At 46.5% G+C, this 51,290-nt stretch overlaps 2 protein-coding genes across 4 annotated transcripts; one reads left to right on the plus strand and one right to left on the minus strand.

Moving 5' to 3' along the window:
* Nucleotides 1-8,535: 8,535 nt before the first annotated feature.
* CDC25A (cell division cycle 25A) lies at nt 8,536-29,915 on the minus strand. 3 transcript variants are annotated; one of them, XM_012645529.1, is made up of 15 exons: nt 29,300-29,915; nt 28,265-28,341; nt 26,539-26,581; nt 25,976-26,012; nt 25,391-25,492; nt 23,442-23,561; nt 20,491-20,625; nt 19,915-19,986; nt 17,477-17,650; nt 14,262-14,360; nt 12,274-12,336; nt 12,080-12,178; nt 11,071-11,201; nt 9,556-9,667; nt 8,536-9,296 (listed from the first exon to the last, which is right to left on the minus strand). In XM_012645529.1, exons 1-15 carry the CDS (start codon nt 29,467-29,469, stop codon nt 9,156-9,158), a joined length of 1,575 nt encoding a protein of 524 aa, XP_012500983.1. In that variant the 5' UTR covers nt 29,470-29,915; the 3' UTR covers nt 8,536-9,155. The 3 variants fall into 3 exon arrangements, with proteins under 3 accessions (XP_012500983.1, XP_012501123.1, XP_012501053.1); XM_012645669.1 differs by lacking the exon at nt 23,442-23,561 and having other exon boundaries at nt 8,710-9,296; nt 25,391-25,489; nt 29,300-29,469; XM_012645599.1 differs by lacking the exon at nt 23,442-23,561 and having other exon boundaries at nt 8,710-9,296; nt 29,300-29,469.
* Nucleotides 29,916-45,162: 15,247 nt separating this feature from the next.
* Nucleotides 45,163-47,086, plus strand: CAMP (cathelicidin antimicrobial peptide). Its single transcript, XM_012651620.1, has 4 exons — nt 45,163-45,378; nt 46,010-46,117; nt 46,261-46,332; nt 46,937-47,086. The coding sequence occupies exons 1-4, from the start codon at nt 45,181-45,183 to the stop codon at nt 47,051-47,053; spliced, it is 495 nt and encodes a 164-aa protein (XP_012507074.1). The 5' UTR covers nt 45,163-45,180; the 3' UTR covers nt 47,054-47,086.
* Nucleotides 47,087-51,290: the final 4,204 nt, after the last annotated feature.

The raw sequence follows: 51,290 nt of genomic DNA on the forward strand, positions 1-51,290 counted from the left end.
TGCCCGGCTAATTTTTTTTTCTATGTATTTTTAGTTGTCCAATTAATTTCTTTCTATTTTTAGTAGAAACGGGGTCTCGCTCTTGCTCAGGCTGGTCTCGAACGCCTGAGCTCAAGCGATCCTCCCGCCTCAGTCTCCCAGAGAGCTAGGATTACAGGCGTGAGCCACCGTGCCTGGCCACATCTCATTTTTTAATTGTGAAACAAGACCTAAAAATATTTATAAAACGTTTATGCTGCCCAGATTGACAGACATTCTATTAAAATAAATGGCCTGGGCTGGGCGCGGTGGCTCACGCCTGTAATCCTAGCTCTCTGGGAGACTGAGGCGGGAGGATCGCTTGAGCTCAGGCGTTCGAGACCAGCCTGAGCAAGAGCGAGAACCCCAACTCCACAAAAAATAGAAAAATTGGCTGGGCGTGGTGGCACACGCCTGTAATCCCAGGTACTCGGGAGGCTGAGGCAGGAGAATCACTGGAGCCCAAGAGTTTGAGGTTGTTGTGAGCTAGGCTGACGCCACGGCACTCTAGCCCGGGCGAAAGAGCGAGACTCTGTCTCAAATAAATAAAAGAAATTAACCAGTTGTGGTGGCGCATGCCTGTAGTCCTAGCTGTGTGGGAGGCTGAGGCGGGAGGATTGCTTGAGCCCAGGAGTTTGAAGTTACGGTGAGCTATGATCATACCACTGGACTCTACCCTGGGTGACAGAGTGAGATCCTGTCTTAAAAATAAATAAATAAATAAATAAAATAAACGGCCTGTACTCTTCAAAAATGTCAAGGTCGTGAAAGACAAAGGCTGAAGAAAGGTTCCGGATTGAAAGAATTAATGTGATTTACGGAGTCATGATAACTAAATGCAACGTGATTCTTGATTGGATCCTTGAACAGGAAAAAATAAATTGTTTTAAAAATAAAAAAATTAAAAATAGAAAAATATATACAGGAGGATATGCATAGATTCCATGCAAACACTAAGCCATTTTATATAAGGAACTTAAGCATCAGTGGATTTTGGTATCCACAGAAGTCCTGGAACCAATTCCCCATAGATACCAAGGAACAACAGTATTATTCTCATGCAACTAAATTATTCTAATATATCTGTTGTCATCCATTTGATGCTGCTGAGACTGAATAATTTATAAAGAAAAGAAATTTATTTCTTCAGGCTAGGAAGTTTAAGAGCGTGGCACCGGCATCTGGAGAGGGTCCCCCCATGACAGAAGGGCGGAAGGCGGAAGCAAGCACATGAGACAGAGAGGAAATTCACTGAACTTGCTTTTAGGACAAACCCAGTCTCGAGATAACTAACCCATTCCCATGATAATGGCATTTATCCATTCATTAGGGCAGAGGCCTCCTAATCACCTCCTAAAAGCCCCACATCAATTAAATTTCTCTTTCTTTTTTTTTTCTTGTTTTTTCTGCCCCTCCCCACCCCGGGCCCGTCCACATCAATTAAATTTCAACATGAGCTTTGGAGGGGACAAACACTCAAACCACAGCAATATCTAAAGATAGGTGACACCTATCCGTATTTATATACCCACATATATTTATATTATATATATATTTATATGTGCACAGAAAAGGTCTAGAAGGTTCGCATCAAGTTTAACAGGGGCTATCTCTTCAGCGGGATGTGGGATTAGGAAGAAAGGTGACAGTACAGTGAGACTTGTGTGCATTCCCACGTTGCATTAGCTTTCTATTGTTGCTGCTGAGCAGCTACTAAGTGTGACTTCTGTGTAAGTCCTTTGGCCTTCTGTTCAGTGTGTACTTAAGATCCCGTGTCTTTGGTATTCTATCCTGATTACGTGCCCAGCTGTGAATTTCTTCTTATTTACTGTGCTTGGAATTCATGGGGTTTTTGATTTTGTGGATTCAAGTTTTTTATCAACCATTCTTTCTTGAAAAATTGTCTTTCCTCTATTCTATTATTTCCTCTGGGACTCAAATTGGATGTAGTTAGATCTCATTTTGTTCTGTCTGTTTCTTTCTACCTCTTTCACACTTTCCTGATAAGCATGATAAGTATAGGTCACATTGTTGCACTCTAAATAATTTTCTAATATTAATATATTTCACCAGTGCGTTAATTCTCTCTTCAGTTCGATCCAAGTTGTAGTTTAACCCATCAATTGAGTTTTCAACGATTATTTATTTTTACAAAAATCAATGAGAGTTCTGTGGAAAAAGAAGGGCATTCCCCAGAGGTGTTGGCAAAGGTGAGGAGGCCCAAAAGGACATGTATACAGGAATGGGACAGAAGTCCTAGGATGGAGGGGTGGGGGTGTTGCCTAAGCCAATCCTTTATAGATGGGACCTCTGTAGTCCAGAGAAGTTAAGTGTTCTGCTCAGGGTCATACAGCTGCTTAGAGGCAGAGCTAGAATTAGAATGTATGCTTTCTTATTTCTTTTCCCTTTTTTTTTTTTGTTTAGAGACAGAGTCGTGCTCAGTTGCCAGGCTGGGGTATAGTGATGCAATCATAGCTCACTGTAACCTCCAACTTCTGTGCTCGAGGGATCCTCCTGCCTCAGCCTCCCGAGCAGCTAGAATTACAGGTACATGCCACCACATCTGGCTAATTTTTAAATTATTTTGTAGAGACAGGGTCTCGCTATGTTGCCCAAGCTGGTCTTGAAATCCTGGTCTCAAGTGATCCTCCTGCTTTGGCCTCCCAAAGTGCTGGAATTACAGGAATGTTCTACTGCGCCCAGCTTCTTATTTCTTGATCAGATCGAGCAAGTGGTCAGGACCATCCCACTGGGGAAAGGGGTTAGGCTTTGAGAAGGTGAGGTGGACACACACTGTGTCACTCGGAATAAACCACAAATGAAGTGTAAAGAAACAGAAGAAAGATCTGATGTTTTTCCATGATGACCATAATGATCCATTTATTAAAAATATAACATACTAATAATCCAATCTGGGCCAGGAGCAGTGGCTCATGCCTGTAATCTTAGTGCTTTGGGGGGCTTAGGCGGGAGGATCACTTGAGCCCAGGAGTTTGAGGTTACAGTGAGCTATGATGAAGACACTGCAATCCAGCGTGGGCAACTGGGTGTCTCAAAAAAAAAAAAAAAAAGCCAAACCGGCTCCCTTCCTTTTTCCCCCTTTTGGTGCCCTTGCATTGCGGTACACGAAACACATGTTTGGACTAGGCCACTGGGAACTGTAGCTTGAACAAAGAGCAGCTACAGCTTTGCCAGCACTCAAGGCAGGCAAAGTGCTGTTAAATGCAGCTGGAAGCCCAGCCAGGGGAAGGGGTGGGAGGCTCCTGCAGAGGCCCCAGCTCCTCCCAGTTAGCTCCGGGGAAGAGGAGCGGGAGGCAGGGATGCCCGAGGAAACTAACCTGGGGCACCATCGCCATCTGGTGGCTGACCATGGCCATTGCAGCAGTCCTGGCAGCAAGCCCGGCCGGCAGCCTGGCAGCCGCGGGACATGGAAGGACAAAGGAGGCCTGCGAGTGGAGGGGCCAGGAGGGCTGATTCGACTTTGCCTGAAGAAGAGCTCTGTCCATGTCCGAAAGGGACTGCCTCCCCTGTTCTGGAAGTGTGCAAACAGGGGACTCTGGACTGGGTTTTGCACGACTTCCAGGAGTCGTTGCTTGGAAATCAGAATGCCCAAGGCCTTAAGGTCTCAGAATCATCAAGGTAATCCCCACTCCCAGCCCTGCCCGCCAGTCACATAGAGGCTGAGAATGCCGAAGGCACCCAGTTTGCCCCTGCTGCTGCTTCTGCCTCCCCTCCCTGTCCCTCCTCTGCCCCCACCCTAGTGTAGACAGCCTTTGTTCCCCAAGGTCTTCAGTGACCTATGACCCGCCACAGCAGCTGCGCTTTGTCTTCCCTCCCTGCGCACACGGCCTGTGGCCCCACTCTCTCTCCCCCTGCCTGACTTCCTGCTCTCCAGCTTCTCCCTCTGCTTCCTTCTCCTTTACACTGTCCCCTCCACTGCCATTTGGATACTTGGGACAAGTTGCTGTCACCAGCCTGGATATTTTTCTGGAGCATTTGTCACATTTATTCTGACCACCCAGGCATCTGGACAGTCCACTGTCCAAATCCTCCCCGTCCAGACAGGAGCTCAGCACTGCAGCCTCCTTTTTTTGAATGTCTTCTTTTGAAATAATTTCAAATTTATAGAAAAGTTGCAAGAATAGTACAAAAACCTCCCTTATAACCTTTGCCAAGAGTCATACATTTTAACTTTTTAATATTTTGTCTGATTTGCTTTCTCCTTCTCTGTTTCCCTTTCTTCTCTCTCTCTCTCTCTCTCTCTCTCTCTCTGTCTTTCACACACACACACACACACACACACACACACACAGAGTTTCTCTTATTAAACCATTTGGAAGTAGGTCGCATCATGGTCCTTAACCTGTAATGTTTGAGCATGTTATTTCCTTAAAATAAGGATATTCTTGTACATAACCACAGTATAATTATCAAATTCAGAAAACTTAACATTGAGATAATTTTACCTAATCAACAATTCATATTTCAATTTTGTCAGTTGTCCCCAAAATGTGCTTTATAGCACTTTTTTGGGGAGGGGGTTGGTCTAGGATCCCATCCAAGATCACAGATTTCATTTACTTGTCATCTCTTCAGTTTCCATTTATCTAAAACAGTCTCTGGGCCTTTCTTTGTCATGTATGACACTGATATTTATGAAGAATACAGTCCAGTGATTTTATAAATTTCCTCAACTTGAGTTTTTTGGCTATTTCCTTTCCTCCTGGATTTCTTACTCTGAGCGCCAATGATTCACCCCATTCCTCAGGTTGGGAGCTGGCACATCAACCTGGATTTGCTCCTCTCCCTCACTCCTGCCTGCCAATCCATCCATCACCAGATCCTGGTGCCTAACGCCCTTCCCTCCCATGCCCACAGCTTCTGCTGTGACTTACAATTGTCATCATTCCTCACCACTGTACATCTTCATCCTGCTCTCCGTGGCTGTCCTGCCTCACACTACTCCTATGTTTTTTTTTTTTAGACAGTCTTGCTCTGTTGCCTGGCTAGAGTGCTGTGGTGTCATCGTAGCTCACAGCAACCTCAAACTCCTGGGCTCAAGTGATCCTCCTGCCTCAGCCTCCCAAGTAGCTGGGACTACAGGCACACACCACCACACCCGGCTAATTTTTCTATTTTTCGTAGAGACAAGGTCTCGTTATGTTGCCCAGGCTGATATACGTCAATTTTTCTACAGTAAACACAAACTTTCTGTATGGCAGGCTTCTAGCTGTAACACTCAAGGTTCAGAGGGCAGAGAGCATTCTAGAAACGGAAAACTGCCTTGCTATTGGAGCATAAAATGACATAGAAGGTTTAGGTTATATCTTAGCACATAGACTAAGAGTTCAGGTTTCATTTTAAAGGCAACAAAGAACCATTAAATTCTCGAGTAAGAATGGGTCGACCTAATTAGCCATTTTAGCAAGTTGATGTGGCAAGTATAGGTCAGACAGAAAATCAGCTGGCCTTTGCAACAATCCAGGGAAGTATTACATGCTCAAAGCAAATTTAAAAAGCAAAGTAAGTGGGGCTGAGGTAAGGAAGAGAAATAAGATTGGCTATTGGTAGATAAATGTTGATGCCGTGTAATGGGTAAAAATGGGGTTCATTATTTTACTTTATTAATTTATAGATGGGGTCTCACTATGTTGCAGAGGCGGGACTTAAACTTCTGTGCTCAAGTGATCCTCTTACCTCAGCCTCCCAAGTAGCTGAGATATAGGCTCCTACCACTGTGTCCAGCTTTATTATTTTACTTTTGTTTGAAGCCCATGATTAAAAGAGAGGCCAAGCAATTATCTTATAGAAATCATACTTACATGACAAGTGAAAAAACTTAATAACAAGAACGGACACCTGGGCTTGGGCTAGTTTTCATAGGTTCACTAGAAAGATGCCATGTCATGTCAAACACTTTGGATAAAAGATGGGTTCAAGGAAACTAGTACAAGGTTCAGAAATAGATGAAGAGTTTAAATTATTTCATTCATGAAAAGCAATTGAGAAATAGCTGCATTCCTAACTTACGTGCTTTTAAATATGTAGATATTACAAGTACCATAAAAACGAGTTTCTGTGGTCTAATTCGTCAAGACTTTTGAGTCTACACACTACAAATATGGAGTCTTGTCTTTGGGAAGGTACTGTAATATAGCATGCTAAATAAGTTAGAGTATAGCCATATAATTTCATATGCAACTGAAGATCACCTCTATGTACATATTCTCTAGGTACTCTCTGAGAAATACAATGCAGCAAAGAAAAAAAAAGTCCAGTGGAAAGGAGGGTGCAGTCTCTTTGGAAGGGTTAAAAAAAAACCCAAAAAAATCTGGGAGAGGAAATGGAGTGCTGGATAAGGGAGAGCTAGTGTTTAAGGTTAACACTTTGGTTCTATGGGTGTGTTGCCTGCTCCAATAGTCTTCGTAACATGTTAACAGTGATAGGAGACTGACATTACAGGGGACTTCCTCGTTCATACATTAAAGTTGGAGTAATGCCTCTACATAGATACAAATTAGAAGGGAAAACAATGTCTAAATGAAGCTTTGACTTGAGGTGGGATCATGGGTGAAGTATTTTAGATTTTAGTGTTTATGTAAGATTTAAAATAATTTATCAAATATGCTTGAACCACTAGTTTCCCACATTTATATACACATATAGAAAGGAACACAAGTTCTTTTCTGGCACCCCTCTATTTTGAGATAGACTTGTGCTCTAGCCACTATACATTTTGGCCGGTATCCTCCATCACATTTCCAAGTTTCTCCGGTTGCGTGGGTCTCAGATTTATGAACCTGTGTCATACATTTTATTTTATAGTGTCCTTAGCATGACTCCTTCAGAACACAAAACCCCTATGACTTTTTTTTCTGAGGCAGGAGGGTCTCACTGTCACCCAGGCTAGAGTGCAGAGGTGTGATCATAGCTCCTCCAACTCCTGGGCTCAAGTGATCCTCCTGAGAAGCTGGGATGGACTACAAGCAGGCACCACCATGCCCAGATAATTTTTCTATTTTTTGTAGAGATGGGGTCTTGCTATGTTGCTCAGGCTGGGCCTCAAGCAATCCTCCCACCTTAGCCTCCCAAAATGCCACCATGCCTAGCCTCTTATTGCCTTTTTAAGGTCCCTCCTTTGGCCAAGTGCTTTATCCATTAAATGAGTTTATGGATCTTATAAGGAAATGCCAGTGGTCCAGCTATGCTTCTGACATGCCCGTTTCATCTTATGAATCCATCTGAATCACAAGTTTGTTTTTTTGGATTCAGGGTAATAATGGGAGGTTGTTCCAGCCATCCCTGAAGCCAGGTCCTTTGGCCTCTTGAGGAAATGTGGCTGCCCCAAACTTGACTGGTTTTAATCAAGTGTGGTCTTAGAGCCTTAAAGGGAAACAATTCTCTTTAAATATATCAAGAACTAGGCAGAGAGGATGGGTTCAAGATTTTTTATTTTCAGAGCCGGCAACGCTAGCTAAGCTGGTACAGTTTTAAGGCCATCCCACCTCTCTTTTTAGGCATTCAACCGACAGAATCCCTACAAAAATCAGAGACCAGTTGGGATCTGTCTCAGCCTGAGTGGGGAAGAGGCCTTCTCCCAACATACTTCTTCCAACAAGATTGTTTTATAGCCAAATGCAACTCAAACCCAGAACATAACTAGTCATCTCCAATACCACTGATTCCCTCCCCAACCCCGGAATAGGAAGCCAAGGTAAGAGGGAGACTGACTCTTGTTACAAGAAAAACCTGGCTACACCTCAATGGAGCAACGATGGTAAGGAGGCTGGTGTCGCAGAGTGGGGATGGGCAGGTGCTGCGACAGGCCTATCTATAATTCAGTCAGCCCCAGCTCCTTGGATGAGGCGTTCCTTTGAGACTCCCACTTCCATGGGGCTAGATAAGGGGGCAACTGGTGACAATTCACCACTCCCTGTCCTTCAAATTAAAACATGATAAACCCAGAAAGTCTTACCTTCAAAATCCACCATGCTCCCTTGTGAGAAACATTCTACACAGTCATCTCTATGCCAGCACCATGCCCAGGGCTTCCAACCCCCCTCCCCACCCTTGGGTGGCCCATCCAACACTGATTTGATACTCCTCGACTCATAAAATGACTATTTTTTTTTAAATTAAAATAAAAGCTAGCGTATCAGTAATAGAAGAAGGACACTCAGTGGATATGCCCCTCCCACATCCTGCAGAGCCCCCCTATTCCTACCCCCTAGCCTGGGAAATCTACACTGTAACATTCCAACTGACCTGGGGTGGCCCAAGGGAAGCTGCCTGAAGTGCTTTCCTGACTGTGACTCCTATACCAGCCAACATCACAGGGAACCGGGGTGGGGAAGAGCAGGGACACATCTCCTCCCAGATAGACCTCGATGCCCAGAGGTAGGTCTGGGAGGTTTAGCTTATACCCTGTAGCCAAGCCCAAGTCCAGCGCCCACTCCCACCAGTACCTCAATTCCTGGCTTTATATAGCAGCAGGTTTGCCTTTTCTTACCACCCCCGTTTTTTTTTTTTTTTAAATTAAAAGCCGAGGTAGTCCCTGGGATGATAAAACCCTACCTAGAATGGCAGTATTTTGACCTAATAAAGCAGTAAAGGAAAAGTCTCAAGAGTTAAAAAAAAAAAAAAAGAAAAATAAAATAAAGTGATTGATGAAATTGAATAAATTAAAGCTATGGATTATCTCACAAAGGCCTTTCCTTCCCAGGCTGTCTTTGATACTTGGCCAGCAGCATTTCTGTCTGTTAGTTCTCCGTATTCCATTCTCTCTCTCCTTTCCCTCACAAGAGAAGCCCGAGCCCAATAAGGCCCCAGCTGCTTCATACCACTGTGGGTAGAACAGCTTGACGTGGTGCTGAGAACTGCGCCGTGGCATGTGACAACCTCAGTAGATAGTCCTGATGGGGAAGGAGGATGTCTTACAAGGACAGGAGAGGCACAGCCAGCAGAATGCCCTGGGCTCCAACCTTGGGAGTGTGGGAGGTAGGTTGAAGGCATGGAAGCCCCAGGCCTCCTCTCCAAATGTCACACAGCTGGCCCCTTTGCTCAAGTTTCTTTGCAGCAAAGAGGGGAAGTGGGGTACGGAGGGAAGCTCAGGCTGCTGTTGTCTGGCACCACCGCCCTCAGAGTTTCTTCAAACGACTGTACATCTCCCTTTTGCTCTTTTCTCCTGCCCAGGTCCGGCTCTTGGTGCGGAACTTCTTGAGGTCTTCTTTAAAGTCCTCATGGTGCATGGGTCGGTAGCTGGGAGGCTCACAGTGAGACTGTGGGGACAGGAGAGGATGAGGTTGGGGCACACCTGCCTCACACTCACAACCGGGCTCCCTCCCTGCCCTGGGCACAAGGCTGGGAGCAGCAATGCAGATCTGGGCAGCAGGTTCTACAGGTTCTGCCTTCTTTGTGCAGGGGAGGCACCCACTTCCCCCCCTGACTCCTGCCAAAAAATGGTCACAACCACCAGACAGATCCACTGGTCTACCATTTTAGGGGGCAGGGGAATGCTCTCCAGAGACCCAGTCTTACCTGGCATTTCAGGAAGAACTCCTTGTATCCCCCCTTCAGGACATACAGCTCAGGGTAGTGGAGTTTGGGGTATTCATTACCAAGCCGATCTCTCTCTCTCACATACCGGCACCTAGTAAAGGGGAAGGAAGGCCAAAGCAGGTTAGCTCTTCCCGTGTGGAGAAACACAAAGAAGACAACACAGTCAAAGCAGTGACTGTGGTTTAAATACTCCTTATATATCTTTGCAACTTTTCGTTTATTCTTGGAAACAATCAGTGCTGAGTTGCAAGTTCCTGATCATGTGAGCAGTGTTCACAGCCAATGTCGGCAGATGGTCTCTTTCCCAATCTTCCTTTCTGCAAGTTACATAGTTCTAGATCTGACTCCTGCCCAGTGTCTTCACTGGCACCACCTGCAGCAGTCGCTTCTGAGCCAGCTTCCCCTTGCATTTTCCTGCCCTGCCACATTCCCCGGCCTTCCCTGATCAGTCTCCCTCCCTCACCTTCTTATATCTAAGTGGGATTTTTTCTCCTTGTGGCTTTTAAGCAGGCTGAGCTTGCTCTTGCTTTAGGGTACCCACTTGTATCCTATGTCTAGACTGAATGCTGTTCCCCGATATCCTCATCTGGCTGGTGGCTGCTTACTGCCCAACCCTTGCTATAAAAGCCCAAGTCTTTGCCAAGTGAGAACTTTACACTTCTCTGTCATTTGCATAAAGAACAACCACTTGGCCAGGCCTGGTGGTTCATGCCTGTAATCCCAATACTTTGGGAGGCCAAGGTGGGAGGGTTCTTTGAGGCGAGGAATTTGAGACCAGCCTGAGCAACACAGCCTCTGTCTCTCTCTACAAAAAAATTAGCCAGGCATGGTGGTATGTACCTGTAGTCCCAGCTGCTTGGGAGTCTGAGGCAGGACTGCTTGAGCCCAGGAGTTTGAGGCTACAGTGAGTTACAACGATGCCACTGCACTCCAGCCTGGGCCACAGGGTGAGACCCTGTCTCTTAAAAAGAAAAGCCTAACAGTGAGCCAATCAGGAGCAGGCATGATGAAACAGAGGCTAAATCCATGGGGGATACTGCATGGGTAACACTAGGCTGGGCGCGGTGGCTCACACCTGTAATTCTAGCACTCTGAGAGGCCAAGGCGGGAGGATCGCTTGAGGTCAGGAGCTTGAGGTTGCTCTGAACTATGCTGACGCCATGGCACTCTAGCCCGGGTGACAGAGTGAGACTCCGTTTCAAAAACAAAAAACAAAATAACAACTATAAACTACACTCAAGGAAGCTGTTCATGAAATCAATCAACTGCTGAATGGATAAGATTTTGGAAAAATATGTTATGTATGAATTTGTAGTTCTATAAAAGCATGATATTATGTGTCACATGTGTAGGCTGAGGCATGAAGATGACTTGTGATGTGTAAGAAGATGCTCAATATGCTAAAACATGCTCCAAATGTAAGCCACACACCACCATGTCCCACAAAAGTGTCATGGGGCCTCTGTCCCAGAGCCCAGTTCTGGGTACACTCACATGCGGGGACCTCTCTCAGAAGAAAACTCGCAGTGGAACACAACGATGACACGCTTGCCATCAGTAGGTACAATGGGCTTCTTGAGTAAGAAGTCTTCAACCTCTTCTTCCATGTGCAAGTTTACCGCACCCTGTGAAGGCACCAGAGACTCTTGGCCCCTGCATGTTTCACACTTAAAAGTAATGAGTCAGTGAAAGTGATCTTTAAGACTGTAAGACCAGTTTGTGATTTTGCAGATCTTCTGGCTGAACAGCCCAGCAGACCACCTGGCACCTGAATCCCAAGTGGAGTTTATTGGTCTGCATCCATTGACCGAGCAGTAACCCACATGGGGACTGGAAATGGGCAACTCAGATATGACTATGGTGCACTTTATGAGCAGCATTTGTAAATTTGGGGATTTTGAAAAGCAGTAAGACAGTGGGGCCAACACTAACATTGTGTTTAAAGCACCTTCTGACCACAGTTAAACATTATTTTATTGGGTAAAAGATTAAAATGCCACGATCAGTTCCTTTCTCCCTGGGAACATGTCCCAACACACCCCTCCACTAGGCAGCTGGATTGAACAACCAGCTTAGGAGGCATTGCTAAGCCTGGCACAGACTCTGGGTGTGTTGCCAGAGACTGGCTTCTCCTAGTTAGGAGTCCTGAGATGTTCAAACATCTGAACCCAAGCCTCTTAAGTGCCATAAAACCTTTTCTGGTCCCTTTGAATGGCTTAAACACCAGTGGGTACCACCTAGAAATGCCCTTGATGATGACAGCGTGAGGGACGGAACAGAAAACATTTGTAGCACAAAATGGTAGTGTAGTACAGACCATGGAAGATTCATTTAGAACACCAGGAATCAAATGCCTTCTATAATCACTGTCTTGTTTTAAAATTTTCATAACTAGCTATGTAATCTAAGCAGCCAAGCATCACAATGTTCGCCTTTAAAATCACAGATCCTGTCTAGGGCTCCTTCTTTGCCTCCCAAGATAGCAAGTCTAAGGAATCCATACCTTGATGTGGCCTCCCTCATATTCATACGGGTATCGGCAGTCAATGATGACAAATTCTTTAATGAGGTTGGCAAATTTGCCATTCAGAACAGATGCCATCTGTGGAGAGAAAGCCAAGGCGAATCAACTTTGACTGTTAGGAACAACTAGATTTAAACACCCTGTGTGTGGTAGGTTCCAAAAGGATGACTTACAATTTCTGGAGAGATGTATTTTAAATCCTGATGTTTCCCAGCGACTGTATGAAAAAGATAACCCTTGAAAAGAAGAAAAAAAAGATATTTAGAGAATCTGAAAGCCTATATATTTATGGTTATATATTTATACTGCTTGCCTGTTTGGTAAGAGGCAGCTTAAAAAAAAACATTTTCTCACAAATCAATAAGGTATATTATTATCTCCATTTCCAGCACCTTCTCCAAGATTACCTTGCCAGTAAGCCAGATTTGAATGAAGAATCCTCGGGTAATTTCCCTTTCCTTCTGCTTTTGTCAAGAATGCTCATCTCAGTAGCTAGACTATGAATAGCAGTTAAAAAACACAGTGGGGTAATGCACTTCATTCGCTTACCAAGCACCTGCTATGTACAGCATGGTGCTAGGCACTGGGGAAGGAAAAAAGAGATCTGGCCCAGCCTTGAGGAGGAAGATGGGCACATCAACCATCACTCATTAGGACAACTGGCTGAGTAAAGAGCTCATCCACCCCCATGGCCACGCACAGGGCCATTAAGACAAACAACCAGTAGCTCAATTCAAGTTGAAGGTTCCACAAGCAAGGACACACTTGGGTCTTTGCTTGTTTTTCCCTTCAGACTCCCCGTTCCTTCAAAATTCATCTGAATGAAATACCAATGGCCCACCAGACACTTGTGTTTGGGGGGGGAGGGGAGAGAATAAGAAAAGAAAAGAAATGCCAGTGGCCCAGGCCCACATCTTCACCAACCCCCTAGCTAAGACAAACACCCTTTTATTTCTCATAGCCTGCTGCTTACACTTCACTGACATTGACTTCAACCTACCGTAGGGTACACGCGGTTCACGTCTGACCTCCTTAACCACATACTAAGTTCTTTGAGGGAAGGAACTAGGTTCCTATTAGATTCATTTTGGAATCTCTGCCAAACATATAACAAGTGCTTCAATAACTGTTAGCTAAATTAATGAATAAAACACTGCTCTGGTAATCTTCAAGTCAAAATGTGACTAAACAATCTGCTACTGACACACTCCCTGTCTCAGCCCTGTATTTCACTAGAGCTTAAAGGCAGCCAACATTTTCCATTAGCAGATATTCTGAGGAGGGCCTTTTCCCTCTAAGGCCAAGCTTCTCTGGACAATGGAGAAATTCAGTCTCTACCCTAGATCTTCTAAGATAACCTTTTTAACATACAGATTTACAATGAGGTTATAGGTTTATTTTTGCTTCTCATGCTCTTCTGCATTACTTTTATAATCAGGAACACAGCTGGGTGTGGTGGCACACACCTGTAATCCCAGTTGCTTGGGAGGTTGAGACAGGAGGATCACTTGAGCCTAGGAGTTTGAGACCAGCCTGGGCAACATGGCAAGACCCCATTTCTACAAAAGAATAGAAAAACTAGGCTGGGTGCAGTGGCTCACACCTATAATCCTAGCACTCTGGGAGGCAGGATTGCTTGAGCCAGGAGTTCAAGACCAGCCTTAACAAGAACAAGACCCTGTCTCTACTAAAAATAGAAACATTAGCCAGGTGACATGGTTCGAGCCTGTAGTCCCTCCCAGCCACTCGGGAGGCTGAGGCAAGAGGATTGCTTGAGTCCAGGAGTTTGAGGTTGCAGTGAGCTACGATGACGCCATTGCACCCTACCTAGGGTGACAGAGTGAGACTCTGTCTCAAAAACAAAAACAAACAAAAAAAGCACAGTTCCCAGAGAGCTTGGTCTTTGGGTTTGGGTTGGATCAGGGTGGTGGCTGCAGCTCGCCACCTGACACCACTGATTAGCTACAGTCTCACAGATATCAACGTACACCTGATCATGAGAAACAAAGTTTCCTTCCCTATTTTCAACATTTTTAAACTGTCTCTTTGGAGGCATCCCAGGAGCCACCTTGGGGAAGGAGAAAGGCTGAGTGGAGTTCTAGAAACCCTTCACCCTGCATCACTTAGCCAGAGTAGCTTTGTTTCCATCTGCTGCAATTACCTTGGAGAAGTCTCCTATAAGGTCCCTTGGGTCATTATCCAAAATGTTCTCAATGGTCCCTTTTGGGGAAGATGCCAGGGATAAAGACTGATGTGGAATCTGTAACAAACCGAAGGTAGAGAATGAGGCCAGGGTTCTGAACAGAACTTCTGAAAACATTCACCTGGAGCATGTCACAAGGAGTCTGAAATGTTAATGCCTATATTTAGCAAACAAGAAACTTATTTGATTAAATCAGGAATTATTTCTGAATTGCTCTGAAATTAAGTCCCTCCCTGCATTTTAAAATAGAAGGTTAAAAGTAGGGCTAAGTTTTAAAAAACCCAGAGATACCACACACTCACCAGAATGGCTGACATTAAAGGAATGAATATATACCATAATCAAGCTAATTAAAAAAGGAATATAGGCCGGGCGTGGTGGCTCACGCCTGTAATCCTAGCTCTCTGGGAGGCCGAGGCGGGCGGATTGTTTGAGCTCAGGAGTTCGAAATCAGCCTGAGCAAGAGCGAGACCCCGTCTCTACTAAAAATAGAAAGAAATTAATTGGACAACTAAAAATACATAGAAAAAATTAGCCGGGCATGGTGGCGCATGCCTGTAGTCCCAGCTACTTGGGAGGCTGAGGCAGAAGGATTGCTTGAGCCCAGGAGTTTGAGGTTGCTGTGAGCTAGGATGACGCCATGGCACTCTAGCCCGGGCAACACAGTGAGACTCTGTCTCAAAAAAAAAAAAAATTAAAAAAAAAAAAAAAAATGAATATAAAACACTGGTAAAGGTATGGAACAAATGGCACTCTCATACATTGCTGTGAGTACAACCACACTGGGAAACTATTTGGCAGTGTCTACTAAAGGTAACCACGTGCCTAGCCTAGGATTCAGCAATCACATTCCTAGGTATTTACCCATGAAAAATGACAGTATATGTCTATAAAAAAAATTGCACAATAATGTTTATAGCAGCTTTATTCATAATAGATAAAACCACCCAAACATCAATCAATAGAATAATCTGTATTAGTTTCATGCAATGAAATATTACACAGTAAAGAAAAAGAAAAAACCCAATATATATATATAACAGTCTGGATGATTGCCATAAAAATAATGCTGAACAAGAGAGATCAGACAAAAAGAATATATATGGTATAATTCCATGCATATAAGGTTCAAACACAGGCAAAACTAAGCTATGGGTTCAGTGTTATCTTGAGAGGAGGCACAGGGAGGAGCTCCTGGTGCTCTTTCTTGATCATGGGAAGTATTTATGGGAGGTGTGTTCACTTTGTGAAGATTTAACTAAGATATATACTTATTTGCATGATTTTAAGTATGTATGTTAAAATAAGTTTATATATATATATATTTTTTTATTTCGGCATATTATGGGGGTACAGATGTTTAGGTTACGTATGCTGCCCTTGCCCCCTAAGTTTATATTTTTTAAGACATAGGGTCTTGCTATGTTGCCCAGGCAGGCCTCAAGAGATCCTCCCCGCCTCAGCCTCCCCAGTAGCTGGGACTACATACGTGTGCCACTGCACCTGGCTAAAAGAAGTTTATTTTTGAAAATAAAACCAAAACCTCAGGAGCCAACTGAAGAGGCAGTCAGATATCAAAAAAGGGATAATTTGAGCATTAAAAAGGATAGTATAAGTAACACACAGAAATACATTAAATGGTTTAATCCATGAGTTCATAATTATTATTGAAAAACTCAACCCACAAGCCTCAACTGTCAATTTTGGAAGATGCTAGGTAGGGCATTATTTGGAAAACTGGCAAATAAAGAGATCCATATCCCCCCTCCCTTTCCCAAGGGTGACCAAAGAGTTTAGTCTAAGTTTCTCTTTATAGGAATATTCCAGCTAATAATTTAAAAATACCAATAATTAAAATATATGGAACTAAACCAAAACATACATAAAAGAAATGTCATTAAAAGCTAAAAAAAAGTTTTAAAATATGGAAATTTGCTGGGCATGGTGGCACACACCTATGGTCCCAGCTATTTGGGAAGCTGAGGCAGGAGGATCCCTTGAGCCCAGGAGTTTGAGGTTACAGTGAGCTATGATTGGGTCAATGTACTCTAGCTTGGGTGACAGAGTAAGACCCTGTCTCTAAAAACAAAAACATAAAACGAGAAGATCAATTTCTAATATGGCAAGAGTAAAAGAAAATGAACATCCTTAAATATTGAGATATATAATATAAATTAGAAGCTGCTTTCTGGAAGGCGATGTTTGGACATGTACACAATGCAAACTTTCATAAATGTCTCTACCCTTTAACTATGAGTCCACTCTTAATTTGAAAAATAAAAGGAAAACCAGGAAAAGGGAAATTCTAAATGTGTAGAAGATGATTTATTCAATTACTTCTAGTATAGCCATAAAATGAAACACTATGTAGCCATTAAATATTCTTTTAGAACAATACTTTATAAGGCAGCAGGCCTAGATATTTTCATAGCTGTAATCTATCTAATTTTTTAATAAGACTGAGATTTATTCAAAACTTCTCATGCCACAGAAAACACAGGCACAGAAAACACATTCTCTAGTTTATTTTATAATGCTTAGTATCAAAACTTAATGTAAGGACAACATAATGAAGGAAAAAACATACAAATAAAAGCAATTCCAAATAAGCCAAACATAGTATTTCAGGAAGCAAGAATAGTTTTAATATCAGGAAACCTATGAACACAGGCCAAAATATAAAACAAGTTAGTAAAAATGGACCGATCAGCTGGGATTAATAATATATTAATATTATAAGAGGTTGCAGTGAGTTACAATGATGCCATTGCACTACAGCCAGGGTGACAGAGCAAGACTCGGTCTCAAAAAAAAAAAAAAAAAAAGTATTAGTAATAATACAATAATGTTTTGAGTGTTTAGGCCATAGGATAAATAAATAACATGAAGGAGCTTAGGGCTTATGCCTGGGGAACAATGACAATATTGTGTAAAGACAGTTCACCCAAAGAAATGCTAATTAATGGTCAATGAGAAATGAAGAGATGCTCTATCTTCCTGCTAGACTCCTCCTGGAGTCAAAAACCAGTTAGTTATCTAAAGCTTTATGAACACCTTCTCTTTAAAGTATTGTTCTAAAAGAGTATTTCAAACGCAAGAAATGAACAAATAAAACTGTGGTTCACATTAAGGAAGAAAAAAAAAAGGGAACCTGCAAAACTAATCTCACTAACCTCCTGGGCCTTCTCTGGACTAGCTGCCTTTTCAGGGCTGGCCCCAGCCGTGCTCTTCCTCCGCTTCGTATTTCCACGTGGTGACTCCTCTTGAGATCGTTCTGGTCTCTTCAGTGCTGACCGAATGCTGGTGTTACACAGGGAAGGGGAGTCAAACAGCTTGCTTCGGTTGCCCTTAGAAGAAAAAAACAGATCCAACTTTCATTAAAACCTGCTCCCCTGAATGGTAAGGCAAATAGACCAAGGGCTTCTTGGGATCGTTTAAAGTCAATCCTAAATTAGGAAAGACACTGGCTGATTCACCTAGTTCCAGCAACTCTCATAGGGCCATAATACCTGGTGCTTGATGATATGTACTCAGCTGGCATTATATGGAGGTGAATAAAACATCTCTTGCCCTCAAAAAGACTAATGTCTATACAAAATCTTAAGAGTCAAGAGAAGTAACCGTCACGTATTTGGCTTGCCTCTTCCCCTCCATTTTATTACTTCCACCTTGCCTGAGCAGCTCAATAGGTGTTAATACCCCACCTAAATCCAGAAAAGATGTAAAGAAGCCAGACAATACTATAAAACAGACGCGCCAATTTGTGAAGGTATAGTTAAAAGGGTAAGTTTGGAGGGGATGGGGATGGGCAAAGTAGCAACTGTCTTTCAAAATTGTGTTCAAAAGTCCTTTTTTCTTTTTTTGAGACAGAGTCTTGCTCTGTTGCCTGGGCGTCAGAGTGCCGTGGCGTCAGCCTAGCTCACAGCAACCTCAAACTCCTGGGCTCAAGCAATCCTCCTGCCTCAGCCTCCTGAGTAGCTGGTACTACAGCCATCAGCCACTGCACCTGGCCCAAAAATCCTTTTTTCTACTTGGTCTTTTAAAGACTAATTTCCCAGAGTCTGAGGGCAGCCAATCTAACCAGTGGTAGAGACAGTGTAACTTCAGCTCTCTAAACTCATCTCAGCCTGTTCATGACTCACTGTGTTCTTGGCCTGGCTTTTCCTTCTGTGCAGAAGGTCCTTTCATACTCCAGTAAAGCACTCATTTTCAAGCTGATGCTAAAATTTCAGTGTCACTGTCACTTCTTTGAAATGTTCCTGATAGTTCTCAGTGGAATGCATCACTCCCACATCTGTTCTCCCAGGGACCAGGGATTTTCTCCCTCTTATTTTTCTTAAGTTTATTTTCCAACATAGCTCCCTGCAATGGTAAGTCTGCAATAACTATTTGTGGAAATTCCTTATTGTTAAGGGCCCACAGGACTCTGCTCATGATTTTTTAAATCCAGTTTATAAAACTGATAGCCACTTCCCAAGTGTTCTCACATTGTATATAATTTCATGTCTTTCAAGGTGACCTGGCAAATTCAGTCATGATATTTGTATTGGATTAACCTACTTTCTCAAAAGCTATGCACATTAATCTACTATAATCTATAAGTGGCCTCAAAATTGTAGTTCATTTGTCTCATATTTATATTTAGAGTTTAGATCATTGATAGTTAGAAATACAAAGCTATAAATTTATGTATACCTAAAGGTGTATAACTCTGAATTTGTACTGTGACAATATCTAATGTTCCCTAGGCATTTGCATACATGAAAATGTGTACCTGTGCAGGCATATCCTTGCTTTTCTAACTTTCTGTTTGAAAGTATCCCTATGGCCGGGCGTGGTGGCTCACGCCTGTAATCCTAGCTCTCTGGGAGGCTGAGGCGGGCGGATTGTTTGAGCTCAGGAGTTCAAAACCAGCCTGAGCAAGAGCGAGACCCCGTCTCTACTAAAATTAGAAAGAAATTAATTGGACAACTAAAAATATATAGAAAAAATTAGCGGGGCATGGTGGCGCATGCCTGTAGTCCCAGCTACTCGGGAGGCTGAGGCAGGAGGATCACTTGAGCCCAGGAGTTTGAGGTTGCTGTGAGCTAGGATGACGCCACGGCACTCTAGCCCGGGCAACACAGTGAGACTCTGTCTCAAAAAAAAAAGAGAAAGTATCCCTATGATGGAAACGTTAAGTCTATAGTATATACACAGATAAGGTAGGTATTTTCAATTAAGAAATACAAACAGCCTTGAGTTATCATTGCTTGTCAAGTGTTATGCTAGGTGCTATGGAATATAAATAAGTAAGAATGATCTAAAAAAACTAAATCTTCAGGCTGAAGTCTTCGGATAGGCTTTTTCAAACAGCCTAGATGTCAAGAGCTGAAAAGAACCATGGTCCCTCCTAATCCACACTCTTTATTTTATAGATTAGGAAACATGCAGAGATGGAACACATCCCTCAAGGTCACAGTTTATAGGTAGCCCAAGGTGAGGTCTAAACCCCAGGTCCCTGAGCCCTATTATTCCTTTCAACCTTTGGCTGTTCCCACCTAAAGACTACTCTAACCAGTGGCCTGAGTACTCAAGGCCCCCTCCCTCCAGATATACCAGAACAACTTACGAGGTTTATAGTTCTTCTCATGACAAGGGGAGCTGTCCAGAGGCTTGCCATGCACGATGGGGTCTCATCATTCTAAAGAAAGAGAAAACTGGTTTTAAAAAGATCCAGCAGAGACTAACATTAGTTTAAATGCTTTAGGTGTGATTCTGCCTAAAGAATACCAGACAGGCGTGGATAGGAAATGTCAGAATGTACCCCCACTTCCCCACAGCCATAAGGTTAGAAGATAATCAGACTTAACAGTTCTGATGTCTGAACACAGTTGAAGGTATCCCTCCTGAGGACATGTAAGTATCCTTAGTCCCTTCGGCTTCATGCCACTGTTTTCATTTCATGTCTCTTGCACATAAATGTATTGTTAGCTTCCTCAAGGTAAGAAAGATCATATCAATGTCTTCTTTTAACAACACTGCCCACCTCAGGATTTAGTGAGGCTAGGTGCAGAAACCCAATAAATTCTCACCAAACGAGCAAAAATATCACCAGCTGAAGCCCTGGGGAATTACTGCTCTTTTTCACATGTGACTTCTCCAGGGGTAGTTAGAATGGGTAGGAAAACACACACACACACAGTACCTTCAGATTCTCTCCATCGAGAAGGTCCATGAAGCCATCGTCCTCATCAGACAAAGTGGCTGTCACAGGTGACTGGGGCATACAAAGAGGAACAAAATTTCCTGGTTCACTGCTGTCTCTTTCATTTGAAGAAAACTGTAAGACAGAATTCATGGCTTATTAATAAATGAGAGCTCTGGTCCACTTTCATTTCTTTGAATGGGTCACTATAGTTTTTACGATAAAACATGCTATGTTATATTTGTTACAAAAAGTAAAATTTGGCTGGGCGCGGTGGCTCACGCCTGTAATCCTAGCTCTCTGGGAGGCCGAGGCGGGCAGATTGTTTGAGCTCAGGAGTTCGAAACCAGCCTGAGCAAGAGCAAGACCCCGTCTCTACTAAAATTAGAAAGAAATTAATCAGACAACTAAAAATATATAGAAAAAAATTAGCCGGGCATGGTGGCGCATGCCTGTAGTCCCAGCTACTCGGGAGGCTGAGGCAGGAGGATCGCTTGAGCGCAGGAGTTTGAGGTTGCTGTGAGCTAGGATGACGCCATGGCACTCTAGCTAGCCTGGGCAACACAGTGAGACTCTGTCTCAAAAAAAAAAAAAAAAAAAAAAGTAAAATTTTAGCAGATACTGATCAAAGGAAAATGTATCCCAAGATTACAAATGATTTGATATCCACACAAAGCCCTGTGTGTAGTCAAAGAACTCTTCCCAGAAGCAATTCAACTTACAATGGGAACTGTGGATAGCTTCTTGTAAAGAATGAGGTTACTTTTATCAGGTTATAATCAGCGAACACCAATCAACATGAGGATTGTAACAGCATGATAATCCACTGAAACAAGGAAGGGTTAGAAAATGCAAGTCTCTATGGAGACCATAAAATGGCCTAGAGAATGCTTATGTAACCAGTTCTGACAGAGGGAAATAAAGGGTGGCCTAGTTCTATAAAGTCCATCCTAGTTCTTTAGATTTGAAATTTAAATGACAGCTCCTCAGTCTTTAAATGAGGAATTACAGTGTGCCAGACACTGTGATTTAATTTTTATAGATACAGTCCCATTTAAGTTTCACAATACACTAAGGTAGTTAACTCTTTTCTCTTTATTTAACAAATCAGGAAACTGATGCTTAAGAGAGGTTACCAAGATCACACGCCTCACCTGTTTGACTCCAAAACCCAAGCTCTTTTCCCCACTACACCATCTCCCTACTAGAGAACCATTCCTGGAATAAAAATGGTGGTACCTCATTAGTCAATCCTATATATGTATTTTTGGGAAATCTCCATTATAAAACTAACATGCAACATAGAAAATTTAGAAAAATTACCCATAAATCCATATCTACAGATAAATATTACTAATACAAACACTGTAAATATTGAATCATTTCTCTCCCAGGCACTTTCCAAAATCAGGAAAAAAAGTTTCGAGACTATTTTTCACAGTAACAAGGTGGTTTCCACGTTAAGCATTATAAATAATCCTTAAGATCCAAATCCTTTTGGGTATGAATGTATTAGTCCTTAAGTGGCCCTCTGGTTTTCTGGCACTAGCTTTGCTTCACAATATAAAACAAGCTCTGGGCTGTCTCTGGTCTTCCCCAAATGCACCTGAGCACACCCTGGAAAACTAGCAATTTTTTAGCCAAGAAAGCCTAGAGGTAGGTAACTTTATTATGAAGGCTCACACTATGTTATATCAACTTTTCTGAGGTATGTTCTGGGATCCCTAGGTGCAGACATGATATAGAAAAATGACAGACAAGTCTCTTGACAGGACCTAATTATTCCTCCATGGTTTCTATACCAAGAAGCCATTATAAGAAAACAGATGGTGGCTTAGAGACTAAAAGCAAAGATACAAAAGAAATATCCTTTGACATGATCAAAAACCAAACCAGTGAGATCGGCACTGGCTTTTTCTCAGTTTACATCCTCAGACCCTACAATTAGGAGTGGCCAAGTGATCACAGGAAATCCTGGGGCTCTGGTCTCCAAGCACACACTAAAGGTATTCGGTTTCTGATACCAAACTCTTAAAAGTGTTAGTGTGTACCTGGGAATCTAGATTGTTAAATCCTGGTCTGCTATTTATGTGTCCTTTGGCAAATCACCCAACCTCTCTGATAGTACTTTCCTAATCTGCCAAATGGAATAACTCCAGCTACTTCACAGGCTTATGAAGATTCAAGACAAGAACATATATAGAAATGCTTTGTGCTAGACGGAGTAGCAATGCTGATTGAAACTGAACCTCAGACCACAAGCCAGACCAGAGGTGTATTTTCAGATGCAAGTTCCTAGGAAAACCTGGAAACCAAATATGCTCATTTTGCTCAAGTTGAGCCTCTCTAGTTTATAGATGCTGTCGGTCGATCCAATTCAGACCAATAGTAGGAAACTTTGGAAGTAATGACAGTGTCTGGCAAATAAACAGCCCTGGAAACAAGTGGCCCCCAAACTGCCAAAGCAGCCTGTAGGCAGTAGGTTCACTGGAATCCATAATATTCTTAATGTAATACCTTTGGAAGAAGCGAAGTGCCGTCTCCAAACAAAATTACTCTTTGGGAAGCACTTAGGACACATTATAAGAGCAAGTTTTAATTAAGGAGGATGACCCATGATGCCAGCAGATTATTTTCCTAGAATTGACAAGGTCAAATATTCCTTACACAAGTCTAGTATTTCAAACACACCATCTTCCACTCTTGCTTCTGCCTGCCTGCTCTCCAGACACAGCAAAACCACCAAGTCTAGTTTTAAAAGACAAAGTCAAGGTAAAGACAGCTAGAGTTGCTGTAGTGTCTTTAACTGGATTAAAGAGGGTGCTTTAATCCTTTCTTCCTTTTATCAAAAATCAAGGCTAAAAAGTAGATGGAAATAAATTATTCAAGTAATTAAAAAAAAAATCCTCTCTTCCTGTGGGAAACACCTCTGTGAAAGCCAGAGCACATACCATCCGAGCTGGGGCAGAGTTCTGCCTCTGTGTGAAGAGATCTTTACCCTCCTCGAGTCCATGAGAGTGCAGACAGCCACGAGATGCAGGTCTTATTGGCTTCTTAAACTCAAAGGCTTCCTGCAAGACAGTATAGTTGAGACATATTCTACTGTCCATGAAAACCAGCTCTGGGGCCTCTGTTCTAACTTGGATGAGAAAGTAACTGCCTTCAAACTAAGGGTTCACCTATTTCTGATCTAATTCCAACACTGGATCTGTTTAAGAATTTCCAAAGCTCTATCAACAGCTAACTTCTAAAGCAGCATTTTTTCCTTATCACATTTTATTTCCTAACAAACACACAAGCATCTGCCAAGTATACAAAACATAATGAGTGATAAATTAAATCACAAACTTTATAAAACCTAAAGCAAAAAAATAAATAAATAAAATCTAAAGTAATATCCTTACAATATAATTGCCTGTGAATAGGAATTAAAACTCTCCATCTAGATCCACCTGTTTGAAGGTTTCATATTTTCCACTTCTTCTACCAATTGGAGACAATTTTTCCTACTTAAAATTGTTAATGTATTACATACTAAAGCAATGAAAAGAAAAAAACTCTACTGGTTTACTCAACGTAGATGATTTTTACAAACACAAAGTTGAACAAAAGAAGCCAGATGGGATAGAATACATACTGTATGATTGCACATACTTAAAGTTCAAAAGCACCCATATGCCCCCCTACCCTAAAATATCCACTTAAGAACTTATTACTAAGTGCTAAAAGCAGTAACAGCTCATATTAGTCATTTATATGCCAACACGGTAATAAGTACTTTCTGTGCATTAACTTATTTAACCAAATACAACCTGATTGTCCCCATTTTACAGATGAGGAAACTAGGCCTTACAGGTTAAGTGATGTGCCCAAAATATCAAATCCAGACAAGATGATTCCAGGGTGAGAGCTCTTAAGCACAACCTAGGCTGCTGTCCCTGTAAGTCAAAGCTCCAGGCAGGCAACTCTGGGAGAAGCCAAGTTTGGGGGAGAACCAGGCATTGGTAGACCTTTGGTCTGGTAGAAAGCACTGCAGAGACTGATGCACTGTCCCAAGCACTCAAGGCAGGAACTCATTTCCATATTCTCCTTCATGACATCTCCCAAGTCCCAAGTTGCCAAAGGAATCTTCAGGAGAGTCCATGGAGGCAGCAGGTTTTATACTAACTCTGGAAAATCATTATAAGGTTTATGAACTGTGGTATTTTAGCAGGGAAAAGAAAAGGGAGAAAATAAACACATGGAAATATAGTGAGAGAAGGCTGGAAATGCTAAACTAATTTATTCAACTGTTTTGGATGCCTACTCTGTGCAAGGCACCTGTCAGTTCTAAGAGAGAAAGCCAGGCCAGGGTGTATTTGGACTTTTGGGTGGATACCACAAACTCACCGTTTAAGCCACCACTTCGGTTACTCTGAAACTCCTAGAACTTTTTGGCCCTGTTCTTTCAAATACTGCCAAGGAGCATTTTCTTGAGCTTATAATTCACCCCAGGGTCAGAGCAAAGAGGCAAGAAAAACCTGGGCAGAACCTTCCAGATAAATCATTCATGTATACAATTACTCTTTAGAGCTACCATCTGAGCAACTCTTGCCTGCCAGGGACCATTTTAAATGCTTTATTTACATAATCTTATTTAATCCCTGCAATATCCCTAAGAGGTATAGCTACTCCTATTTTACAAAAGAAATAAAAAGGCCTAAAAAGAGAAGTAACTTGCCAAGGTCACACAGCTAGTAAGAAACAGGATTCGAATTCAGATTTCTCTGACTCCAAAGTCCATGCACAACTTTGGCTAAAGTTTAGTCTCCCAGAAAGCAGCCCAGCTACTTCTCTGTAAGCCATTGACACTTGCAGGTTTCACCTCAGCCCCAGCTTAGTACATTAATGCCACACTCACATTTTCTTTGTTCTCATCCTGGTCAATGAGTTGAAAGATGTCATGGTCAAGAGAATCAGAATGGCTCCTCTTCAGAGCTGGGCTACACCCCAAAAGCTTCTGCTATCAAAGTGAAAAAAAGGGAATAATTAAGGTACATGAATAAAAATTCAACAGAAATCTCAGTTGTCAAAGAAAAAAATGGGGGAGGGGGAGTCTTGTCCCTCACACACCATAGTGGGTAACCAGTAAATGTGGCCAGGGCACCACCTTGCCAGAACACAGGATAGAAGGGTTCTCACTCCATGGCTTTACACCTAACCTCCCAAGGTCTATAGCTTTCTCAGCAGGGATTATAGTGCCAAATTAACCCCAAAATAATATCTACATAAAAAGAACTCTTCTTGGTTTGATAAAACAGAGATAGAAAACAAATCCAAGAGGCAGCCATTGTTGAAGTTGCTCTAGGTTGAGTATCTTGAGTGCTTATGAGACTAAGGAAAAGCAGTTTTCACTCTCAAATTAAGGTCTCCTATCAAGGTCACATTGGTAGCCAAGGAACAAATAACGGGTATTAGCTCAAAATAAACAAGGGAACTAACTTACAGGTAGGGAATTTATTCTCCTCATGGGATTTTCAAGGCTGTAATGAGATCAGAAGGTATATAATGAGAATAATGAGCATATAAAGAGGCATTCATAATAGCAGATGCATAGTGTTTAGCCTATAGTTTGGTGGTGGGGGGGCGGGGGGGGAAGGGGCAGTCAAATAGACTCCCATTTTATCCAAGAGATGGAAGACTAAATTTCTAAACCAGCCCTGTTCTCAGGAGCACCCCCAACACTGGGCTTCTAGGTGAAAAAGCAAACCTAGGTCTTCTCTTAAAATATACAAGTTCTCTTAAGGCTATGATGTCAAAGGGTGGAGCAAGGGTTTGGGTGAGATGCAAACAGAATACCAAAATTACAGTGAAAATAAAGGAAGGGGAAGTTCTGAAAACTGCTGACACAAACTACTCATTCTCAAGATACCAGAGTTTCTAGGATCCAGAAGTCTTACTAGGGACAGCTAAATCCAAGGATCCAGTCCAGAGTATGAAGAATTTCATTAAAAAATTAAGAAATGTTTTTTTTGTAAGTACAAACATGTAAAGGCAGTGAATACATACTTTTCTTTACTGTCTAAGGGCCCAGGAGAATCCAGACAGAAACCTGTGGAAAATAAAAATGCTAGAACTATTTCTTTAAGTCAGTCAACAAAGACTTATGGCTTATACAATTTTGCCAGAATTAAAGTCAAGTCTCTATTTGATTGTCAAAAACTAAATGTTTGACAAGTCTTAATATTTTCAGAGTCTATTTACTAACCCCCTTCTTCTACTTGCAAATATCATTAAGGGAAATAAGATTTGACAAGATGGTAAATAAAATCGCTTCATATCGTGATTATTTGGTTATTTAGATAGAGGTGACCCAGATAACTTTCTGTAAGTTCCAACCACGGAAAGAATAGGTACCAGATTTTCCTGGAATGGTTTTGATTTCAAATATATTACCTTGTCAGATCATATATGTAATTTGAGGATTTGAAAAATACAACTATTAGTTATAAGATATGCAAGGCAAGTATTTACAGCCTTTAACAAAATGACACCAAAAGCAGCAGGGTAGAGGAGACACTGCTCAGCATTACTATGCGCCAGCTCAGACTGTCCCAGACCCACCGGCGCCTGCCTAGCTCACACCTCTCCCTGTCTATGTAGCCTTACAGAAAGTTAGGTGTCAGAGCTCCTAACTGATATTCTTGCCTGCCATACTGCCACAAACAGGAATCCTATCCCCAGTTCTGTATTACTTTTCACATTATATTACATTCTACATACAGAAGCCTATATTATATTATGACTTTTGCTTTTGCAGTTCCCTAATCTAAAGCATCTTTGCCCCAATGCTTTTTTTTTTTTTTTTTAAAAGAGACAGTCTCTCTCTGCCCCCAGGCTGGAGTGCAGTAGCATGATCATAGCTCACCATAACCTCAAACTCCTGGGCTCAAGCAATCCTCCCGCCTTAGCTTCCTGAGAAATTGGGACTACAGGGTACACCATTACACCTGGCTAATTTTTCAATTTTTTTGCAGGCGCAGAGTCTTACTATGTTGCCCAGGCCGTCCAAAGCTCTTATCTGTGCAAATACAGACAAACTCAGCAGTAGCATGAATTTATGAAGAATGAAATGCACTGGCACATTTCCTCCATAGCAAGGTCACGAGAATGACTTCCTTATATTGTACTTCCAGTAATTTGGCCCTGTATTTTAACCAGTAAGATTTTCTGAATGCCACTTACAATGGTATGGTAAATTTTACTCTACTACTCATCCTTTACGAGCAAGCACACGTCACTTCCTTACCGACACTTGATATCTATTTCCTCTCTTCATAAATTGCCATAGGGGCTCCTCTGTACTGTTCTTAATGGTATTTGTCACTCAATGCCATGACTTCTCTTTTGAGACAGTTTTGCTCTGTCGCCCCGGCTGGCGCAGTGGTGTCATCATAGCTCACTGCAACCTCAAACTCCTGGGCTCAAGTGATCCTCCTGCCTCAGCCTCCCGAGTAGCTAGGACTACAGACATGTGCCCGGCTAATTTTTTCTATTTTTAGTAGAGATGGGATCTTTCTCTTGCTCAGGCTGGTCTCAAACTCCTGGCCTCAAGCTATCTTCCCATCTCCCAGAGTTAGGATTACAGATGTGAGCCACCGCACCCAGTCCTAATGTGTACTGTTTCAACTACTTACCAAAACTAAGCTCCTGGGTGAAAGGGCATGTTTCAGGAAATTCCTAGTATTGCTCCCCACATAGCAGACACATAATACATAAAGACTAAGAGAATTACCTGAATCAGTTGACTCGGAGGAACCCATTCTCTGAAGATTGCTGTTGTTTTTCAACTCTAATGGCTGCTCATACTCACTGAAACAAGAGAAATAATCCCATATGAATGATTTCTAAGACATAATTAAATGGTCACATACAGGAGACAGGCCATGAAGTTAACAAGTAGCCAGGCATCTACAAACTTTCCAGGCCACACCACAGATCCCACTTTGCCACCCAGAACACCCAGTTGGCACTTGGACAAACGAGAGGAAGGAGTAGGTGGGCATGGCCCTACACTGTAGGATATGATGACTATGGCAAATGTTGCTGTATTTCCTGAAATGAGAGCATGTGTTCTAGGTAGTGTGCTATAAGTGGGGATCAAAGATGAACAGAACCATTCCTGCTTTTCTGAGAATGGAAAATACATAAGATGTGCTTAGAAAATGGGATGTCCAAGACTGAAGGGAAAGCAGCTTTGCCAGAAACACCATGGAAGCATTTTTTTGCTGTAAGTCTTTCAAGTATGGAAAGTTGAGTAAAAAGACCTTGGCCTCAGGAAAGCAACGGGGTCGACGTCAGGAATGTGCGAGGGGCAGGGATTGAGATGATTTTGCACAAACGCCAAGAAAGAAAATGCCATGTCCCTTTGTTGAGAAGGAACAAAGGTCACAGGAAACTAAGATCCTGCGAGGTGGTTTAGGAAAGGGTGGAAGTGGGCGCCTAGGAAGGCCTGATTTTCCCCCGTGGGGGTAAATTCCAAACAGTTTCCTGGGATAAGGACAGGAGAGTACAGAGAAATGCGAAAGGGGAGGCGAGGGTGGGCCTGGCTCGGGCTGAGGGGCAGCCTAAGAGGGTCCGACAGCCTCTCCCGCCCAACATTCCGCCCGGGGGGAGGATGCACATGGCGGGCCTCAGCCTGGCCGCCTTCGAGCAGCGAACTCGGACCGGCAGTCCTAGCTCTTCTCCCGATCCGTTTCCTGACCTGATCTCCCCGAGGGCCGATTGGGAGGCCAGCGGCCCGGGGCACCGCTTGCCGGTCTCTCCTCACCTGCCCAGGCCCTGCAGCTGGTCCATGGTGACCGTCAGGTTGGTGACAGGCGACAGTGTCCCGGCGGCTGGCGCATCAAACAGCGCCTTCACGACGGGTTGTGGCGCGGGAGGGGGGCTGCAGGCGAAAAGCAGGCGGCGGCGGTGCGGGGGCTCCGGGCCCAGTTCCATGGCGGCGCCGGGCCTCCCAGGGCTCCCGCTCCCTCTTCCTCCGCCTCCGCCGCGCCCGCCCCGCCCCGCCAGCACCGGCCTTGGCCGCGCGCCCCGCCGCCGGCGCCCGCGGGTCAAACACAAACACGACCCCGCGGTACCGAGACGCGGCTTCCGCGGGTAAGTGGCGCGGACTGGCGGGTGTCTGGACACGTCAGGCGCCAGCCACAAGCACGGGTGTTTCCCTCGCACCCCGCGAGGCCGGAGGGCGGGCGCCGGCAACCTGAAGATTAAATCCAAACAAGCCCGGCAGGTTGAGAAGGGAGAGCGGGCGAGAGCCGCGAGGCAACGGCCCAGGCTCACACTGTCTTCGCTTTTCTCTCACCCCCTTGCCCAGCCCAGGGTCGCAGAGAACCGAACCGGCCCCGACTTCCCTCCCGGGATGTCGCAGGCGCGGTGGCCTTTCGCGGTAATAGCTGCTCACCAGGATCCGCCGATACCTCGCCCCCCTTTCCTAGTTGGCGCCAAACGGGATCCACCAATCAGTAAGCAACTTCTCCCCCTCACTCCGGAATGGCAGCCAGGCTGGACCAATGAGAGGGAGAGAAGGAAGCAGCTCGCGGGACTCTGCGAGGTCACCCGCTCTCAGAAGGGGGCGGGGCCTAAGGGAGACGGGAGCAGGTCGAAATGAGAGGGGGGCTCAGAGGTCAATGAAAACTCCCAGCAGAACTTGCGAGGCGCTGGTCGCGGCGGAAGGGCCCCTTCTGCCCCGTTGCATGCTGGGAAGCGTAGTTCCCGCCGCGAGCACCCGTTCAGTCCTCTATCCGCGTTGGGGCACCGCGGCATCGCCACCCGCCCCGCTCCCATACCCTGAGGGACTGTGGAGGCCAGAGTTGCCGTCCAGTCTTCTAGAGGGCTGGCCGAATCCATCCTTGGCTCGGCCTGTAACCATGGAGTACCGTGGATCCCTTTCTTCTGCCCCAGGCCTCCAGGCCGCATTTTCATAGTGAAGGAGGGAACTGAATGACCCCCAGGACTGAACTTCCAGTCACCCGGGCCCAACTCTGGAGCGTTAACAGCCCGTGCGTGCTGCGCTGGCCACACGGAACTTGAACCCTACCATATGGCTTCTGTTGTGCTTCAGCTTGTGTATGGCTTCAGCATTCTTTGTTCACCTCCATCTTAGCTCTTATTGTATGCTCTTAGAATAATTTCCTTCTTTTTCGCTCTTTCTTACCCTACTGGAAGCTCCTAGAGAGCAATACTAGTAAATAAAATAATAGCTAAAGTTTACATAGTGCTTATGTGCCAAGTGGATTGTCTGTATTAATTCATTTAATCTTTACAACTCTATGACAGAGGAATTATTATGCCCATTTTGTAGGTGACTGCGTTTACTTTTATAGCCACTGCACCAGTGGCAGCTGCTACAATGGTGGGTCCCCGTGGGACCCACCCCGGGATCCGTGGGTGCCCGTATTAGTTGCAACCTATAATTAGAAAAGCCATGACTGGCAGGCAGAAGCCCCAAACCTTTGGTACCAACCCCTGTGAAGTACTTCCCTCTCAGGATTCATCTCCTTTTCTGCTCCCAAGTGAGGGAACCCCCCTCTCTCCAAAAACCCCAGGTTATTTAGGCCTCTCTCTGCAGTTACAGTTCACATGGTATTCATGGTCTGTGCCCCCTCACCCCCACCCCTTCAAATATTTCCCCTGTCATATCTCTGAAAATTTCTTTCCTGTTTTGTGTAGTTTAATACTTGGCTCAACATCCTGATTATTGCATTCATTCATCCAACAACTGTTTATTCAGTGCTTAGTGGAACAACAAACCCAGTGCTTGAAATAAAAATGCCACAATTCCTGCCCTCAGGGAGTCTAAGCATAAAGATCCTTTAATAATAGAATCATCACCATGATAATGGCTGCCCTTTGCGGAGGGCTGGTGGGCACCTGTTGGGGGGGTGCTATGAGGGGAAGGCTGGAGAAGATGGAGGAGGACTCCTAAAGGTTAAAGCTGCTAAAGCTAGAATTTGTGGGTTGCTGGAGAAGGGGAGTTTGGAGGTGGGGTGAGAAGTCAAGCTAAGGAGAGGAAAGAGCCTTCAGCAGCCAGGAGGTAAGAAGGGATGCTGCACTTTCTGGGAGCTACTCCTGAGTTGCTCTAGTCAGTTCTAGAATTGGCACATGGGAGTGGCTGTGAGGGACCCAAGTGGGAGAGAGGGAACCACTTCTTGAAGGGCTTAGAGTTTGCTGAAGGGCTTGGCCTCATCCTGTGGACAGTGGAGGGTGTGGAGGGTGTGTGATAACAAGATCCGATTTGCTGCTGGGTGGGTTGGTAGGGGAGAGTGGGGAGGCCTGAGGAACTAGGAGGGAGCTGTCCCAACAGTCTGGGAGATCCTGCACCAAGGCAGGAACCTCAGAGACAGGAAAAAGAGAATGACCTTGGGAGCCATGAAGGAGACAGGTCTCATTGGATTTTGATAATCGAGAGTTAAGATAGTAGGGAGGTAGGGGGGAAGGGAGGAGTCTAGAATGATTCCTAGGCAATGACTCAAGCATCTGGGTAGATGGTAGTATTTCAACAATTGGCAGCACAGTTTTTGGAGGAATTTGATGAGATCAGTTTTGTACCTGTGGATTGTCTGGGGCTGGCACTCAGGAGAGAGATTTGAGGCTAATTAGCATGAAGATGGTAATGCCCATTGAGCGTGTGCAAAGGGAGTTTTAGGAGAGTGGATTTGGGGAGTACCAGCATTGAGGACTGGAGGTAGCAGGAGAGGACCATGAAGCTGGGGCTGGGGAAGAAACCACAACAGGGAGTGGCTGAGATCGTGGTTCAGAGGTACACTGAGGAGAGTCACTGAAGGTGGCTGAAAGAAGGTCATCGGCAACCACGGAAATGGTGTTGAGCAGGTGGGAGATGTGAGTAGGCAAGGAAGCAGCCACAGAAAGGCTCTGGGAAGGGAAAAGATGGCACAGAAGCTACGATATGGTCAATAAGTGCACCGAAAGGCACATACATGAATGTTTATAGCCTCATTATTCATTTTAGCCTCAAACAGAAAACAACTCCATGCTCATCAGCAACAGAATGGGTAAATAAAAAGCAGTTCTTTCACACAACAATTAAAAGGCAAGAAGTGCTACCCATACTATGGATGAGTCTTACAATCCATGTTGAACATAAGAAACCAGATGCAAAAGAGGACACACTGGGTCCATGGACATAAAACTTTTTAAAAATGGGAAGTCCTGCTTTTTAATACTTGGTGATAGAAGTTATGGGCTAGGCTCTGTGGTTCACATTTGTAATCCCAGCACTTTGGGAGACTGAAGTGGGAGGATCACTTGAGACCAGGAGTTCGGAGCCAGCCTGGGCAACAAAGGAAGACCCCTTCTTTACAAAAAAATTTTAAAAGTTAGCTAGGTATGGTGGTGGGCACCTGTAGTCCCAGCTATTCGGGAGGCTGAAGCAGGAGGATCCCTTGAGCCCAAGAGTTCGAGGTTACAGTGAGCTGTGATTGGGCCGCTGCACTCCGGCCTGGGCAAAAGAGTGAGACCCTAACTCTGAAAACAAACAAACAAATAAAAAAACAAGAAAAAGAAATTAGGGTACTGGTTACATTTCAGGGGGTGGTAATTGCAAGGGGCCATGAGGGGGACTTTTGGGAACTGGTTACATTCTGTTTCTTAGTCTGGGTGCTGGTTACATGAGTTTGTTCCACCTTGTGGAAATTCACTGAACTTACACACTGGCTGTTGTCTGTTCTGTGTGAATGGTATATTTCAGTGAAATGTTTGTTATTAATAATAAAAAACCTTCCCTTGATGCCACTTTCCTCTCTGGTTATGTTCCTTCCCTTTGCAGTAAAACTCCTAAAAAAAGCTGTCTCTAATTTCTCTCCTCCCATTTTCTCTTGAACCCACTCCAATCAGACATTCACCTTTCCCACTGAGTGGAAATGGCTTTTGTCAAGTTCTCCAGGGACCTTCATTTTGCTGAATCCAGTGACCAATTTGCAGTCTTGACCTTATTTTGCCCAGCAGCCACCCATTAACAGTACTGCATACTTGACCACTCCCTTCTAGAAACATTGGCTTTGTTTGGTTTTCAGGACACCACTCTCAAGATTTTCGCCCTCTCTCCAGTTGCTCTTTAAAAAACAAACAAACAAACAAAAGGTACTGTAGGGAGGTCATGATGAGGGAGCCCATTGGCCCCTTGAGGCTGGGAATCAGGCTTGGGGGAGAGAACAGCCTTGGGCTTCCTGGATGAGCTGGCAGCACCTCTGGGGCATCGTGGCCCCTTGGTTTCACCAACAGCATAGAGTCTTGCTTACGTGGACAAAGAGATATGTTTGTGGAGTGAATGAAGACTAAGAATTTGAATGTTATCCTGAAGGCAGTGGATTTTGAAAGGGCCTCTGAGAAACCATTATTCCTCCTCCCCTCTTGCTCATGGAAGATGGACTAGACTTATGGATTGTGGTAGTGAGGTAGATCCCTAGGGTCCCTTTTCTTTTCCGAGAAGGTTAAGGACTTTTTCTCCCACTCTTCCCTTCGGAGGGCACTGATGTAGCACCCAGGAAGGCCACAGGAGGGCGCTCTTTTCCCAGGAGACTATTCTTAGGGAGGGAATTGAGAGTTGTTGACAGAAAAGGCAGTTGTAATAGAGGGACTCGGGCTGAAAGCTAAGCACATGTGTGAGAAACCAAATGCACCCCAATTTCTGGGGCTGTTTCTAGAGCTTCTTGCAAGCTGGGACTTGCTCAGGGCCAGGAGCCCTACACTTGTGTTGTTAGTCTCAGCCAGCCCTTTTTCTTACGTGACAGCCTCTTGACCACTCTTGGTCTGTTTTATCCCTCTAGGGAATGAGAGGAATGGCCCCTGGTCAGTCTACCATACAGAGACGTTAGCAAGAGAAAACAAAGCAAGTAGTGTAAATATTTTTTTGAAGTTTGAAATAAAGTGTACTGGAGAAATTCGAGGGATTGCTGATCCCCACCATCTCCCCCAACCTTGTGCTAATGTAACAATATTGAGTGTGTGACCCTACACTCATGTGCACTACCACAAGTGAGTGTCCAGCGCTGGACATTCTGGGGGCAGTGAGAGGTGCCTGGCAGACCGAGGTGATGACTTAGGTCAGAGGCAGTAGGCAGTGAATGGAGGCCACTGGGGCAATAGGTTCTGGAATAGGGTGAGGACTTCATTTTCTTGTGAGGTTTCCTGGGGTCCTCCCTCTGGAAGTCAGAGGTCCTAGGTAGCAGCTGAGCCCTCCTTACAGCTTGTGCTGGGTGCTGTGCCCACACAGAATATACTCAGAGGAGAGGAAACGCGATGCTGGGGCTGGCAGGAATGGGAGGTCAGCAAGCTGGACCTGTGCTGTCATTGCCCTGTCCTGGCCTTTCTCAATCGTTGGACTTCTGATAGGTGAGTTGTTCCTAGGGCTCCCTCCTCTTCTGGTTGAGTTAGAGCCTCTTACTCCATCCTGCTGATGGCTGGTTGACAAATGCCCACATTATGCAAGGCGGAAGGGTGTAGGGGCTGGGGGGGCTGCGGTCATGGTTTTTGGGACCTATCCCTTTGTACCCCTGAGCAGTGCCTTCCCCAGAGGGAGTTGGAGCTGGGCCCATTCCAGTCCTCTGAGCCTAAGATCCAGACCCCAAGGCATGCCCCAGGCCTTCTGGGACATTTACATGTTCTTTGTAAAACAGGGCAGATTTGAGGAAATCAGGGTTAATCAGAGTGAAACAGGTTCCTTTTCCGTAGCATTCCTCAGTGCCTTAACAACTTGTGTATTGTAAGTCTTCAAGAAATAGCAAAAGATGGTTTACATACTTCCTTGTATGAGGAACACTTTCACAGAGAATCTTGCATGACCACTGATCCAATGGAACACACTCTAAGAAGTACCCACTTTAAGAAGTACCCACTTAACCCCCATGTTCATTTCACAGAGGAGGAAATGGAAATGCATAGAAGGGAAGGGTCTTGCCCTGGGTTGGCGGTCTCCTGAGCACAGCCTGGGCCTCCCTTCCCCTTGCACACTCAGAGCCTCCCTCAGTGGGTAGGGAGGGGGATGACGCAGGGCTTCTCCTCTTCCTCACCATCAAACCTTTCTATCATCTTCAGAGGCTCTGCTGTGGAGGAGAGTGGGGTAGAGGGAACAAGGCTCTTTCCTGGAAGGACATCCCCACACATTACCAGTGCTTACCTTTTCTCTCTCTCTTTCTTTCTTTCTCTCTCTCTCTCTGTCTCTCTCTTTCTTTCTCTCTCTTTATCTCTCTCTTTCTCTCTCTTTCTGTCTCTCTCTTTTTCTCTCTCTCTTTCTTTCTCTCTCTCTTTCTCTCTCTCTCTTTTTCTCTCTCTCTTTCTTTCTCTCTCTCTCTCTCTTTCTTTCTTTCTTTCTTTCTTGTCTCACTCTGTTACCCAGGCCAGAGTGCCATGGCGTCAGCCTAGCTCACAGCAACCTCAAACTCCTGGAGTCAAGTGATCCTCCTGCCTCAGCCTCCCGAGGAGCTGGGTCTACAGGCGTGTGTCACCACACCTGGCTAATTTTTTCTATTTTTAGTAGAAACGGGATCTCATTCTTGCTGAGGCTGGTCTCAAACTCCTGAGCTCAAGCGATCCCCCTGCCTTGGCCTCCTGGAGTGCTAGGATTACAGGTGTGAGCCACTGCACCCAGCCTTTTTTAAAAATTTTTTAAGAGATAAAAAACATACGGTCTCCTTAAGTTGCCCAGGCTGGTCTCAAACTCCTAGGTTCAAGTGATCATCTGCCTTAACCTCCCAAGTAGTGGGGACTATAGGTGCGTGCCACCATCCCAGCTAATTTTTTTCTATTTTTGGTAGAGATGGGGTCTCACTCTTGTTTAGGCTGATCTCAAACTCCTGACCTCAAGTGATCCTTCAGCCTCAGCCTCCCAGAGTGCTAGGATTACAGACATAAGCCACTGCACCTGGCGTCTATGCACATTCTTATACAAGTTTTTGTGTGGAGGTATGCTTTCATTTCTTTTTTTTCATTTTATTTTTTTTTAAATTCCCCATGTGATAGTATACTTTCATTTCTTGAGGGTAAACACACAGGAGTGCAATTTCTGGGTTTATGGTAAGTGTCAGAGCTTGCCCTTTGCAAAGGCTGCCCTTTTCCCATCATCTGTGGTTAGCTGAAGCCAGGAGAGGATGGGGGAAGCCATAGGAGTCAGATGACCTGGGCCTCAGCCTCATGTCTGTCTTTAGGCAGCTTGGTGACTTGGGCAAGTTGCTTTGTCCTGCTCTGGGTAAGCCTCAGTTTACTCATCTGTGAAAAGGCAGTAGCACCACAGCCCTCCCTGCCTGTCCCGAAGGATGTTCCGTGGATGAAAGGAGATTGGCAAGGAAAGGAGATCTGGAAGCGGCGATGGTCCTGCACTGTGAGGGGTGGAGTGGAGGTCAGGCAGTGCTTATGAGCCAGACATGGTCCTGGGGGAGAGCCTCCCTTTGAGAGTTTTGGTCCCTCTCAAGTTGGTGTGGACATGACATCAGCCAGCTTCTGCGAGACTTGAGAGATTCCTTTTGGCCCTAAACCAAGTGGGCAATAGCTAACATTTCTTGGGTTGTCAAAGGCCACCCTTTTGCCATAAACACCTTTGAATTTGGAGCTGTGAAGGGGGAGACAAATTTTGCAAGGAGGCTAAGGAAAAAAGTATCTCCAGCATTGTCCTTTATGTGGCTATTTAAACTTAAATTAATGAAAATTAAATTAAATTAAGAAATCAGGCTGGGGCGGTGGCTCACGCCTATAATTCTAGCACTCTGGAAAGCCAAAGCAGGAGAATTGCTTGAGGTCAGGAGTTTGAGACCAGCCTGAGCAAGAGTGAGACCCTGTCTCTACTAAAAATAGAAAAATTAGCCGGGTGATGTGGTGAGAGCCTGTAGTCCCAGCTACTCGGGAGGCTGAGGCAGGAGGATCAATTGAGCCCAGGAGTTTGAAGTTGCTGTGAGCTAGGATGACACCATGGTACTCTAGCCTGGGCAACAGAGCGAGACTCTGCCTCAAAAAAAAATTAAAAAATAAAAAACAGGGAAATCAGTTCCTGTTGTACTAGCCACATTTTTTTTTTCTTTAGACGCAGGACCTTGCTTTGTGACCTGGAAAGCCGCATGCTGGAGGAAGGGAAGGCATCCCCCACATCACCACGGTTGCAGTCTGAGAGTCTAGCAGGGGACCCTCCAAGGGATCTAGGGAAGCAGGGGCAACCAAATAGGGCCTGGAAGGATGGCCAGGGCACTCCAGGCAGAAGGCTCAGCAAAGGCAAAGGCACAGACCCAGGAAAACACAGGGAGTGTTTCAGGATTACCAGTAACTATGTGTACTGTTGATTTTTTTCATTTTTTTATTGTGGTAAAATACACATAAAATTTACCATCTTAACCATTTTTAAGTGTACAATTAATTATTTTCTACTCTAATTATCTTGTTTTTCTCCCTTGACTTTGGGGGAAAGGACAAAGGGTCACTGGTCATTGGTGAGACTGGCCAGGGGCAGTGTGTGTACTTCAGGGCCTCAGGGAGAGACTGGAAGATTTCTCTTTGGGCTGGGGGCAGTTAGGGAAGAGGTGGGATTTGGCCTGACCTTAAGAGATGGACTGGGGGCATCCAGGACACCCCGGAGGGGCCAGAGAAGAGGCAAGGTTTAGAGGAAGAAGCCACTATGGTGTATTTGGAAGTTTAAGGCTTTTGTTTGCAGGTGGGCGGAACAGGGAGTGAGGAGGGTGGAGAGGTTGGCTGATAATGGACAACCTTGAATGCCTGGCTAGAGGGCTAAACTTTGCTCCTGGGGTTCTGAGCTGGAGATGTGGCCTGCAGGGGTTCTACTCCCACACTGCCCCCAGCAAGCATGGAGTTGATTAGAATGATTCATAATAACCAAAAAGTGGAAACAACTTGAATGTGCATTCATTGATGAATGAATAAACAAAATGTGGTGTACATAGAATATTATTTGGCTATAAAAGAAATAAAGTATCAATAAATGTCACGTCATGGATGAACCTTGAAAATGTCATGCAAAGTGGAAGAAGCCAGTCGCAAAGGACCAAATATTGTATGATTCTATTTATGTGAAATGTCCAGATTCAGCAAATCCATAGAGACAGAAAGTAGATTAGTGGTTGCCTAGGGCTGGGGCTGGGGCTTAGGGGGAAATGGGGAGTGACTGTTGGGGTTGGGAAAGGTGTTCTTTTTTGGGTGATGAAAATGTTCTAAAATCAACTGTGGTAAAAGTTGCAAAACTCTGTGAATATACTAAAAACTATTGAATTGTATACTTTAAATGGGTGAACTGTATGGTATGTGAACTGTATCTTAATAAAGCCATTACATGAAAAAATAGTGAAACTGGGGGCTGGCATCTATTTCCTAATCCCTGCAGCCACTAGCAATGGACAGGAGTTTGTCCTGACTACAGTCACATTGCCCTGGGGGACTCCCTGGTGGGAGGGCTTGAGGAGCAGGAGGCTGGTCAGGGGGCTGTCTCCTCTCCTAGGGCTGCCCACCTAGGCCCTTCAATTGTCCTGGATAGGCCCAACTGTACCCTTCTCCCACCCTGGCTGCCTCCCCTGGACATGCTCCTCTTTGGCCAGTTCTGCCAGAGCTCAATGCCTGGAGCTGGGGGCAGTGCCATGGGACAGAAGCCTGCTCTCCTACTCCATAAGCCAGTGTCGGGGTTCCCGTGTATGCCTTTCTGTGTTTGTTTGGAGCTGACCCTAATGTAGATGTCAGATCTCTTTGCATCCCAGCCTTTCCTCAACAGTCCTAATTCAGCCCCATTTGGCAAAACCAAAGCCCTGCATTTAGGGTACACCCTTCCCAATTGCCTTATCCAGGTCTACTTGGGGGGGCTCTCATCCCCTTCCTCAGCTCTGATCAAGCCAGCCTCCCTCTCCTGCAGCCCTTCTTGAGGGAAGGGAAACGGATGTCCTGATGTTGGGACATTCTTTTAGCAGCAGCCTCTTGGGCAGTTGCTTGTTTCTGTTGCTCTATGTTGGCCTAATTCTTAACAAATTCTAAGCCTTTTTCACATGTGCAGCCCCTGGGATGCAGGTCCTGGAAAGGACAATTGCTGAAGTTGCACCCTCCATGAATAGCATCAGAAATGGCTGGGCACCTGCCCGGAACTCATTCAGAGACCTTGGCTCAGGTCTCTTCCCATTCAGGGCCTTAGAATCTGCATCTAGAAATAGAGAGGACTGGAATATCCAGGTGGCCCCTGATACACTCTGTGCCCTCAGGATGGAGTGGGGGTAATTCCTGCTGCACATCCCCAGCTCAGAAATGGCACCCAGAGAGGCCTGGCCTCCAAGGCTCTTAGAACCTCACAACACCTGGCTGCAGACTCCTGACCACATCTACAAGGCAAGGGGAACATGTGTTCCCTGCTCATCTTGGGGAACATGGATCCTGTACTGGGAGTTAGAAGACATCATGAGTGGATCCCCACAAGCCATGATTCTGGGGCTCCAAGAAACTGAACCCCATCCTCATGGCAGGCAGAGTGATGCTCCCATAATGAAACCCCACCCAGGGAGGGCCTACTGTGCACCCCACAGAGCTGCTTCCCTATAGGCCTGACATCAGAGGCCTTCCCTAGTCTGCTCCCTACCAAGGGTTGGCCCACCAATCACTGCTCTTTCCCACACAGCAACCCTTTCCTCCGGAGTTGTCAAGTGGGTGGTTCTGAAACGTTTGTAGGAAGACAGCATGCCACAGGACACAGCTGGCCCTAACCACCAAGGGAGTCATGAGGATCCTCCCTCCTCCCAGTCCCCCGCCACTTTTGGCCACACTTTTTTCTCTAACTCAGCATTGTCCAGTAGAATTTTCTGGAATGATGGAGATGTTTTATATCTTAGATGTCACGTGTGACTATTGAGCTCTTGAAATGGGTCTAGTGTGACAGAGGAACTGATTTTCAATTTTATTTAAGTTTAATTAATTTGAATTAAAATTTACATGGCCACATGTGCTTATGGCTACAGTACTGGCCAACGCATTACAGCAGAAATGAGCAAGGTCTGATGAGCAGGGAACAGCGAGGTGAAAGGGCTAGGGGTAGCGGGGAGTCAAAGGAGGAGGCAGAGTCCAGGAGAGTGAGTCTGAGGTCATAAGCACAACGTGAGCAGCAGACAGCCTGGCACACCAACTCTGGCCACTTGGAGGCACAGAAGTGCTGGAGCTGTGTGGGGTTTTTGGAACGCTGACAAGGGGAGAGCTGGAAAGGGGGAAGGGCTCAGGGCAAGGCCACCTAGCAAGAAGCATGAGGTCTTTTCCCCCTCATTGGTAGTAAATGCAGAGTTGGGAAACCTGGATCATGCAATGGGCCCCTGGCCCTGGGTGGGGATTCCTGGACAGGACAGGGTATGATGATCTACAGCCACCTTGGCCTTTACCAGAAGACAATAAGCTGTGGTTTCACATTCCTCCACCCCTACTCAACAGAAGACAGAGGGGGCCTGTGAGTCGGAGCATCTGGCCAATATCCAGATCTTTCCCTTATGGCTGGACAGAGCTGCCACCTCCTTAGGAATCAGTTCAGGAAACAAGGGCATATTTGCCAGAATTTACCCATCACCCATGCTGGGTAGTTTTTCGTTTCACAAATGATTCCTATACTTGGCTGTGGACCTGCTGGCAGCCGCCCTCACCCATCTGGACACTTCTGAGGGCAGAGCCCAGTGCCAGGTCCTGAGAGGGGGCCAAAGAGGAAAGGGGTCCTGTCCCCTAGGGAGTCTGTGAGCTGAAGGGAATGCAGAGTCTTGCCCTTGGGAGTCCCTGTCTGAGGGACAGACAAGATTGTCACTCTTGGGAAGCCCTCGGCCTGGGGAGGAGGTATAGCCCCACTATTGTGAGCTGAGACAAAAGGGATAATCAGGGAGTCCCAGCCTGAGGGGGACCCAGGCCTCCATGACTCTTGTCTGAGAAGACCTGTGGTCCTATCCTAAGGATTAACTAGCCTCAGGATAACACAGCCTGAGACTGAAGGCGGGGTTGGCGAGCTGTCTCCCAGCCTGGTGTTGGTGGGGGGTGCATCTCAGAGGATGCCAGGTAGGGGTGCCATTGGGCCAACTTCCTGGAGAGGCTGACTCTGAGAAAAATGTGACAGGGGCCTGGGGCAGTGGGAGATTTTATTGGTAAGGAGAGGGGGCAAGAGTTCCCCAGCTTTCCTGTGTGCGTATGTATCTGCTGGGGGACAGCTGGGCTAAGGTCATTGCAGAGTAAGGAGACCCAACCCTGATCTCACTCGCTAAAATGCCCTGGGAGTGCAGGACTTCTGTCTCTGAATGTACATCTGACTCCAATGCATTGCTGCCCAGCACAGTTGTGGTTACTTTCCCAATTTTGGCACAAGAAAACTGAGGTTCAGGTATGACTTGCCAGAAGTAAAAGTTGAGCCATCTGTGCTGCCATGGCCATGCTGCTGCACCACCCTTGCTTAGCTGCTTTGCAGAGTTGGAAGTCCACTGGAGCCCACTGGAGGGATGGGCTGTCTGCTCAGGTAGTTTGTGTATGTGTGCTATGTGTCAGGCGTTGCATGCACACTTACTGCTGCTGCAGTCCTCATAGCTCTCCAGGTACACCTCAATGACCCCATTTTATGGCAAAGTGAGGAAAAGGAAGGTTAACATGCCCAAGAACAAAAACTAACAAATGAGCAAGTTGGAATGTCTTACCTTGGATTGCTTCCCTCTTCTTCGTGGAGGATTCACATGGGCATGTGACCTACATGTCCACTTACCAGTGTGGCATAGTGAGATTCTTGCAGTGGTTGGACTTAGGACCCTTTACCTATCCCCCTCACTAGCAGTACAATTTGAGATTCTTTTTTTTTTTTTTTTTGACACAGAGTCTCACTCTTTTGCTCGGGCTAGAGTGAGTGCCGTGGCGTCAGCCTAGCTCACAGCAACCTCACACTCCTGGGCTCAAGCAATCCTACTGCCTCAGCCTCCCGAGTAGCTGGGACTACAGGCATGCACCACCATGCCTGGCTAATTTTTTCTATATATTTTTAGTTGTCTGGTTAATTTCTTTCTATTTTTAGTAGAGACGGGGTCATGCTCTTGCTCAGGCTGGTTTTGAACTCCTGAGCTCAAACAATCCACCCGCCTTGGCCTCCCAGAGTGCTAGGATTACTGGCGTGAGCCACCGCGCCCAGCCCAATTTGAGATTCTGTAATAAAATATTTCACTTAAAACTTAGAGTCCCACCATTAGAGCCTCATTTGTTTTGGGTTGGTCCTATAAAAATGCAAATGAAGGACCCGTGCGGATCATCTTGTGTAAGACCCTCATTTTACAGGATTCTGAGTCCCTCATGACCTGAATCACCCCAGTTTTTTTATCTCCTGGGCACCGTGTTTACTTCTGAAGTATTAACCCAACAGGTCACATTAGTAACAACAAAAACAACAACTCACATGTACTGACCACTTGGGCTCTGGCTGGTTTCACATGGGAGGAGTGTCTCGCACTGGCCGAGGTAAATGTCCCCTTGGGGCAGTGGGGAAGGGGCTCTGAGTGTGCTGGATCTAACCTAGAGGAACACAGGACTGGGCAGGTCTTATGCCCCAATCTAAGGACTAACACTGACGTCTGCTTCTCTCCCAGTTTGGCTTCCTGGAGATCCCGAAGCCAGTAGGAAAGGAGCCAGGAGAGCCCTGAGAGGCCTGATGTCCCTGGGTGGCCCTTTCCCCAATTGCTAGAATGTGCAAGCCCTGCTTGACCAAGAGGCCACTGGAGTAACACCTGGACTGTGAAACTGGATTGCACAGAAGCCCACTTCTCCTTCCTTCTCCCAAGGCCAAGTGTGCAGCCAGCAGCCTTCATCTAGGCTGCCACCTTCCAAGGAGCACTGTTCAAGTCCCAAGTGACCTACAGGCCAGCTGAGGCCAAGAAGTACTCCAGGCCTCATGGCCACACGGCCAGTCCACAGAGGAGCTGGGACCAGAATTTGCCTCATGGCCTCTGGACCCCTCTGTCCCATTGGTCCATTTTCTCTCCCAGCTGTGCTCTCCCTCTCCCAGCACCAGCCACCCCAGCTTGGTGTCTCAGCTGGAGCACTGGACAGGGAGTCACTTGCGGTCAAAGCAGGGGAGAATTCCTGGAGGCTCTGGGAGCAAAGAGGAGGAGATTGCCTGTCTGGTTGGAGGTCAGGGAAAGCTTCACAGGGGAAAGGGTGTGCTAAATGGAGGGATCAGGTGCAGAGTTGGGAGAAAGAGCAGGAGGCTCAGATGAGCCTAAGTGACTGGGGCATAGGTGGGGGCCTGGCGCTTGGGGTGTGCAGGGCTGTGTGAGGGCAACGGGGAGCAACAAGGCTGCAGGCCCTGATGCCAGGCCAGGGGTGTGTGGGCTTCTGAAGGCAGAGGGGTGAAATGGCCAAACCGGTGGTTTGAAGGAGTCCTGGACAATGGTGTGGATGTTGGACCATGGCTTGGGGGAGCCTGAAACCTAGAGAAGGTAGAGTCTGGAGGTTGGGGCAGCACTCCATGGGAGAGAAGATGGTGGCAGGAACCAGGGCAAGGGTAGAGGAGGAGGTCAAGGGGAGAGTCCTCAGGAGGAGGAAGGAGCAGGTGGGGTGCTCCCCAGGCTTTCAGCTCAGGCTCAGCAGAGGCACTCAGCAGAGCAGCAGGTGAGGGGCCTGGTACGGACAACCGGGGGTGTTCATGAGAGTCTTGAACTCAGAGATACAGACCAGGTGGTGCCTGTCCATTATGAAAGGTGTCCTGGGAGGGGATGTCTCCAGGGAGACCTGAGGATTAGGAAGAGAAGCAACCCAGGAGGCACCTCCACAAGCCCTCTACATTAAGAGGTCAGCCCTTGGGGGAGACCAAGAAGGAGCCACCAGGGAGGTAGAAGGGAAAGCAGGAGAGTGGCATCAGGGGAGACTGGGGCAGGAAGGAAAGGGTCACCAGTATCTGTGTCAATAAAGATAGGCCTGAGGTGGCCACTGGACCCAGGGAGGGCTGTCGAGCCTGCAGTGGCCTTGAGCGTGAAGGAAGTGAGAAAGTGTAGATGGCCTTTCCTCAGACTTGGCTGGGGAGAAGCCAGGGCAGAAGGCCACATCTGGAGGGGATGGGGCCATTTCTAAACGGAGAAAGACAGCGGAGAAAGACCCAGAAGAGGAGGATAGATGGAACAGAGCCCCTGAACTAGCTGAGGGCTGGGTCCAGAGAATGGGGTGGTATGGCCTTGGCTGAAGGGGCAACATCTCCCTTGGCTGGGTGAGTCTCTAGGTAGGGGGTGGCTACTGTTATTCATTCATCAGATGTTAACTGAGTGCCCACAGAGTGACAGGCAGTGCCTGGAGCTGGGGATTTAGCAGTGAACACTAAGTCCATCACCCTGATTCTTGAGCAGCAGAAGGATGTAAGATATACACCTGGCTCTCTTCCTCTCTTGTAGGACTCAACCCTCTTGAGCAACTCTGGCTATGACAATCCCCTGTGGGGTCTGGGAGGTATGTCAGGGAGATGGAGAAACCATTTCCTCACCTTGCACACAGGCAGACCTCACTCACTGCCCAGCAAGTCCTGTGAAGCAACAGCAGGGCTGAGGCAAGCCCCGGCTTACACCCTGGCAGGCAGCCAGCCATGGGCTGGGTCAGGAAGGCCCCCGGCTGGGCCTTTGCATCAGGCTCCAGCTGGGCATAAAGGAGGCTCCTGAGGGCTGCGAAGAGACAGACTTGGGGACCATGGAGACCCGCAAGGATGGCTCTTCCCTGGGGCGATGGTCACTGGTGCTGCTGCTGCTGGGCCTGGTGATGCCTCTGGCCACCGCCCAGTACCTCAGCTACCAGGAGGCCGTGCTTCGTGCAGTGGATGGCCTCAACCAGCGATCCTCAGATGCCAACCTCTACCGCCTCCTGGACCTGGACCCGCAGTCCGGGAGGGTGAGCTGGGGGGTGGGCTGCTCTGGCCAGGCTCGGCCACATTGTGACTCCCTTTGCTCCTATTGCAAAGGAAGGCAACTGCCCATTTACGTGTGGTCCCACATTTTCCAGGGAGCTTTCCCAGAGCTGTGTCCCCTCCCAGCATAAGAGCTTCCTCCTTAGAATTCCCTGCTGTGACAGAAGTGCCCCCACTCCCAGCCCAGGCAGGCTGCAGGGACTTCCGGGAGTTCCAGGGACCAAGGTGGGGTCATTGGCTCTAGGGAGTGACTTCCCTTGCTTTAAGTCTTTTCTGTACCCTGTTGCTGCACAACAGGGAAGGGCTCTGCCCAGACCTGAGGTTCCAGTGGACATGTCTTGTCCTCCAGGAAGCCCCCTGATTTCCCTCACTCCCACCCTGAGTGGGAGGTGCTCCTCACTAGAGCTCGTCTGAAGTCCGCTCCTACTCACTTCATGTTTGGGGAGGGCAGGAATGGGCTCCATCCTCCTCCCCTCTGTACCCCAGCACCAAGCCCAATGCCCAGCACACAGTAGGTGCTGTTGAAAGCCTGCTTCCTTGGTGGAGGTTCGGAGAGACAAATCAGAGAAGGCAAGAATGGGCCTGAGCCTGGTCTCCCCTTTTCTCCCCGATTAGGATGGGGAGCCAGACATCCCAAAGCCTGTGCGCTTCACGGTGAAGGAGACAGTGTGCCCCAGAACAACACAGCGGCCACCAGAGCAGTGTGACTTCAAGGAGAATGGGGTGAGGCTGGGGTCTGGGGATGCTAGTGGGTGCCTCCCAGGGGAGCTGAACAAGGGGTCCCTGGGGTACATACCAGCCAATGGGGTGGGGCTGGGAGGTTATGGCAAATGGGTTCAGTTTGACCTCAAGCTTCCCCTTCCCAGCTGGTGAAGCAGTGTGTGGGGACAGTCACCCTGGACCAGGTCAGGGGCTTCTTCGATATCAGGTGTAATGAGGTGAGTGGGCTGTTCTGGGATGCAGGGCAGATAGGAGCGTGGAGTGTGGATCATCCTAAGGACCAACTACCACCCCATCCAGGGCAGAGAAAGCCCCTTCTACCTTGGGCTCTTCCTTCAACCTGAACCCCATCTCCAGGCCTGGCTCCGGAATCCCTTAGAGCAGTGGTTCTCAAAGTGTGGTCCTTACCTGGGAACTTGTTGAAATGCAAATTCTCAGGCCCCGCTAAAACCTACTGAATCCGACACTGGGTGGGGCCCAACAATTTGTATCTTGATGAGTTCTCCAGGGAATTCTGACCCCTACTAAAGTTTGAGAGTCACTGACTTACCATTATGAGCTCTTAGCCCTGTATTCCCAACTCGGCTTTGCTGGGGTGGGACGTGTGACCCTGGGGAACCCCTTGCCACCTCTGGGCCTCAGTTTTCTCATCTTTTTATGGGTGTAGGGATTCAACCACATGCTTCAAAGGTCACAGCCAGAGGGTGAAACGGGGCCTCAAGGCTCCTGGGGTGGGCTAGGAAGGGGGTCCAGGTGGGGAGGGATCTTGGATTGACTCTGGGTACAGCTCCCACAAGGAATATGTTTCTTCCTGGTACACAGCTGCAGGAGACCAAGAGAGCTGCCGGGCTGGGTGGATTCATCCAGAGAAAGCTTGAGAAAATTGGCGAGAGAATCAGGGAATTTTTTCAGAATCTTATACCCAGGCCAGAGTCTTAGTGTCTGCCCTACCATGACTCAGGCTTCTGGACTCTGAAAAATAAACTCATTGGAAGTGAAAGCAACTTCCTCAGTCTTCAATCTCACTTGTCTTGCCTCTTCTCTCTACCGCGACCAAGCCCCTAACTCTGGGAGGCCCTGCGTGAGTGTGAATGTGTGTGCGTGTTTGTGACACAGGGGTGCTTGGGGGCAGCTGTTCCATCCAGGAGTACATGCAGTGAGGCAGCAGGGCCAAGAGGTCCAAGACAGCATCTCCACGCTCAGGGGCCCTCCCCAGGCCCTTTGCACACCTACCACTCCCCTCGGTTGAACCGCTGGCAGAGACTTGAGCTCTACGCTGTGTTCAGCGGCGGTGGGGATGCTGTGGAGCTGTTCCTGCTCATGGAGAGGCGACATTTGAGGGGAGGGCCAGGCATGTTGTTAACACTCACCGAGGCACAGTCTGGTCTCACAGGTGGCTGGCTGACTAGGTACTACTGTTGGCTTGCCAGTACAATTCCCATAAAGTTCCAATTCCTCTTGAAAATCTGGAAATCGCACCATTCCTGGATTTTCCTCTGGCACTGGGGACACATCACTGTTTCTTCAGCTGGGTAGCAGGTTTAAGTTGTGGGCTTGTGTTTAGGGATCATTAAAAATGAGAATCTTGAAGATGCTGACAAACAAACAAAATAAATAAATGAAATGAGAATCTGCCGGGCATGGTGGCATGTGTCTGTAGTCCCAGCTACTCTTCAAGAGTTTGAGGCGGGAGGATGGCTTGAGCCCAGGAGCTCAAGGCTGCAGTGAGCTTTTTTTTTTTTTTTTTTTTTTGAGACAGAGTCTCACTTTGTTGCCCTGGCTAGAGTGAGTGCCGTGGCGTTAGCCTAGCTCACAGCAACCTCAAACTCCTGGGCTCAAGTGATCCTACTGCCTCAGCCTCCCGAGTATCTGGGATTACAGGCATGCACCACCATGCCCGGCTAATTTTTTTCTATATATTTTTAGTTGTCCAATTAATTTCCTTTTATTTTTAGTAGAGACGGATCTCGCTCTTGCTCAGGCTGGTCTCGAACTCCTGAGCTCAAACAATCCACCCGCCTCGGCCTCCCAGAGTGCTAGGATTACAGGCGTGAGCCTGCAGTGAGCTTTGATTGTGCCTGTGAATAGCCACAGCACTCCAGCCTGGGCAACAGAGTAAGACCCTGCATCTAGAACAAAAACAAGAACCCTGCTCAGTGGGGTGAGGAGCTCTAGCTAGGAGAGACTTGCAGGGTGGACATGCAGGTCACAGCTCTGTTTCACTGGTGTTTCAGACACTGCCCATGTCCTGCCCACTTGATATTCTGTAGGTGACTAGAAGCATCTGCAGCCCTTTGCTACGGGGTCAGCCAAGTGGAAGTACTGGGAGTTTGCGCTACAGCGAGCAGCCTCAATCAAGTTTGGGTGGGAGCTGGTGGAAAAATACCTTTTCTTCCTTGCCCCTCAGGCAGGCCCCCTGCCAGGTGGTTTTGCACCTGCGGGAGGTCCCCAGCTGGTTGTGCCCCTGCTGCCCACAGGGGATCTGTTCATGAACACTGCCTCTTCTGACTCATTTGTGCCCTGTCTCACTTCTCTAGTCTCCTGCTGGCACTTTCCGTAGTTGCCTCCCAAATAAACTACTCCTGCTGGAATCCCTAACTTAGATTTGTGTCCGGGCCAACCTAAATGGAGACACAGACACCCTTCTCTGAGACAAACAGGGGGCAGAATCTCACAGAGCATTTACTTTGTTATCTGGCATGCTTGCCTCTTCTTGGGGAGCAGATGTGGCTGATTTCAGGCAGGTTAGAGGAACCTAAGATGCTTCTCATTCTATATTGTCACATTCGTTCTATTGAGGAAACCCAGGGGGATATGTGGAATCAATTGTTAAATTTTCAGGAATTTTTTAAGCTGGATGTTAAACTCTCAGTAGTTTGAAATTGGCCATGCTGGGAGGGAGTATTTATACCATGGAAATCTGCAAATGCTACAAGGCAGCCCCCCCTGCCCTTCAAGCTGGCCACTGCCCAGATGGAGAGAGGGACCACTCACAAGGATAATATGGGTCTGTGCTGATTGCTTCTGTTTCCAGTTTCCTCCCACGATTACCCATCCTGCTACCATGGCAATGTTCCTATTCCCCCAGCCCAGCCTTGCCCTTTGATATGTCACATGGGCACCGGCCAGATATCCCTTGCCATACACCAGGCCGTCAACACACATACCTGACCACTGATACCAGAAAGAGATGGCTGCTTACATCTTTTCCATCTCAACCCTTGATTACAAAGCTGAGTCCCTGGCAGGGAGGTCTGCAGGCCTTGTCAGTGCCCTCTAAAGTGATTGACTAGCAAGAGTGCCTGCTGTTTGACTATTAGACTGGGGAGAGAACACATATTAGACCCTTTCACGAATGGCACTTGAGCATCAGGCATGGCACTCTTGGCTTCTCTATTCTTCTTGCCACCCAGAGTGAAGCTCTGCATGGTGAGTTCCACGGACAAGTGACACCCGCAGTGTGATACGAATGCAAAGGAGTGAAACTTAGCCCAGCATGGGGAAAGGAAGGTGCTCCAGGGAGAGAAAACAGCCTGAGCAAAGGCACAGTGACAGGCGTGGCATGGTGGGGGTGAGGAGTGACACTGTTTAGTCAATATCATGCAAGGGGTGTGGAAGGGGGCAGGGCGGGGTGGGAGTGGAGGGAAGGACAGGCCCAGGTGCTGAAGAGCAAGAGGGAGCAAGCAGTGGTTTTAGCAGGGGGAGATTGGATCCTGTGTCCATCTGAGCCAGATTACCTGGCTTCAAAGTGTGTATGTGTGTAAAATGGGAGGGAGACCAGCAAGGACAGGTCCCCCCCCAGGGCAGTGGCCAAAAGGAGAGGGGGAAGACAGAAGAGAGGGAGGCTGACGGTGTGGGGCTGACTGGGACCTGGGACGAAGTCCTTGTAGAGAGGAAGAGGCAGGTTGATTTCCTGATGGGCTGGATGTTGGCAGCGCTTCCTGAGAGAATGGTTATGGGCTGGGCAGTTTCCTGGTGTGGGTAAGAGACAAAGGTGGGGGAAGATGACAAGTTCAGTTTGAACATATCAGCTCTGAAGTGCCAGTGGGATGTGGACCCTGGCAGGGCATGGGGAGAAGGGCTACTGTAGTAGATGCTGTTAGTGTCCCACCCCAGTTCCCTCTGGGCTGCTGCACCCATGCCACCCAGCTGTTTCTCACAGCAGCCCCCTTCACAGCTTCCTTCGCAGCCTCCCCAGGAGGCGCCCGGGAGGTCATGCTCTTTCTGCCCGCAGCCTGCGGACACTGACTGACTGAGGTGGGATAAAAGCCCAGCCCGTTGCCTAAGGTCAGGACTAAAGAAATGATGCAATTCATGTGGGGTGTATGTGGTTGTGTGTGGAGTGTATGTGACTGTGTGTGAGTATGGGTTGTGTGTGTGTGGGATTACATATGTGGACTGTGGGTGTGGATCTGTGGGTGTAATGGGCATGTGTCAGGGTGTGTCTGGGCATGTGTGTGTTCGGAAGTGCGCGTGGGGGGTGTATTTCTAAAGTGTGGTGGGTGTGTGCTGGGGTATGGCTGTGTGTGTATGTGAGTTGGAAGTGTGTGTATGGGAAGTGTGTACAGTATGTGTATGTGTGTGTAAGTGAGGGTGTGTGGCCAGGGTGTGCGTGTGGGGTATGTGGCTGGGCGCGTGAGTATGTAGGTAAGTTTGTGAGTACAGAATGTCCCGTGTGGTGTGCAGGTTTATATGCGAGTGTAAGGGTGTATATGTGTCAGGGTGGGTAGTTCGTTGTCATCATACTTGTGTGGGTGTTTATGGCAGTGTGTTTGTGTGTAATTTATATAAATAAAATTTTTACACATTCCCTTTTATTCTCTAAAAATTATATTTATACTCATTAAAATACAGTTTAACCAGCATGAACAGAAATAGTGTTTTACTGACTCATTATTCCCAAGGGAAGGGGCAACTGCAGCATGGTCTTAGGAGCAAGAATTTTTTTTTTTTTTAACTGATAGAATTGCAAAGAGAAAGGAGCAGGAATTTAATTGAACAGAAGACCAGAGGGAACTTACAAATAACAGGAATGTAATGTTTATCCAGTTACTGAATGTTGTACCTTTTATTTATTTATTTTTTTTGAGACCAGAGTCTCGCTTTGTTGCCCTGGCTAGAGTGAGTGCCGTGGCGTCAGCCTAGCTCACAGCAACCTCACACTCCTGGGCTCAAG

This window comes from Propithecus coquereli, unplaced genomic scaffold, assembly GCF_000956105.1.
Source record: "Propithecus coquereli isolate 6110/MARCELLA unplaced genomic scaffold, Pcoq_1.0 Scaffold1, whole genome shotgun sequence".
NCBI lineage: Eukaryota > Metazoa > Chordata > Mammalia > Primates > Indriidae > Propithecus > Propithecus coquereli.

Bases quoted from the DNA above. Each gene is read 5' to 3' on its own strand.
- CDC25A (XM_012645529.1), bottom strand. From the start codon at position 29,469: ATGGAACTGGGCCCGGAGCCCCCGCACCGCCGCCGCCTGCTTTTCGCC. The intron at 23,562-25,390 runs GTGAGTGTGGCA...ACTGTCTTGCAG, and splicing joins AGGATGAGAACAAAGAAAAT to GAAGCCTTTGAGTTTAAGAA. The intron at 9,297-9,555 runs GTAAGACTGGGT...CTGTCCCCACAG, and splicing joins AGTTCTTCCTGAAATGCCAG to TCTCACTGTGAGCCTCCCAG.
- CAMP (XM_012651620.1), top strand. From the start codon at position 45,181: ATGGAGACCCGCAAGGATGGCTCTTCCCTGGGGCGATGGTCACTGGTG. The intron at 45,379-46,009 runs GTGAGCTGGGGG...CTCCCCGATTAG, and splicing joins TGGACCCGCAGTCCGGGAGG to GATGGGGAGCCAGACATCCC. The intron at 46,118-46,260 runs GTGAGGCTGGGG...TCCCCTTCCCAG, and splicing joins GTGACTTCAAGGAGAATGGG to CTGGTGAAGCAGTGTGTGGG.